Source organism: Vigna unguiculata, chromosome 3 (genome assembly GCF_004118075.2).
Source record: "Vigna unguiculata cultivar IT97K-499-35 chromosome 3, ASM411807v1, whole genome shotgun sequence".
Taxonomy (NCBI): Eukaryota; Viridiplantae; Streptophyta; class Magnoliopsida; order Fabales; family Fabaceae; genus Vigna; species Vigna unguiculata.
In genome coordinates this window covers 39,948,746-40,020,834 of record NC_040281.1, presented here as the reverse complement: position 1 = coordinate 40,020,834, position 72,089 = coordinate 39,948,746, and the positions used below count along the sequence as shown (strand labels likewise).

At 32.8% G+C, this 72,089-nt stretch overlaps 5 protein-coding genes across 5 annotated transcripts; 1 reads left to right on the top strand and 4 right to left on the bottom strand.

The window, feature by feature from the left end:
• Positions 1-17,969: 17,969 nt before the first annotated feature.
• On the bottom strand, positions 17,970-20,798 carry LOC114179656 (protein MAIN-LIKE 2-like). Its single transcript, XM_028066069.1, has 4 exons — positions 20,673-20,798; positions 19,646-19,935; positions 18,242-19,568; positions 17,970-18,170 (listed from the first exon to the last, which is right to left on the bottom strand). Exons 2-3 carry the CDS (start codon positions 19,931-19,933, stop codon positions 19,005-19,007), a joined length of 852 nt encoding a protein of 283 aa, XP_027921870.1. The 5' UTR covers positions 19,934-19,935; positions 20,673-20,798; the 3' UTR covers positions 17,970-18,170; positions 18,242-19,004.
• Positions 20,799-22,304: 1,506 nt separating this feature from the next.
• LOC114176626 (protein PLASTID REDOX INSENSITIVE 2, chloroplastic-like) lies at positions 22,305-25,817 on the top strand. The gene is made up of 3 exons (XM_028061724.1): positions 22,305-22,583; positions 22,670-22,768; positions 25,480-25,817. Exons 1-3 carry the CDS (start codon positions 22,356-22,358, stop codon positions 25,669-25,671), a joined length of 519 nt encoding a protein of 172 aa, XP_027917525.1. The 5' UTR covers positions 22,305-22,355; the 3' UTR covers positions 25,672-25,817.
• A 64-nt stretch (positions 25,818-25,881) lies between these two features.
• On the bottom strand, positions 25,882-27,540 carry LOC114176627. Its single transcript, XM_028061726.1, has 3 exons — positions 27,078-27,540; positions 26,733-26,881; positions 25,882-26,115 (listed from the first exon to the last, which is right to left on the bottom strand). Exons 1-3 carry the CDS (start codon positions 27,337-27,339, stop codon positions 26,011-26,013), a joined length of 516 nt encoding a protein of 171 aa, XP_027917527.1. The 5' UTR covers positions 27,340-27,540; the 3' UTR covers positions 25,882-26,010.
• A 16,667-nt stretch (positions 27,541-44,207) lies between these two features.
• Positions 44,208-45,511, bottom strand: LOC114175444 (zinc finger BED domain-containing protein RICESLEEPER 2-like). Its single transcript, XM_028060202.1, has 2 exons — positions 44,365-45,511; positions 44,208-44,281 (listed from the first exon to the last, which is right to left on the bottom strand). Exons 1-2 carry the CDS (start codon positions 45,509-45,511, stop codon positions 44,208-44,210), a joined length of 1,221 nt encoding a protein of 406 aa, XP_027916003.1.
• Positions 45,512-51,927: 6,416 nt separating this feature from the next.
• LOC114177030 (nucleobase-ascorbate transporter 6-like) lies at positions 51,928-56,154 on the bottom strand. The gene is made up of 14 exons (XM_028062258.1): positions 55,607-56,154; positions 55,337-55,434; positions 54,790-54,966; positions 54,589-54,689; positions 54,154-54,229; positions 53,994-54,053; positions 53,634-53,818; positions 53,422-53,518; positions 53,217-53,303; positions 53,052-53,110; positions 52,867-52,958; positions 52,698-52,775; positions 52,437-52,597; positions 51,928-52,324 (listed from the first exon to the last, which is right to left on the bottom strand). Exons 1-14 carry the CDS (start codon positions 55,716-55,718, stop codon positions 52,106-52,108), a joined length of 1,602 nt encoding a protein of 533 aa, XP_027918059.1. The 5' UTR covers positions 55,719-56,154; the 3' UTR covers positions 51,928-52,105.
• Positions 56,155-72,089: the final 15,935 nt, after the last annotated feature.

Below are 72,089 nucleotides of genomic sequence, written 5' to 3'. Positions count from 1 at the left end.
GAATCAAACACCTGTCACGTAATGTTGCTATACCACACTGTTGTTTACAGATTCACATTTTTTCCTTAAAATCTTAGTCTTTAACTATTTGATACTGTTCCAGCTTTTGGTGATCGAGTTACACGCATTTGTCTCTTTGGAAAGCAGAAAGAAAAAAAGATGAGTAGTTATGGGGTAGATATATGAACTAGTCTCGAGGGGAGCGTCTTGTAACGTGGATGTCGTGGTGTTCTTTATTCATGCTTTGTGATAGTGGCGACCATGGACCTGTATAGTGACAGAGTGGAGACAAAAGAGTCTTCTGCTTAATCATCAAAACCCTATACAGCAACCATGTCCATCTATATATCACCCCCACCCCACCACCCCTTCAACCTTAACTTTGATCATTCAAAATTTCCCTCATACACTACACCTATAGATATTTTTTATTCCAATCTAAAAACAACCCTCTCTCTTGTCTTAGTCATTAAAAGATGCACCAAGCAGTCTTTATTCACAATACCATTTCCTCATTCACTTGTAAAAAGTGATTGGGTAAGATTTGGTTTGGATGCAATAAAGTTTAGGTAAAGTTTAGAGGAAAATGAAGTGGTACAAGTTTTACTTTCTGATGAAGGTGCTTGCATGTATAGCAGTATATAGTTATGAAAGGATAGAATAGACAGAAGAAGGAGGGTGAAGCTGTTTAGCCCAAAGCTTGTTCCAAAATTATGAAGGAATAAAGTTTGAAGTAAATAAGAGACTAGTACGGCAAAAAAATGCATAGGCAATTTATTACTTAACATAGGTCATTGATTAATAATAGTGATTATTGTCCTTTCTTAAAGGAGCAAAGATGAATTGAAACTCTTCTCACTTTCTCTCAAGCTCTTTCTGATTACTACAATGCTTAGGTAAATGGAACACGAAAAAGGATTTCATTGACAATTCATTACAAGAACGTGGGGCAAAGAAAAAACAGTAACAGAAACTATGTAAAGTGCTTTCACATCAACATCACACAAGAACACAAGCTCCTTCCCACTAACGAAAAAAATAAAAAACCTAACCTCGAGCATTGAACATATGTGTCTTCATACTTTGCAGGTCCATGCATACCTAATAAAGCCTTCTTTACAATTAATTTCAAATTGTTTGACCCATTACAATTTAAACATCTTAATGAATAGGGTTTTGCTAAGTTAACAAGACTTTTTGCACATTATATATAGATGCATATTTATAGTGCTTTTTGATAAAAAGTTTCTGTTTTTATCTTCTTAAAACCAGTACTTTTAGAACGCTGGTTTACATTTTTGCGTGATAAATATAATTTATTTGACAAAATCCTACCCAACGAAAGTGTAGTTTTACTAACATTAAGCCAAAAAAATGATTTTTTATGCTTCTATGTAGCTGGAAATGAACTGAGATAAGCCATCATTTTCATGAATTTAAGCAAACTTTACCATCTTTGGAGAGTTTTGAGTTAACCCAGAATGACAATATACAAATCCCTACTTTGCGCAATCGGAAAAAGAAGTGTTTGGAAAGTAAGATAAAGAAATGTTTGGTTTAAAATAAGATGCAAAGTACTGATTGGGCAAAAGTTATGTGTTTTGGCTCGGTTTTTGATTCTGTCAATTGTAGCACACTGTTCACATTACTTAATTTTTGTAGGGAGGTTGGAACTTGAAGAAAAGGTTGGTGTAGTAGTGGTTATCTTCATTGGGTTTTGAAACAAACTGAGTGATTGGCTTAATGTTTATATATATATTGTGATACATAAGAGGATATGTTTTATAGAATATGTGTAAAGGAAAAGAAAGCAAGAATCACATTCTGTCATGTTCATCTGCAACATTCCCTTTCCTCGTTCTTTTTGGTCGGAAGTGACAACAAGATTACGTTCCCATTTTCCATCTAATGCAAGATTAAGCGTTGCTTTTTGTGCAAAACTGCTTCATATTACTTTCTCAATTTGTGTTTCTTCATGTTCAATGCAAACCGGGGCCACCAACCCAGAAAGGATAGTATGGGAAATGTGTGTAATTTTCTTTTGCTGATTCTTCCTGCACCTACCTAATTCTCTATCCTGTTCAAACTTTCAATTTTAGCCTCTTTATTTTTATTTTGAGTTCTGAAATACACAAAAAATTCGAAATGTTTCTGCACAGTCCAAAATCTAAATTTTGTATTTGGGACCATAGAATCCGAAATGTACCTTTTATATTTTATATTTTGGAATATAAAATTTATATTATGGATTCTGCATCTGAAATACAAAATAAAAAATATATTTTTTGAAATCTAGGATATAATTTTTATTTTGTATTTTGAAATATAAAATATATATTTCTATTCCGGACTATTCAATAAAAAATGTATCTAGAGAAAGGTATCTAGATTGCACGATTCAAAATTTATATTTTGAATAGAAAGAAGAAGGTGATGAGTGGAGAAAAGTAATGTACAAATGGAGGAAGAAGGTGAAGTATGAGGGAGAGAGTGCAACACTGAAGGAAGAAAATAACAAAAAGAAGATAAAAGCAAATAGGTCAATTCACAACTCTACGAAGATGGGGTTAAAATGTATGGAGGTGCGGAAAGAAATTAATAGAAGCTGCCTTTTTCTTTTCTTGGGCGAATGCTTGCACATATGAATATTATACAAATAGGAAAAAAAAAGGATTCATCTTATGTAATACACAGAATTTAGCCAGTGGATAAAAGTTTTGAAATTTTTCGTGGAATTTAAAATTTATGGAAACTTTAATTGATGAAATAATATAATTTTCATGAAGTACTCACTTCATTTTAACCATCCTATCATAATTTCATCTTTTTTATATTCACTTAAAATTGAATCCCTTTCTCAAAATTTCCAATCCAAACATTATATTTTTGTATCCCAGTTTTGAGACCATATTGGAAAAAAAAAAAAAAACCGGTGCTAGATGATTGAATTTTGATTTAAAAATGTTCATAAATTGCAAATGTCAGTGCTACTTATATGTAAGAAATTATGGTAGTATATTATGTAGATTTCGTTTTGGGTGTTTTATATACTATGATTAGTTCATGTTAATGAGCCCTTATGACTTTCAAATTTTGCGATATGGTAGTATTGTTCCTTTAAAGATATTTTTAGATTGTATAATCTGAAAATTATTTATTTTTCTTAATCCTCTCCAATTTTTTAAAGTTATGTTTTTCTTCAAAATTACACAATCTGATAAGGATAAAATGATTTATTTTGTATATTAATGAAACAAGCTACAAACAACTAGAAAGGAGTCTTATAGTTTTTATTTGGATATTGCTTTCTGCAACCCAACAACTATTAACTGCAACACAATACAGGAAAATATTATTCCTAAAAACTTTTAACTGCATCCAATTCCTAAAAATTTAGTCCAAAACGCATTCGTATGTTTCAGAAATATTATTCCGGAAATTATATTTTGGAAATTTTATTTCAAAAATTCTATGGAAATATTATTTTAGAAATTTTGAAAAGCCTCAACAATATGTAATTTGGAAGTCACTTTTTCAGAGAATAAAATGGCCATTTTGAAAGTTTGAGTGGGTGTGTGAAGAAATGATAGGGGTGCAGGAGGTAAAAGCCGTCTTATTTTTGATATAGACCCATTAACGAGTCGAAGAGGGGCCCCAATATATCTTGTCTAAAGGGAAAAGGGTACAAGTAGGGATGACAACGGGTCGGGTCGGGTACGGATAGTGCCTACCCGCAACCCGATCTGCAAAAAACAAATCCGCCCGTTTACTCGTCGAGTATCTGCTTAAAAAATATCCGTGAATATTTTTAAAATCCGCGGGTATCCGTGAATACCGATACCCACAAATATTTAAAAAAATATGTATTTTATAAATTTATTAATATAAAATTATAAAAATAAAATATAAATTAAATTAAATTTTAATTATAATTAAATTTGGCATAATAAAATATACTGTTAATTTTAATTTTAATTAAATTTAACTTAATAAAATATAAATTAAATTTTAATTTTAATTTTTTGCGGGTAACGGGTACCTACGGGTACGGATAGTATGATACTCGTACCCGACCCGTTTATAAGCGGGTATTAAAATACCCGCTACCCGCGGGTAATAACTATCCGCCACAGATTTTATCCGCAGATATCCGCGGACGCGGGTATTTTTGCCATCCCTAGGTACAAGGGATAAACGACTCCATTAAACAAGAGAGAGAGGGGGGACCTTCTCCCTACACCCCCAAGTCTTCTCCAGTACCCCCAATAATTACCATTTTACCCCTAATAAATTTTTACCTGGCAGGTGGGTTAAAGCAGTAAATGGTATTTACTACGGCTAACAGTGTATTTTTACTTTGTTTTTATCTGAGCTTTGCACCCCTAACTATTTCCACACCGTTTCTTCTCTCCACCGTTTGTTCTCTCCGTTTTTTCTCCACAGTGCTAGTGCTTTCTGAACTGTCATCCGTGGTCCTTGTGCTTCAAGGTGGCAATGGTCCCTGCCTGTGCTTCATTCTGTTGTCACTTGTTGAAGCTACCAGTTGTCCTTGAAGCTGGTCCGAGCTCCGTGCACCCCTGTTTCATTAATTTTATTTTTGAAAGCTGTCATCTTCTCTTCTATGCCAAGTTAGTCTGCTTCCACTTTAATCATAATCATATTGAATGTTGGAATTTGATTTGAATGTTGGAATGTTGTTTGTTAAGATCTGTTTTGCAATTTTTTTTCTTTTGTTTTTTCTGTGAAACGGATGTTGAGATCCGTTTCAGGAAAATGTGAAACGGATGTCGACATCCGTTTCATTTTTTTTTATTTTTTTTTGTATTACAGATGTTGATATCCGTTTCAGAAAAATGTGAAACGAATGTCGACATTCATTTCACATTTTTCTGAAATGGATCTCAACATCCGTTTAGTGTTTTTTTCTTTTTGTTTGTTACGGATGTCACACAACACCGGCGAGGCAAGCGAGGCAAAGAAGCACTGAGGCAAAACCAAGATATAAAAGTAGTTGATATGTAAATTGAATGGTGTAATGCGAGCTTGAGGTTGGAGTGCAGGTGACAATGTGTTTGAGTGTGTTATGTGCGTGAGGTAGTGTGTGTTGTGTGCATGGTGAGAGAGTGCATTGAGTGTGGTTTTAGTGTGTGCATGAGTGAAGTGCGTTATGTGCGTGAGTTTGTGAGGTAGTGTGTGTTGTGTGCGTGGTGAGAGAGTGTAGTGAGTGGTGTGGTTTTAGTGTGTACGTGAATGAGGTGCAGTGGTGTGCGTGAGTTTGTGAGGTAGTGTGTATTGTGTGCGTGAGTGAGGTGCAGTATGCGTGAGTTTGTGAGGTAGTGTGTGTTGTGTGCTAGGTGAGAGAGAGTCCAGTGAGGTGCAGTGGTGTGCGTGAGTTTGTGAGGTGTGTGATTATATTAGTGTATGCGTGAGTTTATGGTTTCATAATTCATCTCTTCGTTGTTTGTGTTGGTTTCTTTTGGTTTGAGCTAAGGATCAATTTTTTCTCCTGTTGCATTGCATATTTTGCTTATCTGCTTGCATATTTTGCTAATGTGCATGCCCTTAATCGGGTTCTTTCACGTATTAAAATATTTTCTATTTATTATAGCTCATCATGGAAGATCATCATTTTAATTATTTGAGTTTCTTGGATTCTCAAGTGGATTTTCAAGTAAATTTTAGTCTCATGTTAGACTTTTCTGCTTTCGTTCATGATATCTGTGAACAAGATTATACATCTCACTTTACAACAATTGATGATGTCTTCCCAACACGTGAAGATTTAATTAAGTGGGTTAGAGGGGTTGCTTTTAATTTTGGATTTGTTGTTATTATTCTAAGATCAGATAAATATAATGGACAACCAGGAAGAAAGACCCATGTAACATCTCAACATTTGTACCCTAGTGTTTTTTCAGTGTGTCAATACCTAAAAGTTTATGATACATTTTTTTTTTAGGTATTGTGACTAGTATAATAAATTTTGAACATATGATATAAAAATTATAATTATTCAAGAAATCAAAATTTAAGTATTTGCAATTAAAAAAAATATATTACTACAAAATAATATACTTCAATAATAAAATAAGTTATATAACATTATAGCTACATTTCAGTTTTAGAAAAAAAACATGTTTTGCATTTATTATAATAATAATAATAATAATAATAATAATAATAATAATAATAATAATAATAATATTAATAATCTTCTCCAAGTTGATCTTTAATGATATATGTATAAACACTTTATATAAGGTAAACAAAGAATTGTTTTTAGGTTGAATCTCCACCACCACGTCACAGTTCATGCACATACACTATCAAAATGGCAAATCACAATTAATGCCATGATAAGTTAATATTAACTTCAAATTGGATAAACAAAAAAAATCTGGATGGGCCAATCTTTAACAAACTAAACCAAACCAAGGAAGCATTGAAACAAAAACGAGATAGTGCAATTTAAACTAAGTGTAATCATTACAAAATGTAGTAGGCTTAAATATACATTTGGTCCCTATTTTTGTTGATTTTATTCAATTTGGTTCCTATTTTCGTTTTATGTTCAATTAGGTCCTCATTTTCGTTAAATTGTGATCAATTTGGTCCTTTTCACTAACAGTGTTTAAATAGTTAACATTTTTGAATAATACATGCCACGTGTTAGCTCCTGTTTTTTTTTTAATTTTTTTTTTAATTTTTTTAATTTTTTTTTAATTTTTTAATTTCAAAAAAAATGGTCCACGTGTCAAGTCACAATTGTGCCACGTGTTAGTTTGTGGTAGTATTATTTTTTTTGTTCAATTTAGTCCCTATATTCGTTATTTTTGTTCAATTTAGTCCCAATTTTTGTTAAAATTAATCAATTTTGTCCCTATCAAATTGACACTAAATTTAATATCTTTTATACAAATTAATATTCTATTTAACAATTGAATTTAAGAATTATATTCAATTAATAACTAAATATTATAATTTATAATTAAATTTAAAAATAACTAATAATAATGTCAATTTTAAAAATTAAATGATTTTATTTTAACAAAATTTGGGACTAAATTAAACAAAAATAATGAATATAGGGACTAAATTGAACAAAAATAACGAATATCGAGACTAAATTGAACAAAAATAAATAATACAACTACAAACTGACACGTGACACTAGCATTGACACGTGGCACAATTGTGACTTGACACGTGGACACTTTTTTTGAAATTAAAAAAATTAAAAAAAATAAAAACAAATTAAAACAAATTAAAAAAAAATCAAAAAAATCAAAAATAAAAGTAAAAAAAGCTAGGAGCTGAAATTTGGCATGTATTGTTAAAAAACGTTAACTATTTAAATACCATTAGTGAAAAGGACCAAATTGACTACAATTTAACGAAAATGAGGACCTAATTGAACATAAAACGAAAATAGGGACCAAATTGAATAAAATCAAAAAAAATAGGGACCAAATGTATATTTAAGCCAATGTAGTATAAATATGGATGAAATGAATTCAAAGGGGGGAAAGAAAGAGAGATAGTGAAGAAAAAAAAGAGAGGGAGGAGAAGCAAAGGGTCTTTGCAAGCGTGAGAAAAGAAAGAGAAGAAAAATAAAATACAAAGATCATCTTCAAAAGTATATCTTCCATAGCTAAGGTAAGGGAAGGAAACATCTATCATTTTATCTTTTTACTTTAATTATTTTTTTTATCTGTTCATAATTATTTTTATCTCTATATTTACCTTAACTGAGGTGTCCCTAACCTCATTCTAATTTATATTTAGTTCCCATTCCTATTTATTTATATTCATCTCTAGTTGAGCACTGATCCTATTTATATTTACTCTCATTTACTTATTTATATCTCCAGTTACGTACTGGTCCTTTTTCTTTATATATATATATATATATATATATATATATATATATTTAATTATGCATCGATCATGTTTATTTAATTATATAATTAAATGGTTAATATTGAAATAAAATTTACGATAAATGAAGATTTGATTATTGTCGTTGGAGGTATGACCTTGGAGATTTAAACGAGTTAGTATTACTCAAGATGAGATGTTCTTGAGTTACCTTGTTGGCCATGAGCTCATTTATCCTGACTAGTCACTACAAAATTAATCAATATCTTTATAAAAGTATAATAAAAATCCAGTTTTATGGATTTGGGAGAACTTTCATTTCATTTTATTTTATTATGATATGCTGTTTTTTTGTGATATTTGTCTCACTTCCCTATTTTTTTTATTGTGTGTAAAAAACAAAATTTTATAAAATTATCATAGATGGCTGCTCCAAACATGCCTGATCCCTTCTTCGCTGACATTGTAGCTGTTTTCCCTGGGAATGCATGGCAAACCAATGCAATAAACAATTTTGTAACATTTCAGGGAATGAGAAACTCTACCATTACTTTTCTCTCTGCTCCGAATGTGCCGATTGTCATCGAAGGACAAATCAGAGTTACCTTTTATTTACCCCCAACAGTCCAAGTGAACCTTATCCATAACCTTTTCCCTCCACCTGTTTGAAAGCCAGTATATGAGGGAAAAGCTGTAAATAAATAATACATTTTTCCCCTTGTAGTATAGGAAATATAAGATGTACTAAACGATGTAAATATAAGATGCATATAGTATTGTAAAATATATATATATATATATATATATATATATATATGAATATTTTATGTATAATTTTGCCTCTAAATTTTATAAGTATATTATAGGAAATAATAATAATAATTAGATCGTTACATTAGATGGTATCAGAGCGATATTTCATGCGAGATCTGTGAAATGTGCTCACTATATATATATATTACTAACTTATACAATTCCAGATGGCAAACATTAGGAGGAACAATGAATTAACTGAAGCAATGCAAGCTATCCGAGACATGGCTATTGCTCTAATGAGGAATCAAAGACCTGAAGGAAACCCTGAATCACAAGGTTTAGCTGAATTTAGGAGAAACAAACCCCCACAATTTTCTGGAAGATATGATCCAGAAAAAGCTGAATTATGGATTAAGGAGATAGAAAAAATTTTGTGAGTTATGAATTGTATTGACAACCAAAAAAGTGAATTATGTTGTGTTTATGTTAGTAGGAGAAGCTGAATATTGGTGGGATGGTACCAAGAGATTACTTGAAGGAGGAAGAATGATGATTATCTGGGATGTATTTAGAACAAAGTTTCTAGAAAAATATTTCCCTAATGATGTGAGGAGAGAAAAAGAAATAGAGTTTATGCAGTTGAAGCAAGGAAGTATAACAGTAGGGGAATACGCTTCCAAGTTTGAAGAATTAGAAAAATACTCTACTTTCTTTTATCACCCAGAGGAAAGGATGAAATGTATAAAATTTGAAAATGGACTTAGGGATGAATTGAGAAAAGCAGTAGGAATACTAGAAATCGCTGATTTTCCTACGCTTATTCACAAATGTATATTTTTGGAAGATTTTGAGAACAACCAAAATATCAAACCAAAGTATTTTGGACCCCAGACAAATAAAAATAAGCATATTGAGGGAAAACCTTACAATCGCCCACAATGGAGGAGCCAATCCAACCAATCTTCATCAAGAAATTCTAGTAGACCTGTATATGATCATATCAGATGCTTCAAATGCGGACAAGGTCATCATGCTAAAGATTGTCATATTAAGGGACTAGTCTGTTTCAAGTGTGGGAAACCTGGTCACATATTCTCTGAGTGTGGACAACAGAAGCCACATTTCAATCCAGCTGCAACCAAGACAAGACCTACCACAACAGGAAGAGTGTACACCATGACTGAAGCTGAAGCTGCTAAAAACCATGATCTAATTAAAGGTATGTGTTTTATTAAAGGAAAAACTTTAAATGTACTGTATAACTCAGGTGCAACTCACTCATTCATTTCCAATCATTGTGTTCAACATCTTAATATGTCGACCTCTTTTCTAAAACTAGTTTGGTTGTTTCAACTCCCACAAATGACTCAGTAATTACCAATATAGTTTGTTTAGATTGTCCACTGTTCATTGAGAATAGAAAATTCATTGTAAATTGAATATGTCTACCTTTATCTCAATTAGATGTAATCTTAGGTATGGACTGATTATCTTCCAATCAAGTCCTTTTGAATTGTGCTAAGAAATCAGTGATATTTCCAAACTCTGAGAATCTTCTAAAATCATCTACCAATTCAAAAAGTGAGCCTTCAAGGAATGAAATTCAAGGGTACGTGTTATTATCTTCTATGGAAATAAAAGAGGAAGTTGAGTTGAAAAATATAGCAGTTGTTCAAAATTTTCCTGAAGTCTTTCCCAATGATATTCCTGGTTTACCACCTAACAGAGAAATTGAATTTTCCATAGATCTGATGCTTGGACCAATCTCTATGGCACCATATAGGATGTCACCCTCTGAATTAGCAGAATTGAAGAAACAATTAGAAGAGTTACTTGAAAAACAATTCATTTGTCCTAGTGTGTCACCTTGGGGAGCCCTTGTTTTGTTAGTTAAAAAGAAAGATGGAAGTTTTAGGTTGTGCGTAGATTACCGTCAATTAAATAAATTCACCATAAAGAATAAATACCCTCTTCCTAGAATAGATGACTTGATGGACCAATTGAGAGGAACCTTTGTATTTTCTAAGATAAATTTAAGGTCAAGATATCATCAAATTAGAGTAAAAGCAGAAGACATACAAAAAACTGCTTTCAGAACTAGGTATGGTCATTATGAATATCAAGTGATGCCTTCTTGTGTGACCAATGCTCCTGCAATATTCATGGATTACATGAATAGGATCTTCCATTCATTTTTAGATCAATTTGTGGTTGTTTTTATAGATGACTTTCTTATTTATTCTAAGACTCTTGAGGAACATGAGGAACACCTTCGGATTGTCTTGAAAATCTTGAGAGAAAAGAAATTGTATGCTAAATTTTCTAAGTGTGAATTCTGGTTAGAGGAAGTAAAATTCTTAGGACATGTGATTTCCAATAAGAGAGTGTCAGTGGATCCGACCAAAGTAGAAGCAGTTTTACAATGGGAACCACCACAAATAGTGACTGAGATTCGCAATTTTCTCGATTTGGCAGGATATTATAGGACATTCATTGAGGGATTTTCTAAAATAGCTTTGCCTTTAACCCAACTCACCAAAAAGGGCCAAGCTTTTGTGTGGACAGAAAAATGTGAAAATAGTTTTCAAGAACTCAAGAAAAGATTAACCACTTCTCCTGTTTTAGCATTACCTGATCCTACTGGACACTTTGTTATATTTTGTGATGCTTCCAAAATGGGATTAGGTTGTGTTCTTATGCAAGATAGAAAGGTAATGGCATATAGTTCTAGGCAACTAAGAACACATGAGAAAAATTATCCAACCCATGATCTAGAACTAGCTGCCATTGTTTTTGCACTGAAGATATGGAGACATTATGTTTATGATGGTAAGTTTGAAGTTTTTAGTGATCATAAGAGTCTCAAATACTTGTTTGACCAAAAGAAATTAATATATGAGATAAAGGAGATGGATGGAATTTCTAAAAGACTATGATTTTGAATTACATTACCATCCAGGAAAGGCAAATGTAGTGGCAGATGCTTTAAGCAGAAAATCTTTACATGTCTCTTCACTAATGATTCATGAAATGAATTTGTTAGAAAAATTTAGAGACATGAATTTGTCGGTCACCCTAAGCCATGATAAAATGCAATTAAACTCCATTCAGATCATTAACAATTTACAAAAGCAAATCCATGAGGCACAAGAAAGTGATGAATTAATTAATAAGAAAAAGAAATTGATAGGTCAAAGGGGTGCGGAGAATTTTGGCATAGATAAAACCAGAACTTTGAGATTTAAGAACAGGATGTGTGTACCCAATAATGAGGAAATTAAGGAAATGATTCTAGAAGAAGCACATAAAAGCAAATTAAGCATACATACGGGCACAATAAAAATGTATCAAGATCTCAAGAAAATGTTTTGGTGGCCCAAAATGAAAAAGGAATTGGCACAATATATAGCAAAATGTCTAGTTTGTCAAAAAGCTAAAATAGAACACCAAAAGTCAACAGGAATGCTACAATTCTTAGATATACCTGAATGGAAATGAGATAGTATAGCAATGGATTTTGTAGTTGGCCTCCCACGAACCATTCAAAAATTTGATTCCATATGGGTTATCGTGGATAGGTTAACAAAGTCTGCTCATTTCTTACCCATTAACATTAGGTATTCATTGGAAAAATTGACTAAATTGTACATAAAAGAAATTGTCAGGTTACATGGAGTTCCAATAAGTATTATATCTGATAGGGACCCTAGATTTACTTCAAAATTTTGGGGAAGTTTACATCAAGTCTTAGGTACCAAGCTTCACCTTAGCTCAGCTTATCATCCCCAAACTGATGGACAATCTGAGAGAACCATTCAATCTTTGGAAGATTTGCTGAGAGCTTGTGTGTTAGAAAATTCTGATAGTTGGGATCGATGCCTGCCCTTGATTGAGTTCACTTATAACAATAGCTTTCATTCCAGCATAGGTATGACACTCTATGAAGCATTATATGAAAGGAAATGTAGAACACCTTTGTGTTGGTTTGAGACCAGTGAGAATTCAGTATTAGGTCCTGACATGATTTAACATACAACTGAGAAAATCAAAATGATTAGGGAAAAATTTGAGAACAACTCAGAGTAGACAAAAAAGGTATGCTGACAAGAAAAGACGACCTCTTGAATTTCAAAAAGGTGATCATGTATTCTTGAAAGTAACACCTACCACTAGAATTGGTAGAGTGATGAAATCAAAGAAACTCACTCCCCGGTTTATTGGCCCTTACCAAATTCTTAGAAAAATAGGTCTTGTTGCTTATCAAATTTGTTTACCTCCGTTCCTTTTCAACCTTCATAATGTCTTTCATGTGTCTTAATTAAGAAAATATATTTCTGATCCAACTCATGTGATAAGACCTGATACAATACAATTAAAGAATAACCTTACATTTGACGCAATACCTGTACAGATTATGGACAAGAAGGTCAAAGAACTGAGAGGCAGACAAATCCTTCTAGTGAAGGTCATGTGGAATGAAGCTAATGGAAATATTACATGGGAATTAGAAGAGAAAATAACAAACAATTACCCTTATTTATTTCAAAAATAAATAAATAAATAATTTCGAGGACGAAATTTCTTTTAGTAAGGGAGAATTGTAACATCTCAAAATTTGTACCCAAGTGTTTTCAGTGTGTCAATACCTAAAAGTTTATGATACATTTTTTTTAGGTATTGTGACTAGTATAATAAATTTTGAACATATGATATAAAAATTATAATTATTCAAGAAATCAAAATTTAAGTGTTTGCAATTAAAAAAAATATTATTACAAAATAATATACTTCAATAATAAAATAAGTTATATAACATTATAGCTACATTTTAGTTTCAGAAAAAAAAAACATATGTTTTGCCTTTATTATTATAATAATAATAATAATATTAATAATCTTCTCGAAGTTGATCTTTAATGATATATGTATAGACACTTTATATAAGGTAAACAAAAGAATTGTTTTTAGGTTGAATCTCCACCACCACGTCATAGTTCATGCACATGCACTGTCAAAATGGAAAATCACAATTAATGACATGATAAGTTAATATTAACTTTAGATTGGATAAACAAAAAAAATCTGGATGGCCAATCTTTAAAAAACTAAACCAAACCAAGGAAGCATTGAAACAGAAACAAGATAGTGCAATTTAAACTAAGTGTAATCATTACAAAATGTAGTATAAATATGGATGAAGTGAATTCAAAGGGGGGAAAGAAAGAGAGATAGTGAAGAAAAAAAAAAGAGAGAGGGAGGAGAAGTAGAGGGTCTTTGCAAGCGTGAGAAAAGAAAGAGAAGAAAAATAAAATACAAAGATCATCTTCAAAAGTATATCTTCCATAGCTAAGGTAAGGGAATGAGACATCTATCATTTTATCTTTTTACTTTAATTATTTTTTTTTTATTTGTTCATAATTATTTTTATCTCTATATTTACCTTAACTGAGGTGTCCCTAACCTCCTTCTAATTTATATTTAGTTCTCATTCCTATTTATTTATTTATATTCATCTCTAGTTGAGCACTGATCCTATTTATATTTACTCTCATTTACTTATTTATATCTCCAGTTACGTACTGGTCCTTTTTATTTATTTATTTATATATATATATATATATATATATATATATATATATATATATATATTAATTATGCATCGATCATGTTTATTTAATTATATAATTAAATGGTTAATATTGAAATAAAATTTACGATAAATGAAGATAAATGAAGATTTGATTATTGTAGTTGGAGGTATGAACTTGGGGATTTAAACGAGTTAGTATTACTCAAGATGAGATGTTCTTGAGTTACCTTGTTGGCCATGAGTTCATTTATCCTGACTAGTCACTACAAAATTAATCAATATCTTTATAAAAGTGTAATAAAAATCCAGTTTTATGGATTTTGGAGAACTTTCATTTCATTTTATTTTATTATGATATGCTGTTTTGTTTTTGTTATATTTGTCTCACTTCCCTATTTTTTTATTGTGTGAGAAAAACAAAATTTTATAACATTATCATAGATGGCTGCTCCAAACATGCCTGATCCCTTCTTCGATGACATTGTAGTTGTTTTCCCTAGGAATGCATGGCAAACCAATGCAGTAAACAATTATGTAACATTTCAGGAAACGAGAAACTCTACCATTACTTTTCTCTCTGCTCCGAATGCGCCGATTGTCATCGAAGGACAAATCAGAGTTACCTTTTATTTACCCCCAAGGGTCAAGTGAACCCTATCCATAATCTTTTCTTGCACCTGTTTGAAAGCCAGTATAAGAGGGAAAAACTATAAATAAATAATACCTTTTCCCCTTGTAGTATAGGAAATATAAGATGTACTAAATGGTGTAAATATAAGATGCATATAGTATTGTAAATATATATATATATATATATATATATATGAATATTTTATGTATACTTTTGCCTCTAAATTTTATAAGTATATTATAGGAAATAATAATAATAATTAGAAAAAGAAAAAAAAATGTCGTCGCATATGTAATATTAGGTTGTGAAAGAGGTGGAAAATATAGAAAATACAAATGTGATGCAGAACTGAGTTTATCTGGAACAAGAAAATGTGACTGTCCATTTAGATTGAGAGGCAAACCCATCTTTGAAGGGGAGGGATGGGTGTTGAACGTAAAATGTGGTTACCATAATCACGATATCTCATCTACTCTAGTTGGTCAATCCTATGCGGGTAGGTTGAAGTCCATTGAACCGTCGTTGCTTGTTGATATGACTAAAAGTCAAGTAAAACCTGCAAATATACTTCTCACTCTCAATGAAAAAGATGAGTGTAATGTGACAACTTTGAAGCAAGTATATAATGCAAGATATAGGTACAAACGTTCAATAAGAGGTTCAAGGACCGAGTTACAACAATTAATGTTGATGTTGGAACGTAATCACTATATCCATTTTAGTAGATGTGTTGATGAATCTAATGTGGTTAGCGATCCGTTCTGGACCCATCCTAATGCTGTGAAGTTGTTAAATTCATTCAATATTGTGTTCTTAATGGATAGTACTTACAAAACCAACAAATATTGATTGCCATTGCTTGAGATTGTTGGTGTGATCTCAACCAGATTAACTTTCTCACCCGCATTTGCATTTTTATCTAGTGAAAAGCAAAATAAGTTCACTTAGGCTCTTGAAAGGCTAAGAGGTTTGTTTATGACGTTTGAGGGTGGTCCACAAGTCATTGTAACTGACAGGGATCTGACTCTAATGAATGTTGTTGGCATTGTGTTCCCTGAGTGTTATCATCTTCTATGTCGTTTCCATATTCAAAAAAATGTGCAGGTAAAGTACAAAATGTTAGTGAATTATGTTGATGCATCGGATGTTGTACTACAAGCATGGGAGAATGTTATGGACTGTGAAGATGAGTTAAAATTTAACGATTGTGTTAATCGTCTTGAGCTTGTTTGCCAGTCATGGCCTGTATTCTTTGAATATGTTAATGACTCGTGGATCATTCCTTACAAGAAATACTTTGTGAAGGCATGGACGAACAAAGTTATGCATTTAGGGAATACAACATCAAACATGTATGTTTGCATTTTCTTATTAATTCATTTTTTTATTAATGGTTTATATGATTCCATGTATAAATTGTACTAGGGTTGAGTCTGCTCACTGGAGCCTCAAGAAAGTTCTTGGAAGTAGTATGAGAGACCTTTGTTCGTGTTGGGATGGAATTCACAACGTTATTATCTTGCAACATAATGAAATAAAGGCGTCTTTTGAAAGAAGTATTAATTTGATGAGTGACTCTTACAAGGCATTGAGTTATAGAAGATTAGTGGGATATGTTTCTAGATATGCCTTAAAACTCCTTGCTCCAGAGTTAGAAAGAGTTAAGAAAATTGGATTCGATACTAGTCATTGTGGTTGCATTCTTAAACAAACTTATGGTATTGTATGTGCGTGTGAATTAGCACGATATGACCCTAGGATGATTCCTCTCTAAGAAATTCATGTCATGTGGACTAGGTTGAGCTTCTCAAATATGTCATCTATTCAGAGGGAGGTTGATCTGCTGCTTAATTTTTTCAAAGAAGTTGACATTGCAGGAAAAGTCACCATCAAACAGAAATTACTTAATATAGTTTGCCCTTCAATGACATCGATGTTACTGCATGCGAATAAAATTAAGACAAAGGGTGGACCTAAAAGTCATCAATCAAAGGAGTCAACCAAACATGATCCCTCATATTTTGAGCATGTTGACGCCTTTATTGAGTCATCAAGACAAGACACATGTGTTGCGAAAACAGAAAACAAGTTGAAGACCAAAAGTGTAATTCAAGAAAAGATAATACCCATGCTAGAACAGTTCAATCCTGTTTTTCAGCCTTATATAGTGGATGTTGTGGATGTAGTGGCAGATGGTCATTATGGGTATAGATGCATTGTTGCATTGCTGGGTATGGGTGAGGAGTCATGGCCTCTAATCAGACATGATTTATACAAAGAACTTAGTCAATGGCGAGATGAATATGCAACATTAGTTGCAGGCTATGATCGCCTGGAAGAACTGAGAAAGTCTTTGCTAGTTCATTCACCATTGGGGGTATGACTTCTATACACTAATGTTGAAACTTATTTATTAAAAGTTTTTTATGATTTTGTTTGATTATAATCTAATTAATTATATACAGGATAATCAAGACAAATGGATGACTATACTGGACATGGGGTATGCGATTGCTAATCGATATAATGTAATCCTCGTGTGCTTGTCATCGATTCAGAATTTGACAATATTCCCACTCCGTACATCCCCACCTATTTCGTAAAGTCAACATCGACTAATTTGTATCAGACATGTTTATGGTTCTCATTTTGTGCAGGTATATTTCTTTATTAACTAATTACATATTTACAGGTTCGTCTACAAGAAGGTTGTCCATTACCGATGGTGGATATCATATCATCTAGCAATTGTTACCCAAAGGCAAAGGGGTGGGCATCATTTTATAGAGATAAGATGCAGGCATTCGTAGATTTACACGTAGTGGATCGTAGTTATATAGATCTTATGGAAGACCGATATTTGTTAATTGCATTAAATATTTGACTGTTGTAGTTTATTTTAGAAAATTTCATATTGTAATGTACTTTTAAAAAATACGTTTGTAATTATTTTACTAATATATAAAATACTAACTCATCTGGCCAAGGGACGGATATATTTTGGTCTTATTGCTAACAAAATAGACGTTTGAATTTGTAATCATATATATATATATATATATGAAATTACTTAATATAAAATCCAATCAAAATGTAAATTTTAACATCAAATACAAATATAAAGTAAATCGATTATCCAGAGGTAGATGGTCGTCGACCTCAAACTCTATGTCCTCCTCTAGTCTCTTCCTCTTCTATTGCATCACGAGCTATTTGTAATAACTCATGTGTGCGATCCCAAGCAATTGTGCCCTCACTAACGTCTTTGCAATCTATCATCCGCTGAAGACCGTTGACAATTCGTTTTATGGCACCCTGCGATAATACCAAGTTAATGTCAAATATTTTAGTTACTAATAATATGAACAAATAAATTTGTAACATACCAATAAACCACCAGAAGATGATGACTCTGACGTCCTCTGAATTGGTATGTCATCTGGCAAATTTCGACGAAGTCGGGGCATAACCACAAGGCTGGGTCGCTCAGTCTCAACTCCGCGTAAAATGTAAGGATGGGAGACCCTCTTAAACCACTGCAAATATCCATCTAAACATGAAAAAGAAGTTGGCACGAGGACCACCTGAATTACGATAAACTGATTGTAGTCTCTCCACCGATCATCAATAGTGGCAAAGTCCAACATGGGAAGTGAACTCGGCGGTCGTGGAATAGGCTGCATGAAGCCAAATTGTCGCAGCACACGCTCCGGCAGATGACAGTGTATGAGGATACCAAGCCTCAGGAAGCCATAAAACATGGCAGATACTACAAGTGGTCGACCAGCTCTATGTGCTACATGTGGGTTCCAAATCACCTCATCATATGTCAAGGCTGGACTCTAACATCAATTATAGCGCAAGTAGCGCGTCCAGTGACATAACATCTGGCACGGGGTTCGGTCTCCACATATGTATCCCGTAATTGCTTCCTTCCCAATGCAGGGAAGTGCTCGTATATCCAAGCATGTATCAAATAACATTTCATTTAACTATTGTGATATAGAAGAAAAAAAACAAGTAAAATATTGAACAAAATGTAATATAAAAGCGTACCTATAGAAGAGGTAGATATCCACCTAATTGCTTTGTATTTGCAAAGCTGGCATCTCCTAGCTGCTCATATAAGTAGACAAGAGCAGCAACTCCTCAAACATATTTACGACATGTAAGGAGATCTCTAAATAAATCGAGGTAATATGTACGAACATAGGTGTCGCTTTTATTTGCAAATATCATGCACCCTACAAGGTGCAAAAGATATGCACGTGCAGCAAACTCCCATAGTTCGTTATCACAACAACTATCATACAACTCTCTCAACCAGCTAAGTCTGACCTGTCCATCCTGACTTTGATTCAACTCATCGCAAGCCATGACCCGATCAACAACAAGAAGTGTAATCAAAATCTCAACTGAATTTTCATATTCAAGATTTTCAATGGAGCAAAATTGTCCAATGATGGGAAGATGAAGGAGCGACCAGACGTCATCTAGAGTGATGGTCATCTCACCAATTGGTAGATGAAAAGTATTAGTCTCGGGATGCCATCTCTCCACGAAACCCAATATTAACCCAATATCGGGATATTCATATAAAATATCGCACAGAGGCGATAATCCAGAAGCTACCACAAAGGGGAGAATAGAAGGGTGAGGAGGTCCTAATTTTTTCACTTTTTTAATATGGGAGACTACTTTCACAACTCGATCCTAAGAAAGAAGAAACATAAAACAATAAAATACATAACAACAATAAAATAAAACATTTATAAAAACTTCTTACTAACCTGACCATCCCATATGATCCGTGCAACATGATCCTGGTACCGAGTCAATAAAGATGTATCAGAGAGACCACTTGGAAATGTTGCACCATCGTTACCAATCCCCTGCTCCTCGTCCTGAGCAACATCGAAGGCCTCATGCTCAACAACATTATCCTGAACAACATTAGCCTCGTGCTGACCCCTTCTACGAGCTGAACCGGTCAGTCTCCTCCGTGCAGCACCCTGTGTAGAACTCTCGGGTGCATCATGTGAACCACGTCTAGATAAATTTTCTCGTGTCCTAACCATATCTATAATTCAAAGTTTAAAATATTACAATCAAACATAAACCATAAAACAAGTAGGGTATAGGCAGCTAGGAGATTCATCAATACAGCATATATGCATGCGCATGTCGGTCCTTGCTATAACTCTGCTACTGTGCCAGGTGGTGTTGGGAGCCTTCAAACTTTCATATATTCAAAAATATTCCAACCATTTTAACTCTCCATAATCTCAATATATACCCCATTTCTTTAATTTAAATTTTGTTTTCTGTGACTCAAACTCAGTTATTGAAACTGAAAATAGAAAAAAAACATTGAAACTCAAAAAGAAAAAGGAAACGGATGTCAAGATCTATTTCGCAATTTCCTAAAACGGATGTCAACATCCGTTTCACAACAAACATAAAAATGTTATGAAACGGATCTCGACATCCGTTTTAAAAAAAATAAAACAAAAAAACAATGAAACGGATGTCGACATCCGTTTCAGCCGTTTCACAAATTGCTAAAATGGATCTCAACATCCATTTCACAAAAAAAATAAAGGAAATGGATCTCGACATCTGCTATAGAGTTCTCTAAAACGGATGTTGACATTTGTTATGGCAAAGTTCAATAAAAAATAAAATGAGTATTCAGATTATAAGGGTTACAGATTAAAGTGATTAAAACATTGATAGATGGCATATGGCATACAACATACAACAACATTCACAGCATTCACGAAAAACCAAACAAAATATGAATGAGAAAACCTTAACTGGATGCGATGCGAATGGTGTTTGGATGATATGTGAATGGAAAGTGAATGCAAAAAAAAGGAGCCTGTTGCTGCTCATCGTTGCTTGCTTGATGCTGCCGCAGATATGCTCCAAGTGAAGGCAAAGGCAAATTGGCAAAAGTGAAGGCAAAGAGGGATGGCTCGTATTTTAAATGGCTAGGTCAAATTTAGGTCAAATTCACGTGACTCCTCGGGGTTGCAGGGTGGTAGAGAAAAGCATATTGGGGGTGCAACGCTTGTGGGGGTAGGGGTGCAAGGTTATTAATTTTTTACTGTTTCTTAATTACTTTTTTACTGTAGGGACAAAGCAAGCAATAAAGAAAGTATTGAGGGTACAGGAAAAAGGGTTGGAACTGCAAGGAGAAGTGTCCAGAGAGAGAAGTTGGTTGATAAACAGAAGATTAAATTACACACTTTGTTAATGAACTTTTGCACTTTTATAAATTTTAAACATTAAATTTTTATTTTTTCAAATTTTATTATGAAGCTTTCAATTTTTAAAATTTTGCAATTGAATTTTCAAATTTTACTTTTCTATCATTTAGATGTTAATTTACTGACGGTATGATAATATAATTAATAAATAAGTTATAATTTGGAATATTTAGACTCCTATTTTTTATATATATAGTCATGTTTAAAATGTTCCCTAATTTTAATTTTGATCATTTTATTTAGACTGATGTTCAATAGTGTTAAAACATGTTTCACATCCATAGAAAATATTATACAAAATAAAAAGAAGAAAATAAATTAAAATTCTTCACAAACGAAAAATAATTTATATACAAATTTTAAAAAGTTAAATGAGAAAATTCTGATAAATTAGACCACATTTAAGTTATTTTTAAATTATATGTATTCACTTTATTATTGTTACCATTTCTATATCTGTCATTATTTTAGACCTTAGGACGAAGATAACATTTTTGTAGACCTCAAACGAATTTTGATGATTTTTAAAAAAAATAGTTTTCAATAAAATAACTATATATTTTTTTATTGCAAGTTTATCTGACGAGCTTTTAAGAACGCAACGTTATTTATTAAATTAAATTTGAAGAAACATTCTTGAACTAACACTAGAAGAAAAAACCCAAATGGTGAAAAATCTAAAAGGAAGAAAAGAAAAAAAAAAAAAAAAACTTGTTTGAATAAGTGTAAAGACATTGTAAACTACATAATTACGAAGGCGAAGTTATTAGTCGAAGGTTTCATAATTAATAGGACACTTTTGACAAATAAGAAAACAATAAGAACAAGACGATGCGACCTTAAATTAATTTTTTGTTGTTGTGAATAGTGGTTATTTATCTATCTATATACTATATATATATATTAATAGTACATTTTAAAAAATGCATTAAATTAAATAAATTAATAAAATAATAATAATAAAGTACTACTCATTAATAACTTTGTCAACTTTATCAAATAAAATGTTTGTCAAAAAAAAATCATTTGTAGTTCAAATTATAAAATTCTTGTTTATTACGATTATTTTTATTTTTGTTTAATGATTAATAACTTATTTAGAAAATATCTTGTATCGTGAATAAGGTGAATTTTGATATTATTTAATATTTAAATGATTCGAACACAACCAAATACACCCTCTAAGAAGACAAAGATTCCCTGAATTCTGTTGAAAACAAAAATTGCAATGTTGGTTTTGAGTTCGTCTCCCTTCACGATTACTTTCTATCATACAAAACCATTTTCTTCAAATTCTCTTAACTTGCACCATTCTTTCCCACGCCCACTGTCACCCTCTTCTTCGTTGTGCCTCAGCGCCCAACGCATTTTCACAAACTCCTTCACTTGCGCTCTCACACATTCACCTTCCCAGAAGTACGTCTACCCTGACCCAATTCCCCAATTTGCAGAATCCGTGAGTACATGTATTTTGCCGTGTAAATTTGCCCATGCTGAAACCTCATGCTATTTATTGATTCCATTATTTGGGGTATGTTGCAGGAAAGCCAGAAGTTCAAAGTTGAACTCTTTCAGAAGCTTTCGGAGGACGTGGACGAGTTCGGGGATGACCTTGATGAGGTTGTAGCCGTTTGCACTCAGGTCAATGTCGTTTTCCTTTTCAAAAACTTAACTTTATGGCGAAAACTTTTGTGGGTGTTGTTGGTTCTTGTTCTCTTCTAAAGTTTCATCAATTATATCTGGTGTAAAAAAAAAAAAAAATTGATAAAAAGAACTCATTGGAATGTTTGGAAGTAATTGCTAGTTTTGACGACCTCAAATAATGTGGTGATTCTCTTATGCCCTGTTTGGATATTACTCAGATGTGTTGATTGTGCATGAGTGCTAGGTGTTCGGGAAAACGATTGAACCGAGTTATTCTTCAAGCTTAATTGTACTTTGGTTCTGTAATTTAGCATTTCGATCGATTTTGAACTAATTTTGTTTGGTGGCAATGAAGCTAGCAAATTGTCTAACAGATATCATATGCTGACGTGATTTAGTTACATCTTTTGGTTCTGTTAATTCTGATAATTCTGATATCACAATTATAACTGTTAAATGTTAAATGTTTGATGTCGCGTAAGCAAAAACCTGTTAAAGGTTTGATGGAAGACCAGGATAGAACTAAAATCACACAATTATAACTGTATAATTAAACTTGTTATTTATTAAAATATAACAATAAATTTAAAATTATGTAGGATTAGGACATTTTCTGCAACTTTGTAAGTTTCCTGATGTCCATTCTTTCCATCAGTTATATGTTTAACTTATACATCAATGATTGACTCTTTAGATTTTGGTATGATTTGATGGTGAGAGATTCTTATAACCTGGCTTACAGCTTATTAGGTCAATTCCTGCTGGAATTTATCTAGTCCATTATCCTTAGACTTCATTGTAGATGTGATATCAATTTGAAAAGCAATATATATTACTACTTTGATATGTCCTTTTTGCTCCACAATTTTTCAAATCTTGTTTTGTACTCATTCACATTTATCAATTGCACATAATGGTATGCACACCCGTGTGTGTAGACATACACATCAATCAATCTCTCTCTCTCTTCTTTTCTTTTCTTCTAGGTTTTTATTTGACGTCTTCCAGTTCCCTAATTAGATTTTAATTGCATATTGATCACTCTGCATTTCCTTTCTGTTATTCAATAGCTAAGCAGGCACTGACTATATCTATGAGAATATTAGACTATCTTTGTTTAAATAGATTTTTGTTTGTAACAGTTCACAATTTGAGTTAGGATGTACATGTTTTCTCAATAATATGAACAGGGGATATACTTGAAGGAAGTGTTATTAATGCCTTTTTTTCTTCATTGCATTTAAGTACAAAAACTTCTTTTGATTAAAAAGATAGATTACTGCAATGTTACTGGAATGGATGGATTTAGTTAAAGACGAGGCCGAGAGTAATGGATCATCTTGCATATGGACCAAGTTCCCCCATGAGTAAGGATCCTTTTGCAAAAATATAATAAATAAATACTTGGAATAAACAAATTATACCCGGCATTTGTCTCTAGAGATTTTATAACAAACTAATGAAGTTAAAACTTGAAAGATATGCAATAAATTCCTTGATAATACCCATGTTATAATTGCCACATCTAAAGTTTAAGAAACATTCCTCTCGTTTCATAACTTGGTGGTCAGCATTCATACCTCAAAAAGAATTTGTTCACCGATGTTTGTTTCACTACTCTTTTCCTTGAAGCAATCACGTCAAATAAATAAAAATACCACAACTTTACAGATATCATTTTGTTCCAAATTTCAAGTGACATTTATATGCTGCTCTTCTTTTGCCTTTTTTGAGTTATCGAGTCTTAAGTTAATGGGAAAATATAAATTAAATAGTCCTCAATGATTTGTCTAACAAATCTTATGTTAGCCTTACCTGTTTACTCGCAACCACCATTTCGTTAATCTGGTTCAAATCTCTCCAAGTTGGGGTTCTCAACAATGTGTGGCAGAATTTAAAAAAAATAACCGCATGTCATCATTTGATAGGACTTCAGTGTCAAGGATATAAGAAATTGATCTAAGCAAATCCTATCATAAAGTATAGTCAATCCCTGGTAAATAAAACAATACTTAATGGTAAGTTGGTAAAAGCATTAACATTCCGAGTTGTGTGCAATTGCAGCTTCATATATTCTTAGTACGTGATTGAATTTTAGTTAAAATTCTCAGTATGTGATTCAATTTTAGTTAAAAAATTAAGTTGAGTTGAAATTAATTGAAATTAAAAAAATTTATTGTAATTTTTAAGTTATTTGAAAATGAGGTGAATTTTGTTTCTAATTGGATCTAAAAAAATGTTAAATATATTAACAGTGATCAATGAAAACTGAAAATTGGTTTAAGTCTTCCAACAGAAATCGAAACACAGCCTTTAATTATGGATGTATGATTCCTGTGTCAATCTATATTACCTACTAGTAGTTATGACCCCTGCTTAACTTGATGGAAATTGCTAGAGATTTTCTGGCCAATTCCCTGTTATTCGGTATCTCAATCAAGATATAAGGGCCAGGATTCCAAAGCCTTCATGAACTTCAAAATTGTAGTTCATTTCGATTAACATCAGATTTTAGCAAACTTTGGGTTTTACAGAATCGTAGAGTAGGTGTATAAAGAAGCTTAACAGATGTGAGGTGATATGTTTTGCATTGGATATAAAGTCTGACTTAGTTAATAAGGCACTTGCTTATAAAAAGATTGCTTTTATGTCTTAGTTTCTCTTTGAACTTGATTAGTTGTAATAATGTTGCCTTTTGTTGGAAACAGATTTTTAGTGAGTTTTTGCACAAGGACTATGGGGGTCCTGGGACATTGTTGGTGGAGCCATTCACGGATATGATGGTTGCTCTAAAGAAGAAGAAATTACCAGGAGCAGCCCTGGCTGCAAGATCATCACTATTATGGGCACAAAAATATGTTGATAAGGATTGGGATGTTTTGAACTCAACACTAAAATAACTTCTTTACAGTTTCTTACTTTTTCATTGTAAAGATTTCTATTTGCTCGTAACATGTGAATGCTTCAACAAAAACAAAAGTAAATTCACTTGCAGTAGATTTTGACATTCACCATTTATTTAATTTTCCTCTTCTTCTTGGAGCTATACAATCATGATGTCCCAGGAAAATGGTTATTTAGTTGTTGAGGGTGTGATTGGAGATGGAAGAGAATACTCTAGTTCAAACCTTTGTTGAACTTCTTAGCCCATATATCAAGTATTCAGCCAGAAGGAGCATCAAGAAAGAGGCAATCAAACAATGCTCTTGAGACACCTTACATTCACATCCTAGCACAACTCAGCTGCTACACTCTGAGATGCTCTGTAAAGAGGGACGCCATGATTTCAGCTTAAGCGCACCATGTGTGGAATTCATTAGCCTGTATCTGTCTGCCTTCATTCCCTGAAATTCATTATGCAGTAACATCAGTACTCGTCAACTATAAAGACACAAACACATAAAATGAAGACAAAAATTGTATATAAGTAGCATCCTGTTTTTAGTTTCTCTTTCTCTTTCTCTTTGTTTCTCAAGAAGTGCTGCATATTATTATAACATCCTTCCAGTGTTCTGTTCATACCAGTAGCAACTTAAGAAGATATAACACTAAGTCTTTATACAAATTTTTTCACGAGTATTTATAGGAGAGAGAAAAAAATGAGTTGGTCTAAAGTATACACAATAATCTATAAAACCTTTTGTATTTAGTTTTATTAAAAATTAATTTTAACTAGACAGAAAAACTTGTTTACTTTTCTATCTCCTTTAAGTATTTCTAAAGTTATCTAAATAAGGTGCTGAGTGAATTATTAGATCCAAGTGTTTATCCATGTCAAAATTCTCAAGTTTATTCAGAAATGTTGTAAGCTTCAGGTTGATGCAGGTCATAGCTATAAAACGCTCAACCAAACACATCTAAGTCTTCCACAGAATCACTTTGGATAGATTGCAAAACTTGGTAAAATAATATTCAACCAAAAAGAGAAAAAACAAATTGCTGATGAGTAACAGAAACACACCTGATATGTATTTCCTGTGTCCAACATCCCTCCAGTCTCACCATCTGAACTTGCCTTTTCCAGTTGCATTATCTGCATACTATCCACTGTCTTCCCATGAGGCTTCTTCGTCTTCGCATGTTTCTTCGCTTTCAACGCCTTCACAACCTCTGAAACCCAGAATCAGAAAAAACCATTTAGAGCACTAAACTAACTAAACAAACGCATACCCTTCATAGTACATTGACCACTACAGGTATGTTTAAAACTCAGCCAAACATCACATCAATTTAGCTTAAAAAAAAGAACTTTTAACAAACCCAATTCCAGAAACACAGAAGTTACTGCAACTGGCTCACCCTATACCTTGAGTAGTGACCAGCCTGTAAGCATGGCCAAGAGTTAGAGTCTCATTGGGGCGGAGCAGCTTCACTCGGGTAAAAAGCACTGTCTTCTGGTCCTGATTCTGTCCTTCTGGCACAGCCAATGGTATGATCAAAGACACATAATAACCAGGATTAGTCCTCATAACCTCACTTGCACTCACTGGCCAGTACAACCTCTCTATCTTCCCAGATGGGTGTTGGATCACAAGAGCTGCAGCATCCACAGCTTGGCAATTCCCCATCTCAATCAACAAAGAACCAAACTGAAGAATGTGTGAAGAAGAAAGTGTTCTGTAATGAAAACTGAAAAAAGGGTCTTTTTCTGCACAGCTCTATCCCTGCACCCCACAGCAGTTGTATACCACAGTGTTTCACTCTCAAATGGCCTTCCCAAGTCAATTTAAAGGCAAGTTGATATTAATGGGAGAGGAGCATGAGGAAAATTATTGTGGACTTTGGCATAATAATTATTATCGATGTAGTAAAATAATGTGACATTTAATATTTTATTTATTTTTATATATCTGGATATGACTGATCGGCACCGGCACGGGCCTCAGAAAAGGGTGGTAGTGCCACGTGGCGAGAGGAGAGAGCTTAGGATGTTGAGAGGGTCAAGGATCTATTTAAGGTATGGTTTTTGGTTTTTAGTGTAACATTTGGACTAAAAATAACATATTTAACCGCAAAGCGTGGGTTAATGAGATTGTTTTTGGTGTACACGAGACAACGACACTCACTTATTATTTTACTTGCTTCCCTCTTATTCTTTGTGAGGACACAAAAAAAATGTCTTTGCTATCTTCTGAAAAATAAAAAAACAACACTTCCCACCTTAATATCTCATATTTGTTAATTGTTGAATATCACAAATAAAACTTAGAGGTGCCAATATTAATTCGGATGAGTGTAATAAATTATAGAAAGTTCTTTAATTATTTTAAATGTCAGAAGTATTTATTTTTGTAAATATACATTAATTGTGCGTGCTTAGATTAATGGGTGTGGAGGGGGGAAGAAAGTACCATTATTTTGCGTACAGTATATAATATGAAAGCACATAGATAGAGGAACTGTTGTTGATTGGTTTTGAAGTGCGGTGGCAGTTAAGTGACTTCAAAGGGATTTATTGCGTGGCTGGCATAGTACAGTGTTCAAGTTCTAAACTAGGACTATGTTCCCACTCTCTTTTCTTATCTAATCTCTTTCTTTTCGTTTCATCTAGTTTTTTTCTAAAATTTCAGTGCTGGAAATGATTCATTAATTCTAATATAAGCTGAGTTTTATCTCAAAACAATTGAGACTTTTGGTGATATGTATATTTTATTGGGTTGGGGCTGTTCAATAATGTTTAGAAGTTGAAAAAAAAAAACGTTAAATATGTTTTTATTCTTTAAATTTGGACATAAAATTGAAATTTGTTTTTATATGAAAGTTTAATATATTTTGGTTCTCAAATTTTAAAAATGTATAAATATAGTTCTCCTAACTGAATTACATTAAATTATTTTAACATGTTAAATGCATTTTAAGATGTCATTTGAGTTTGTTTACACTATTTTGACAAGTTCTAGCTTAAATGTTAGTTTAAAACATCATTTAACAAGTCTAAAAGAATTAATGTCATTAGGTTAAAAGGACTATATCCATTCATTCTTAAAGCTTGGAATCAAAATGTATCAAAGTTTGAGAGATAGATGAATTTCAATTTCACATGTAAATTTATGAACTAAAAAATACTTAAAAAAATGAAGAACGATTAAAATCTTTTCAAATACTACAACTAGTTTAGACAATTCAAGAATGTTTCAATTACATAAACAATATTAGGTGAAACTTATAATTCAAAAACACAGTCCTCTAACAATGATATAACAATGATATGTAAAGGTAGAAAAAAAATCTATTATTCAAGCCATAGTAATTTAAATTTATATTATTTTAAGTTTATTTAAATGAAGTTATCTTACATTTAAATTTATACTTTTTAATTTTAAATTAATCCACTTAATTAGATTCAGTTTGGATTTCAATCGGATCAAATCTAAATTAGATCACATTTTAGATTTTGAAAATCTAAAATCAAGGCATTTTTAAGTTGAGTCAAAACATCAAAGAACCATGTCAACCCAATCTAGGTTTAAGATTTAGCCAAGTCAAATTAGATTGAAGGTCAAATCATGTCAACCTGGGCAGAGTTGACTCGACCCAAGGTGAAGTTCATGCCATGTCAACATAGGCAGAGCTCAATTCGCCCATATCGTAGGTCGAGGCAAGTCATCAAGATCAAAGGTCAAGGTGAGTCGATCGGGATTAAAGGTCTACCTAAGATGACTGAGGTCGAACATCGACTTGAGTTGGTATAGGTCGAAAGTCGAGTTGTGTTAATCTGGGTCGAAGGTTGAGCCTTGTTAGCTTGGGCTAAAGGTTTAGCTGCGTCACCCCCGGTTCGAAGGTCGACTCTAGTCGGCTGGGATCAAAGGTCGAGCCAAGTCAGTCCAAGCCGAAGGTCGATCCGACTTGGCTAAGGTCGAATGTCGATCTATGTAGGCTTTGGCTGAAAGTTAAGCTGAGTTCACCTAAGCCAAAGGTCAAGCCAAGTTTATCCAAACTGAAGGTCGACTTAAGTTAACCCAGATAAAAGGTTGATCAAAGGTCAACTTGAGTGGGCTAGAGTCAAACCCAAGTTGACCCAAACCAAAGGTTGACTCGAGTTTACCCAAGCTAAATGTTCGAGTCACGTCATCTTAGGGCAAGGTCTAGTCTCGTTTAGGCCTCCCAAACCCAAGGTTAAGATGAGTTTGCACGATCCTTGGTCATCCCTAATCAAATCAGTCCAAACTAGGATAAAGTCAAGTCGCATGAGTTTATATAGATAAAGTCAAGACAGTCCAGGACCAAGTTAAGTCTAATATTTTCTGACTGAAATTAAGGTAAGAGAACTCAAATTAAAGTTGAGTGACCCTATAAAACCACTTACTAGTAGTCAGATTACTGAGTAGTCGTACAACTATACCAAAATCGTCATGGTAGTATAATTAATTGTACATATTTTTTACATATTAAATCACGTGGGATTAGGGGGGGTTTCATCTTTATATTGTCTAATAAGGAAAGACTTAAAAGCCTCTTAGTCTAGCGTATTTATTTTATTTCCGTTTTTACCAAAGAAAAAAAAAATGAGAAAAGAGCTTGTTAGTTTTTTCAAATCTAATGAACATAAACATTCTTCCTCTCCAACACAATATAGTCTTCTTTGCGCACCTCAACTTTCCAGAAAAGGGAGAAACAACTCAGAAAATCATAAATCCATTAAATCTTAAAGAACATTGCTGCATATACCTCTATGAAAAAGGTTATTTAAATTGTAAGTTTTTTTTTTTTTTTTTTTTATGAAACTAACTTGGTAGTCTGTAGAAGAGGGAAATTATAATCATCCAATTTAAACTTTTACATGTCATTCTTTATATATAAACTGCACCTAAATCATTGTTATGTAGTAGCATTATTACTTGTATTGCGTACAAATATTGTCTAAAACACTTAATCATTAAACCTTTTATAATTATTCTACTTTTGACATAAATGTTAGTATGATTTCTCAATTCCTAAAAAAGTTTGTAATACTATACATGATAATGGCTATACGAGTATATATCATTGCATTATAAAAATAGAACAATCGTTATAGATATATGCTTAAATGACATTTTTTATTTCCACCGTGAAGCCATTTTCTAGCTTTATACAATTGATTTATTGGCTGAAAAACATTTTTATAGGTTGCTGCACCTGGTAATCAATTAGAGGATTTGGTAATCAATTACTTGATATATGCTATTATGAGCAATGAATTAATCATGCATGCCAATCGATTACTAGCTTAATAAAGCTTTGGTGACATATTAACGTGGACTATAATAGTGGATTAGCACTCTCATTTCCAAATAAAACAAATTAAAAGGAGGCGTAAATCAATCACCATGTTTATCGTGAATTTATTAGTAAAATTGGAATAAAGTCAAATAAGAAAAAACAAAACTAGCAAACTTTATGCAATATTAGAACCTATAGCAAATTAATACCATTTAAAGTATTAATCATCCGTAAATCTAATGAACGGAAAATAAAAGTAATTTAAAAAGGATTATACGTTTTAATGTCTTAAATTGCCGTGTTTAAAGCCAAAGTCTCAAAGGAGTTTAAAATATATAAATAAATAAATAATGCAAACACCTTATATATAACACAGTGTTTATTAAAACCAAATCTTATACAAAATAAGAGCTACTACAAAATTGTTTTCCTACAAGATTTATACAAAATTGTGGTGATTATATTGCTTAGTGCTAATCAATTAACATGCACTCAAGGTATTATCTTTTGAAAAACTCAAGAGCTAATAATGGATTACTGTAATAATGTGTTTTCATGTAACTTATAAGATATTTGATTAATTTATAAATATTTGAACAAAACAAAAATGTTTGGTAAATAAGTTTATTTCACTAATTTATATCATTTTCTTTAAAATAACTAGTTTACAGATTATTATTATTATCTTTTCATTTTTACCTTCATAATCCATTAACTTTCTCATTCATTGACTTGTTTAATATTATACTGTTTTTTTTGTTTAATATTATTTTATGTATTTATATTTATCAACGGGGGTTGTAACTCGATCAGCAAGCAAACTCAACCATTTTCAGCAACTAACTCTCGACAAAAAATCATGCTGAACTTTAAACTAAAACGTTCAACTAGTTTATTTATTTATTTTCAAACATTAGCAAGAAAAATAGTTATCATGCTTCTAGTAATCAATTAACCATCATAACTAATTGATTACCTCCATACATAATGGTTTGTTTTGAGAACATTAAGGTGGTTTATGTGTTCACACCTTTAAGTAATCAATTACAAATTTACCAAATAAAAGTAATCAAATATTTAATCCAATGATAATCTTGACAACCTTATTAAACACTTGGTGTTAATGCTATAATCCTGTTCATTCCAAGGTTGTGGTAATTACTACTTTGCACGTGACCGAGTTGATTAATTTACTATGTTCATTTTTTTTTTCACTTAAATGTTTAGGGTTTAGGATAAATTAGCATGGAATCGGTGATAACCATTGACTTAAGACTATTTCAGTCAAATTTAGTTATATTATATTTAATTAAATTTGTGTACATTCAGAACGATTTAAAATATATTCATTTTTTATATATAGCTTTTTTATTTTATGTGTTGGTGTGTGGGAACGGGTTATTGTACTAACAAATTCATCAAGCAACTCTCACACGCTCACTTATAAGACTTTTATTAGTGTGTGAAAATGGTTTGAACCATATCATTGAATGGTCACCACTAAGACACTCATGTTTGAAAGGGGAAACGGGTATTCTAATATGGAGAAACTCACACTTGAGAAGGAGATTGTTTGAAATTTAAGGAGGGTTAGAAATTACTCATGGGATAAAAATTAGGAGTGACAAAATAGCCAACCCGACCCGTTTTGACCCGACCCACTACTGACCCACTAAAAATGGGCCAGTCTGGACTAGCTCGATTGAATGAATGGGTTAAAAATAAAAACCCATCCCGTGAGCATGTTGGTGGACTAGCCCAACAATTTTTTTTATTTTATTTTTGTAGTTTTGGGCTTGAACTTACAGTTTTAACCAACGTAAAACAAAATCATAATTCTTAAATATAATAACACCCTAGGAGAAATAAAATTACAGGGGGAACGATGGTGTCAACAACACATTTTAGTCGTAAGACTCGTGGAATTTAACTAATTAATTAATAAATGCGGGTAGTGGAAGCCTTTATAACATTAAACATTGATTGATGTGATGTGAAAAAGTACTACTTAAGTGGTTGAGAGTATTTAATTATGTGAAAGGACTTGGGTTCAAGTCCTATGTATGTAAATTGTGGGTTATTTAATTATTATTGTTTTTAATAATATGATTGAGCATGATGAATGATGAGAAAACTATATAATTATAATAATTATCATAAAATATGAATTGGTTGAATGGTTGTACATTGATTTGGCATTGGTATGGTTATGGGTTCAAACCTTGGTGAACCTAAATTAAACATTTTTTTTGCCAAAATTTCCTTTGGCATGAAGGTGAAAGGGCATGGAAACCCTAGATGACTAGGGAGCAGCAAAGGGTGGCTGAAAAATAGACCATAAAGGACCATTGAATGGTAATTAACATTACCATTAAGCCTATTCTCGTTTTTGGTAATTAACCTAGCATTAAGGCGGCTGTGATTGTACTCAGGAAACAGAGCACGAAATTTGAGAGTTTGGTGAGGAAAGGAGTTGCGTTGAGAAAGAGTCAAAAGGAAGATCATTGGTGATCAAGGGGGAACTCACAACAATTCCAAAATAAGCTAAGGAAACCAGGTTATAAGAGTTTTACACGTTAACTTTTTACGTTTAAGCACGAACTGTATGTTGTATGGTATAAAATGCATGAATGTTTCCTTTATTCGTTGAATTTTCAAGTTTCTAGAAATTTTTCAGAAATCGCCTGGCGGACGATGAACTGCCATCAGGCGACTCATCCTTGTGTTTGCTTGTTTTGGGTTCCTGAAGAGGAACTGCCTGACGGCACATCCCTGGCTGCCAGGTGACACATGCTGGAAAACTCCGTTTCTGGATTCTATGTGAATTTCCTGGCGGGGATGAACACCCGTCAGGCGACGTGAGTCAATTTGACTCGAGATTGATATTTTAGGCATTTTGGGATGATTTTGATCAGAGAAAAAGCAAGCATGAGTTGTCAAGGAATGATATTACGTGGTACTTCATTGAATTTAGTATAATGGAGGGATTAATTTGATGGAACAGTGCGAATAAGATTCTAAGATTTTGAAATTTGGGGATTTGAGATTGGTGAGGAATTGAGACGCGAATTACATTGAGAAACGTTAGGATCACATTTAAGTTGGTATTACCTAGCCTAAAAATGAGCATTTGCCGTTGAATTACGGTGGGGAACCAAGAAACTCATTCTGGAGAATTGGGAATCTGATTGGCGTTGTACAAGGTGAAGTTCTGGAAATTCCAGAAATTATGCATCGCCTGGCGGCTAGCTACGTGCCGCCAAGCACTATGACAGCAAGGGTGGATATGTTGGTGTTGTGAGGTGCAGACGGAAGGATAGGGTTCTGCTGGAACCCATTTCCTTTAGTTAATTGGAATCGTGATCTTGTATGAGAAATTAGGGTGACAAAATTTACAAGAGAGTAAACTAGGAATTGATTTTGGTGGGACTTGGCAATTGGAAGGATAGTTGAAAGCAGGATGGCTTAGGACTTGGTGATGTTAAGAAACTGTATGGATTGTTTCATATAGGAGTAACTGTGGAGGACTGAGGATGAAGTGGTATTAGTTTTAAGGAAAAATACTGAGATCGAGAGAAAGATGATACTTTTGGTAGTGAAATGGGTACTTTAGTATAAATCAGTAAACCATGAAAGAGTAATTAGAATTGACTCAATGGGAATGAGTGAATAAGAGTTAGCAGGCAATGATGTGACAATGAGTGCAATATATGGACTAGGGAGTGTTGAATAGAGGAGAAATGGATACTCTAGAGACGATCCACTACATGATTGAATGACAGCAACTGAAGGAAGTGCAGAAAAACCAGAACATTGGTTGTCTTGGAGTGGCGCCTGGTGGCGGGGTTTGACCCGCCAGGCGATAAGTAGTGCTCAGAGGGTCTGGAATGTCCCGAAGCGCTTGGCGATGAGACTGTTCCACTAGGCGATGGCTGTAGCATCAGTAGGCACTGGAACATGTGCGACTGACGGTGGGGGCTAGTCCCGCCAGGCGGTGTCTGCAGCTTTGACATCTTTTGAGGTGCTTTGCACCTGGCGGTACATGTCCCCTGCCAGGCGATCTGGAAGTGGACAACGCCTGGTGGTACGTGTCCCCCGCAAGGCAATTTTGCTGCAACAGCCTTGGGTTGCTGGTTCTGCATGTGTGATCTATAAGGCTTTTAGGATACTTTAAAGGTCGGCTTGTTGGTGGTCCTTGAGTTGAGCTCGGAACGTATCCCTTGAGTTGAGCTCGGAATGGCATCCCTCGAGTTGGGCTCGGGATGGGGGATGAACACGAGGAACCCTTGAGTTGAGCTCAGGTTTGTGAGTGTTGCCAATGTGAGTGTGCTGGTTGTGGCCAGTACGGATGGGTCCAGATAGATTGCCCTCCTCAGTAGAAGACGTAGAACACGATTAACATGGTGGTGGCCATGTGATGTGATATCAAAGGATGGAATTCCTTTGGTGTGATTGTGTGATTTGTATAATTGTGCCACATATATATATATATATATATATGTGTGTGTGTGTGTGTGTGTGTGTGTGTGTGTGTCTTTTTTGTTAGCTCACCCTATTTGCTTGTGTTTGGCGATGATCGTGTACGCGGTACACGGGAGCAGATGATGTTGTAGGTGGATCTGGTGAGACTTAGCAGCGGAGCGGGGAAACCTCATAGGAACAATTTTATTGAGTTTTTATCACTGATGGTTTTGGAAAAAAAGTTGTAAATTGTTATGAGACTGTTTTGGTATTTTATTGAATTTTGAGAAATTTAAATTTAAAGTTATCTTTATTATGAAATAAATTATTTGAAATTTCCTGCGTTTTTGGGAAATGGATTTATAATTAATGAGATTTTATTTTCTTATTTTATTTTATTATTTAAATCCGTAATATCCAGACGAGATGTTACACAAGTGGCTCTGGTAACAAACAATGTGGTGGTGTTCGCTCGTTTGACGATCTAGGCACGATTGTGGTGGCTCCAACGTGAAACCCTCACGCAAGGAGGGACAAGGGGCAATGTCGGTGACTCTAGGCAATTTCAATGACATTTCAAGCCAACAACTTTCTCATTTGTAGGCGACGAGATTGGAGGTGCCTCATGGTGAGATTGGAGGTACCTCATGGCGAGATCGAAGGTGCTCGTTGGAGAAAGAAAGTAGATCGATGAGAGACTCGTGGAATAGGGAGAAGAGTAACGCATGAAAGAAGCAACCTTCACTCTCGCTCTTAGATCTCACTCAGCCTCACTTTTGCTCTCATATCTCGCTCTCGTTGCTCGACCTAACTCCACCATTGTTGGTGCGTGTGTGAGTGAACAAATTGTGGGATCTAGCTCCATTTGCTGGTGTGTGGTGTGTGTAGTTTGGTGGGTGAACAAAACACTCATACGTATATGGGCTGATGGGATAGTTCGTCTCATCTCGTCTGGGATTGTTGGGTTCAAATATCAAATCCAACCTGCATTTTTTCTATTAAATTGGCGAATCGGCCCGTTGAGTTCGCTCATTTTGTTATCCCTAATAAAAATAAGTAAAATGAATAATTTATAAATAAAAGGACCAAGAAAAATAATACTACAACATTTTTAATACTTTCTTTGTATTAACATAATAATTAGAAAATAAAAAAGAAAATATATGAAAGTATGTGAAATTGACTTGTGAATCCACATCTATTAATGGAATAGAGTATATTTAGGCATCCTTAGAACCCTATCAAGTTAACCATAAAAACCGTTGGGAGGATTAAATAATTTATTCAACCTACGGATGAATCATTGCCCTCATTATCTGTGATACATATGTGGCTTGAAATTGTTGTCTTTGATTTTCAATTAAACATGTTGCATGTGAGGTATTGCTATGCTTTGACTCAAATATTAAATGAGGAATGAAGAATTGTATAATGGGGCTACCAAATTTTAGTTTTGTATCTCTTGTAGATTGGATTTTAAATATTTTCCCTTTAATTTCAAACATTGCCACCTAACATTGGACTCAAAGGGTCGTCAATGACTACTCATTTTTGTTGTTTGTTAAAATCAAGATCTCACACTTGCTTCCTCCTCCACATCATTTCACTATAATGGTCAAAGAAATTAATTTAGCATCTTTCGTTCACTTATTGTGAGAATCTGACACTTCTAACTATTTCAATTAAAATTGCGTGCATTCAATTTATGTGTCATCAATTGTCAATTCAGATCATAATCAAATGTCTATTTTTTTTTTCTTTTAACACAAGTTGTTTATATTGAAACTTATGATTTCGTGATAGGGTTTTTCTTTGTTCATTAATATGAAATCAGATTATGTACATGTATTTGGTGCACTATAGCTAGGACAAATACATTATAATGCAAATATTTGTATTCTTTAGATCAACCATTTTTAATTCTTACTCTACCCTTTCATTTATACCTTCTTTTTCTCCTTTTAAACCTTTTGTTTTTACTTTTCACCATCCATTTTCTTCTTTATTCTTCATTGAAACACCTCATTCCTCTACTTATTTTCACATTTTCCTCTTATAATTAATATTTTTATAAATATACCAAGCTTGTAAAGTGATAAAGTAGATTATTAAGTTTAAATATGAAATCCGAAGAACTAATGTAGTTATTGAGTTGAAGATGTTTGTTTATAAATTTAAGTTTTTACAAAATTAAATATTTAAAAATAGTCAAAAAATAGAGAAATAAAGATAACGATGAAGATAAAAATAATAAGTAGAAAAAAGATAAAAAAAAATTAAATTATTAGTGGAAGCGGTTGTTTGAAAAATTCTCACGAATTAAATGATGTGATGTGACAAACTATGATCTGAAAATGACGGAGTTTGATTTCATATAATAACAACCCTTTGAAAATAATTTCAAAATACGCGTATATTATTAAATTTAAATCATATCATCAATTCATTAAATTATTCAAATATTAACTATTTAACCAATTGAACATAAACTGATGTATTGTAATGTAAATTTTTTTGCAATTCCAATCAATCAATAAAAAATGTCGATCAAGAGCTTTGAAAAATGCATAATTAAAATCAATTTATTCCTAAGTCCTCCCAACATTTTAGGTTTAACAATTTTTTTTGAATAATTAATTTCCAATTAAACAACAAAAGGTGGTCAAACTAATATAAACGTTAAACATAAAAGATGAATAATATAATTGAAATAAATTTTTTATAAATTAAAAATCAACACGAGTTTAGGTCTTACTAAATTCAACCTTAACAAAAAGGAAATATTAACAATCACATGTGAGAGCAACTTTGAATAAGTGAAGTCAATTTATGATAAATTTTTGGAAAGATTATTTTTCGATGCTCCTATTCTAAATTTATTACGCTCATCAAAGTCTTTGTAAAATCCTTTGATATTTATTTATAAGAATTCTATTAGGTCCTATATGTATATATTTCTTTTTTTTATCGAAATCCTTACTCAAGTGACTAATATGTCTAGTTTAAGTAAGGTTGACATGAATTTGCTTTGTTAGAAAGCAAACAATTCTTTTACAAACAACAATAATATAAAATAAAAATTGTTGATGAGAAAATATTAGAAAAAATCTGAAACACACAAATTTTTATCCTTAGAAAGAAAACATTTCCACTGAAAAAACTTTTTTTAAATAATATTATTTTAAGACAAGATTATTACATAACAATTTTTATATAACCGTGTAAACAATTTGTATTATCTATAAATATATATTATTTTAAGAAATAAAAGCAAATATAGATTTCAAAATTTAATTTCATTACACGATTGAGTAATAAGAAATAAAAAAAAGATAGAATAAAAAAATAAAAAATTGTGTATAAAAAAATTAATATCTTAAGTATAAGTTACTTTTGTCAAATATTTTTTGTTGTATTTGTCTACTCGTGTGTGTGTGTGTGTATATATATATATATATATATATATATATATATATATATATATATATATATATATATATAATATGATAATTGTAAGTCTCTTTTTTTCAGTTTATAACTTGTTAGGTTTGGTCGTTCGTAGGCCCAAGGCCAGTCTAGTAAGGGACTCCAATACCCCTTCAAGCTCCCTCATTCTCCCCTTGTTTGCTTTTCAGAAACAGTTCTTTCCTCTCCCCCTCTTGTCTCCTGCAAGGTGTTCCGTTAGGACACAAAGTTCGTCCATCTCCGAGGTAACGAAACTCATTCTATTTCCAAGTAACTTGAGCCTTAGAGTTTCTGGTTCGTTTCTTCCCCGTTTTCTCACTGTTTGAGCACGTTGGTCAAGTTAGGATTCAATTTCCTAACCTCGTTTTGTACGGGTCTTCATGTTTCAGCTCTCTAGTATAGTTCTTGGAGCTGTGGTACTTTCAGTTGCGGGTCTGTTGCATTTGATAGCACCTAAGCAAGGTAAGGGAAGCTAGGTTTTTCCCTTTTTTTGCTTCTTTTGAGTCTGTTGCTTGTTCCACTGCTGTTTTATGCATAAAAATTGATTGGAAGACTGTTGTGCGTGTATGGGACTGGACTGTGTTAATTGTTGGAGTGTTTCTGATGTTGCATGCGTGGAACAATGGGGGAGAACTGATATTCTCGCCCAAGCGAGTTCGTCTCACCCAGGAGAGAATACCAGAGTCTCGCCCAGGGTTCTGCCTCGAGCACTCGCCCAGGCGAGGGGCTGCGTCTTTGAGCGACAGGCCAGCTCGCTCAGGTGAGACAACCTCGCCTAAGCGAGAGCTCGCGAAATCTTCTAGGACCCTCTGTTGCAGGCTCGCCTAAGCGAGAGTCCGTCGCCTGAGCGAGACAACTTCTCTCGTCTAGGCGAGGACTCCTTGCTTGAGCGAGAACCGGCGCATGGGTGCTTGGTTCTCTGTTCAGCTTTGGTTTGGTTTATTATTGTTTGAACTATTCCCTTTAAAGCTTAAAGTATGTGACAAAACATGAATTACTTGGTTCTGTGAACTGTGATGGGTATGTTAGCATGAGTAACACATGGATTTTTGCTTGGTTGGTTGAGAACTTGCATGAGAATTGGATGTTGAGATAACAAGTGGTGGTTATGGTATGAGGAACATGAATATGGTGTGAGATAGACGTAATTCCATGAGTCTCGTGGGGAGATCTCATGGTGGTGTGTAGTGTATATATTAGGATAAAGATTCAAGTAAGGATCACATCCCAAAACTCTAAGGGGTCAATGAGTCTCATGTAAAGCAAACCGATCCAAGTGGTGAGAGTAGCTGGAGGCCCTAGTCTCTGGCAGGATAATGGCCTTAGACGCTTAAAGGCTAACCTTATGTGTGGTAGGGTGAAGCCCATTGGCAATGGCTCTACAGAGCAGTAGAGGCCACCACAAGTGCAAGCGTCCGGTGAATCCGATCTTAATATATTTATCCGGATAATTGAGTCATAGAGTCCTGCTTGTGTGCTATATCATGATTGCTTGTGCCTACTGTGCTTTATACTTGGAACTGCCTTAAGTACTTGCTGCAATAATATGTTCAAATGATTTTACACTAGCTTACCCTTTCATTTCGTGTTTGTGCTTGTTTTATTTTTCATTTGCGATGATCACCTTTTGGTGGGAGCAGATGAGAGAAACGTTCAAGGTGAGTCTGGTGGTAGTAGTGGTGCAGCTTAGAGTATCTTGTTCTTGGTGGCTCTTAGGAGCAGTTTCAAGGCCATGGGGCCTTTTGTAATAGTTGTCTTAGTGACAAGCCCTTTTGCAAACTCTTTTACTGTCAGCTTTTATGTTAATTCCTGGCATTATCTTTTGGTTCCTTAGTATTTCAAGTACCTTTATGGATGACTGTAATAGTGCATTCTTGGTTTATGATGTTTATTTGATTGCTCTTTCAATATTCTAATCATGCGATGTTTTTATTTAGTGGATTCATTCTATTGAAACGAGATGTCACAATAATATAAATATATTAGTAGTAAACTTTAAGATAATTAGTGTTAATTTTTTTTCCAGTCTTATTAAAATCACAAGCTCTGAAGTTGAACATTTTCAATGAATATCAAATAAAATTTATAACATTATGTAATATGATTTTTTTTATTATAAATGTGTTTTTTAAACCTTTAAAATTAACTATTAAATACAATCTTTTAATTTATTTGTTATAATTATAATTATTGAAAATTTTATACAAAATTCTTTGTATATATGACTCATGCTAAATTTTTTATTAAATAATATCAATTCAATTTTTACATGATAAAAATATGAAGAATATTCAACCACAAGAATATTTATATAATAACGTGATAAATATAATTTTTTATTGATAATATTTTGTAAGATAAAATTATTAAATGATTTGTTTTATACAAGAATGTAAATAATTTATATTATTAATAAATATACATTATTTTTCAAATAATATCATTTTACGAAATAAAATTAAAATATATTTTTTAAATTGAGTTTTATTAAATGATTAAGTAAGTAGAAATCCTATAGAGATAAAAATAAAAATAAAAAAACACAATATAAAAAAGTTAATACTTACAATATAAGTTATTCTTTAATAAATGATCAAGTAATTATAAATTATAAAAAGATAAAATTAGGAATTAAAAAATAGTATGAAAAAGAAATTAATATTTTAAATATAAATGATTCCTTAATAATAAATATATTGAAAATGAGTTAGAAAAAACTTTTAATGATAATTCAAATATGATTAAAGGCATTAAAAAACTATTTATTTATTTATTTTAAAAATAAGCTAATTTTTTAAAAAAAAATTAAGGATTACATCATGGAATAAATTTATTTAAAAGAATCTAACTTTAGGTGTAATTGACATTTTAGATATGATGATTTTAGATGACATGACGATTTTAAATTTGAGAATCTATTAGTTTTATTTAAGAAGTATAATTTATTAGATGGTAAATTATAGAGTTTAAATATACTTCTATTTTGATGGTAGATCAGTTGAAAAACTGATCTACCATCAAAATAGAAGTATATTTAAACTCTATAGTTACTCTTCAAAGAGACAATTTTAATTTTTTAATGATAAGTATAAACAATTTGTATTATTTAAAAATATATATTATTTTTCTAAATTATATTACTTTAAGAAATAAAAGTAGATTATATTTTTCTAAATATAATTTTATTAAATGATTAAGTGGTTAGAAATCTTAAAAGGATAAAATTAAAAATGAAAAATAGTATAAAAAATTAATACTTTAAATATAAATTACTCTTTAATAATTTATTAAATGACCAAGTAATTACAAATTATAAAATGATAAAATTAAGAATGAAAAAAAATAATATATAAAAGAGAAGAGTTAAAAATTTGTCTTTATCTTAAACTTTAATACATTTTGGTCCTTAAATTTAAAAAATGAATGAATATAATCATTTTAACCTATTTGCGTTGATCTTTATGTGATTGTTAAATTGTGTGTGTTAATTATGTTCTAGATTGACATTTGAGCTTAAATGCTTAAATGTGTGAAACGATATAAATAACTCTAATGTTATCCTAGAACAGTTTAACACGTAAAAAAAATCAGGGTTAATTATGTTTTTCGTCCCTCTACTATTATCATTTTTTTGGAAATGGTCCCTCCTGCAAACGTTAAACCATTTTGGTCCTCATGATTTTGAAACTAATGATTTTAGTCCCTAATTTGTGAACAACATTAAGTCTGTGAGTGCGTGGCAAACGACGTTCTAGCTAGGCTCGTCATTTGACGACACGTGGTTATTAAGATGCATACACATGTTAAATGAAATAATTTTTTTCTTTATTCATTTAATTCATTTAATTAATATTATATAATATATTAATAACAAGATTTTAATAAATACCCATCGATTTCAAATAATATATTATGTACACGAATTTTATTTTACCTTTTGCTGATCTGAAATAAATATCCATCTTTGGTTTGAATATCTCCAATGTCCTCTAACAATAATGTTAGGAACCACCTCCAAGGACCATTTTTTGGATATTCGAACATCATCAATAATTTCATTGGTTGTCATTCTCCCAACATTCCTAAATTTATCAACTACAATTTTGGAAACTCATTCCTTGTTTGCATTCTTGTTAACAAAAACTCTGCCACAATTATGGGTATCAAACAAGGTCTTGACCCGAAAAGTCTGACTTCCTCCAACTTTGCTGCATAAAATAAGAAATTCACACTTCCTCTTGCAAATTGCCCTTACTCGGACATCATCATTCTTGATAAATTTAACCTCTCTGCCATTCAACACATAATGCTCCATCAGAGCTTGCTTGAACTATTTCAAGGAACAAAACTCAATCCCAAGTCTAAATTTGAATTCCTTGCACATCTCTTCGCCCCTGAATATTGGGTATTTGCTCCCACCCTCCCCATCAACAATATCCACATAACTATCTAGCTCATTAGGTTGTAGTTGACATCTATTTCATGATTATAAGTACTTTGTTGTGTGGTAGAAGTACCCAGACCTTCACTTTGTTTGCCTCAGCAGTACCCAAACCTTCCTTTCTTGACTTATTCCTTCCAGTCTTGTTTGAATTTTTTTCCACCTGTCTAAAACTTGAGAAAAATTCCTGCGTGAAGTATTTTGCATCCCAAAACAATCATCATCATCTCTGGATCTTTCATCCTCACTCTCATCCAGTTCATCAGGTTCATCATCACCTGAAAGAACACTAGATTCATCACTAGATTCAGCATCACCATTAGCCATGTCTTCTGTATTTTGCACCTCCTGAAAAACATCACCACCCCCTCTACTTCATTTGTCACACCGAAATCAGCACCAACGTTTACCTCTTCTTCATTTACCCCACCACCATTAACAACTGCATTTGCCTCTTCTTCATTTACCACACCACCATTAACAGCAACATTTGCCTCTTCTTCATTTACCCCACCACCATTGACATCAACATTTGTCTTTTCTTCATTTATCACACCACCATTAACAACATCAATTGCTTCTTCTTCATTTACCCCAATACCATTAACTAGGGGTGAGCGGCGATCGGGTTGGATCGGGTTCGGGTTCAATATGCTCAATCTAGCATAACCCAAATTTAATATTTTAAAATCCAATCTGACCATTTTAGTTGTCGGGTTATTTGGATATGGATAATATCGGTTACGGTTAAATAAGATCGGGTTGTTCAGATATAATTTTAATTTGAATAAATAATAAAAAAATTATTGAATTTAAATAAATATGTTAACTGAATTTATAAAATTTAATAGATTTAGTAAGCAGTAGTTAAGAGTCACAACATTGGTTGCTGTGAGATGATGAACCAACTCCGCTTCCATCCATTGTGTTACCGTTAGATTCTGAAATTAATTGAAACAAAATATTATTAATATACACAACAACATAATTACAAAGGAAGTTTAGAGAACAAATAAATTAATACCATCAAATTGAGTTATAGTGGTCCTCAACCAATTTTGAGCACAGATAAGTGCCTCAACCATTGGTGGATTTAAAGAGCTTCTAAGAGTATCCAAAACCCTACCTCCAGTACTAAATGCACTCTCAGAGGCAATTGTAGAAATAGGGGTGGCCAACACATCTCTAACCATTCTTGATAAAATGGGAAACCGTGAAGAGTTTATTTTCCACCAAACCAAAATATCAAGTTGGTCATCACCATCGACAACAAATTCATTTAAATACCTCTCTAACTCATTCTTTCTATCTATGGTGTCCTTTTCTCTCAAATGCTTCTTAAAAGCATCAGCCCTGGCCAAATATACATGAATTTCAGGAATTGTTGATGCATGAAATTGATGTTCAAGTGGTTGCTCAGGTCTATGTTGTTCATCATGAAGTGATTTGTACCAATCATACATTTTCTTCAAACTGTCTTTTACACAGTTAGTTAATTCAACAGCTTTGTTTGAATCATGTTTGTACATTTCTTGAAAATTCCAAATGACATACTCAAACTTGTATCGAGGATCAAAAATTACACCAAAATATAACAAGTGATTAATGTTGTCAACATTACCCCAATATTTGTGATACTTCAACCTCATGTCATAACTAGTAGGTGCTAATATACTATTCAGATTCATGGTTGTCTTGTCAAGTGCAAAATGAATAGTAACCATTTGGTGAAACGCAATGTGTATACTCACATGCAATGATGTTGAGAAAGATTTAGTGGCTTCATAGAAAAGTTTTAGAAACTTCACAAAATCTTGGGCATGTTTCCAATCACTAGGAGATGGGGGACCTTCATCACCAAAAAAAGCCATATAGCTAGAGTCTTCATTGTCAAGCTTTTCAAATGCAACTTGAAATTTGATTGCTGCATCTAACATCATATATGTGGAATTCCACCTTGTGGGAACATTAAGACACAACAATTTTTTGCATTCAATTTTCGAAAACTCTATGCACTCTCTAAACTTAGCCAATCTTTGTGGTGAAGACCTTACAAATCTTACAGCATTCCTAATACTTGTGATTGAATTGTGCAACTCTTTTAAGCCATCACTCACAACTAAGTTTAGTATATGAGCACAACACCTCATATGGAAAAATTGTCCATCCATTACTAATCCACCCATATTTTTCATCCTTTTTTTAAATATGTAACAACCACGTCATTAGATGATGCATTATCAACAGTGAGTGTTGACACATTCCTAATTCTCCATTCCCTTAAAATTTCTTCAACTTTCCTTCCAATGGTTTCCCCTTTATGATTAGGTATGACTGAAAAACTGATTATCCTTTTTTATACCTCCAATCATTGTCTATGAAATGTGCAGTGAGTGTTAAGTAGCCTAAGTTCTGAATTGATGTCCAACAATCGGTAGTGAGTGCTACTCTAACACAATTTGACTTAAAGAACTCCTTTAACCTAACTTTTTCATCCATATACAACTGAAAACAATCTCTAGCTATGGTGAATCTTGATGGGACAACAAACAAAGGTTGTAATTGTCTACACAATATCTTAAAACCCTCACCCTCCACCACCTTGAATGGTTGTTCATCCAATATAACAAACATAGCAATTGCCTTTCGACAAGCTTCAACATTATACTTTAGGGGTGTTGCAAGGAGACTGTTATTGTCACCACTTTTAAAGGTGAGAGTTGTTTGGTTGGGGTCATTAATGGCAGCAAATAGATATTTAGGACACAACCTTTTAAGGTGATTAAGAAGGTTAGATGTTCCATGTATCTTTGGATCACATCTAAATCGCTTACCACAATGATTACATGTTGCAATTGAATATGTGGATTCAAGAGATCTTGTGAAGTAGTCCCAAACAACAGAGGTTGTTTTCTTACCACTAGCATTTAGTTTTCTCTTTTTTGTATTTTGGGAATGAGGAACATCATGTTCCCCTCCTACAACTCCTACGGGTTCAGTTGTAGGGTTTGGTGGGTCAGATTGTTGTGAACTTGGAGGCAATTCTTGGCTATGTCTCTTCATTACAACTATAAAGAAAAAAAAATCATAATCAATAACTACCAATCATATATGTGTAATTTATTTTAGGAGACACATATCAATTAGCAAAATAAAATCCAATCAAATAAGAACTACTGAATACAAATTATATGTCTCGGAATGAAAGCAAATTCCAAATCAGTCTTGTTTTATGAAATAAAAAAAAAAAGAAAAAAAACTTTAAGTAGTGAAACTAAATGTCTGGATAGTCCGATCAAGGATTCTCAAAACTCAAAAATAGTAAGAAAAGATAATTTTGTATTTGCTTGCGGACCCCAGTAGTAATAATATAGTATTATTATGTTTCAAATTGCTTGATTAATGGCTTTCTCGTGATTAAATGGCGTTCAATATTTGGTTCACAATAATCAAACACCTATATGTAAATCATGCATATATACATGAATATATATATATATATATATATATATTATATTCAATCAATTATAATAAAAAAATATTTGACATTTTAAAAGAAACGAAAAAACCATTTAAAAACAGTAACGCATAACATTAAAACTTCTTAAAATAAATAATAACATCACATTAATTCCTAAAAATATTATTATTAAATATATCTAAACTTTCTTTTAAAACTATATACTTTTCACAATGATATTATCATGCAACCTATAATTTATTAAATAGAGATTTAAACTTTCTTAAATAAATAACTCTTAACATTATATTATCATTCAAGCTATAATTTATTAAATATGATCTAAACTTTCTTAAAACCATAAACTCTTCACGATGATAGCTATAATTTTTTAAAATTTTACAAAATATTTTAGCTTTAAAATAGAATTTTAGGATTAAAGTAATAATGTAGTTGTTTAAAATAGAATTTTAAGATTAAAGTAATAATATAGTTGAAGAAAATGGTGAGATTGATACTGTGAAAAAGCTGAAATGATGAACATACTAACAATATTATAGAATTGCAAGATATAAAAGTGAAAAAATTAATGAAAGCAATTTATAATTTACTAACCTGAAACCCTCAGTTTTTCCAAATGCTGCAATTTGCAAAGCAAGCCAAAAGCAAAACACTCACCAAACCAAGCAAATAAACAAGGGTTGTTTCTTCACTATGTGTGAAATAGGAAATAAAAAAGTTACTTTTTTTGAACTTGAAATGGGAACCATGAGTGAAGAAGGGGAGGGGTTGTGGTATGTGGTAGCGTGAAGGTTCAATAAAGGTGCAGTAATAGTGTGCAGTAACGTAATGATGGTTTGTGGTAACGTGAGACACAGTGCAATAAATGAGTCAGTAGAATTGAATTGGACTTTCTACTTTTAACATAAAAGTATAACATATTTAATGGTCGGGTCATATATCTTTTAAAAAATAAATCTATACCCGAACCCGACTATATATATATATATATATATATATATATATATATATATATATATATATATATATATATATATATATATATATATATATATATATATATATATCCGTTGAACCCATTTTTTTTATCCATTTTAATTCGTATCTATTAAAATCCGACCCATATCTAATTTTATTTTTCGGTTTTTTCGGTTTCGGTCGGTCTCTCACATTTTGCTCACCCCTACCATTAACAACAACATTTGAATCTTTTTCATTTACCCCACCACCATTCATTCCTTCAACAAGTTCAATGACTTGAGCAGAACTAACAAAATGATCCACATAGATCTTATCCTCCTCATTTTTGTTTTCTGCGTATTCGGCCAACTCCAAAGCATGCCTATCTGTCCAACAACCAAAACAGAACCCTAAACCCATCAAAGCCAACAAGAAATCAAAACTACACTAACACACCCACTAGAAACTGGAAACACCCAATAAATTTTCCCCCAAATCAAAAGCAGCAAAACCCTAAATCAATATAAGAAAGGAAAGAAAACACTTACCTCTATTTCCAGCCAATGTTGCTCTTGCAACCTCGCCGAGAAAGTCAATCACGCACCATGCGAACAAATTCCACACTTACTCACAAACGTTTGGTATTCCAGTTTCACCACGCAAATGAAGGGCACCTTTCGCGGAGCAAATCTTTCTCCAACACTTACGAACGAGGATGTTGTTGTTGCTGCTGATGCAAAATGAAAAGTGCACATGTTAAAATCTTGTTTTTAATATATTATATAATATTAATTAAATGAATTAAATAAAGAAAGAAAAAAATTATTTCATTTAACACGTGTCTGCATCTTAAAAACCACTTGTCGCCAGATGACGAGCCCAGCTAGAACGTCGTTTGCCACGCAGTCACAGACTTAACGTCGTTCACAAATTAGAAACTAAAATCAATAGTTTCAAAATCATGAGGACCAAAATGGTTTAACGTTTGCGGAGAGACCATTTCCAAAAAATGATAATATTAGAAGGATAAAAAACATAATTAACTCAAAAAATTAATGCAATTAGATTATGAGAAATACATTTATTATTTTTTAAGTCTTGGAATCAAGTTGTATCAAAGTTTGAGATATAAATAAATTCCAATTTTCACCATCAATTAGGAAAAAAAAAACATAATTAACAAAAAAAATAATACTTTAAGTATAAGTTATTTTTTAATAATAAATGTATTGAAAAAATATTATATTTTTTTAATGATGGTTAAAATGTGCCCAAGATATACTTTAAAAGAAACAATTATTTATTTATTTTAAAGATTAACTAATTTTTAAAATAATTTTTAGGAAGGCATATCATTGATTATATTGATTAACAAAATTTAAATTTAGAAATAATTGACCTTTTAGAGATTCATACGAAGATTTTAAATTTAAGAAACTAAAATAATAATTCATTGTATATTAAATGGTATAGTTGACAAATATTTCTAATTTTATGGAAATCAGTTTAAAAACAAATTAAAGATAAAAGAGTAAAATAACTTTTTAAAGACATGTGATAGTAAAATAAATATGGATAAAAAGGTAGATTAAGTTTAAATAGTAAAAAAGTAAATTAATTTGAAATATTTTATCATTTTTAGGGTAAATCAGTTAAAAAAAAACAAATGGATAAAAGAGTAATATAACGTTCTGTGACAATAAAATAAATATAAATAAAAAAGTAAATTAATAATATTAAATGATTAAAAAAATCAATTTTTGAAACACTTATTAATAACATAAATATAGGTCATAAATATAAAGGTTAAATTATTTCTTTGGTCCTCCATTTTCGTAGCAAAATATCAATTTGGTCCCTCAATTTTTTTATCTTAATTTGGTTCATATTTTAGAGAATTTGAGACAATCAAGTTTTTTCCATTAGTGGTGTAGTAATGGTGTTAAATAGGGTACCACGTGCTAGTTTTTGGATTTTTTGAATTATTTATTTATTTTTTTGAATTTTTTTTATTTATTTTTTAAATTTTGGTTAAATTTGGAGAGGGACAAAATTGCACAATTTTTACAAAACTTTGGACTAAATTGAGACAAAAATTAAAATATTGGGACCAAATTGAGAATAGGAAAATGACACCTAACATAATAGTGACACGTGGCATTATCACTGCCACGTGGCACGATGTCAGCTTGACACATGGCACGATGTCAGCTTGACATGTGGCAATTTTTTTATTTTTTTAAAAATTTAAAAAAATAATTCAAAAAATTCAAAAACATTCATAAAAATAAATAAAAAAAATTCAAAAAATTTAAAAACTGACACGTGGCACCCCATTTAACACCATTACTACAACAGAAAGAACTTGATTGCATCAAATTTCCCAAAATAGGGACCAAATTGAGATGAAAAAAATTGAGGGACCAAATTGATATTTTGCTAAAAAAATGGGAACCAAAGGAATAATTTAACCGATTTTTTATATCTCTTTTAAGATAGGTTAAATTATTTCATTGATCTTCATTCATTTCTATTCAAAGTGAGAAAAAAATTTAACATTTATATAAATATTACAATGATTTTTTTAATAATATTAAGTTTTTATTTTACATCGAACTTTATTTAAATATTGTTTTAAATATTTATATATCAATAATTTATAGACAAATGTTAGAGTTGGTTTAAAAATAACAACTTCATAAATTTAATTGTAAAACTTTAAATAAATTTATTTATTTTAAATTGTTATAAAATTATTTAAAATTTTATATTTGAATTTATAAAGTTGTTCTTTTTAAAACAACTCTATCATTTATCTATAAATTATAGATATATAAATATTTAAAACAAAAATTTAAATAAAGTTCAATGCAAAATATACATTTAAATGAACTTAATTTTGTTCAAAGTATCAATTATAATAAAAATACCATTGTAAATTTTATATAAAAATTAAATTTGGTATAAGAATGAAATTGATTCAGTTTTACAAAGATTTGGACAAATTTGAGATAAAATAACAAATACAAGGAGTAGATTGAGACTTTTCACATTCAATAGTAACATGTGGCAATGTCACATCACACTATCTCTATCACGTGGCATAACGTCAACTTGATACGTGACAGTTATTTTTACATTATAAAAAAAAATTAAAAAAAAATCATGTGCTGACATGTGACACATAGTTAACACTATTAGTGAACTACTATTTTAGAACCTAATTGAAACAAAAAAAAAAGGACCTACTTAAGATTTTCCTACGAAAATGGGACCAATGAAATGATTTAACCTTTAATATATTATGATAGATTATATTCTTCTTCTTATATTATATTAATAGATTATAATAGATATTAAATAATAGGGTTAAATATGTTTTTTATTTCTTAACTTGTAATGAAAAAATGGAATTAGTCCATCTTCGAAACCCGAAACCTTGACCTAATTTAATCTTTCAACTTTAAAATTGCGTGGATTTAGTCGTTTTAACTACATTTTGTTAAGTTTATTTAATGTTCAAAGGCGGTTTATGATAACATTTGAATTGTTTAAAATTTGACACATTTTTGCTTCAATATTAGTTGAATATTAGCTTAGAAACATTTTTGAAACATAAAATAACAATACTCGGTTAAAAGAATTAAATTCACACATTTTTTAAAACTAAAGAAATAAATTGAGTCAAAGTTTCAAAAATAGACTAATTCCAATTTTATAACTAAGAAAAAATATATTTAACCACAATAATATAAACATAATATATTATAATAGATAATAAATGAGTGTGAATAATTTGGATATAACATTCTCCATTTTCTCTCTCTTTGTCATGTTAGTTAGGTGAAACTATTAATTTATAATTTATAACATTCTCCAGTTAATCTATACGATTACTTTGAAATGTTAAAATTTTATTTTTCTTTTTTAATATTTTATATTTTGAACAAATAAAAAACTACTTTTAAAAATTATTTTTTTCACAATGTTTTAACGATAATATTTAACAATGACTCGTATTATCTTTTTAATAAAAGAAATTAATTACAGAAACAAGTGACAGGAAATAAAAGCACTTCTTTGAAGATTTTTTTGAAATTAGAGCAACCATCTATTTCCAGTTCAAAATTTTTAAAAACTTTGCACTTGAGGAGAAAAGAAACACGACAAGAAGAAGTAACCGTTGGCAGAAATAAGCATTACCTGCCCGAAAAAGAAGCTACCTTGTTTTATTGCTACATTAATTTGTAGTTAAAATAAAGAAAACAATGCTCTTTTCTTTTCTTTTCTTTTTCTGGAGTTCATCATGCAACATGTCAAAGCATCACACAGAAGGGAAAAATTTGTTGAGATTAAAAGGTAAGGAGTAAAACTCTTCACTCCTCGTATCTGTCTTGAACGAACGGAATCTGTCCCACCAGTGCATGCCTCTGTCTTTTCGACTTTGGTTGTCTTTCTTTCTCAATGTAACATCCAAGACAAGTGCCAAGGTACCACCAACAAATGCCTCAGATGCAAATGGCACGTTCATCATGTCATTAAACTATCAAAATCAAACCACATTTTTTACTCAAACTTATTCAAACAAAATCAAAGTGCATAGAACTTAGATATTGCATGCAAATTTGAGAGAATGAAGGAGTAAAGGTTGATACCCATCTTGCTCTTGTGTGTACAGGACCGTAGCCTTTAAATGCCGTGTATTCATTGAAGTATTGTGGAATGGAGAAGCCCATGAAAATGGAGAACCCTAAGATGAATTTGGTTCTAAAGCTGTTTAAATTGCAAAATTGAAGGAAACCTAGACCTGCTGAGCCTGTGTTGTGGGAACAAACAGAAAAGAGAGTAAATAAATGAAGCTGAATGAGTTTATATAACACAAAACCTGCTTCTTTTAAATTCATACTGATACTTACCTACATAGGCAAAGAAAAGACAGTATAAAGCTGCAACTATTGGAGCTGGAATTGAAGCAAAAACGGCTCCAAACTTTCCTACACAGTTCATGACAAATAATTAGGCTCAAGTTCATGTTCAAAAGGAAACAAATCACATCAGAAGAATTTCCAGCATTAAAAAAATCACCAAGAATTGAGAAGAAGATCATGAATCCAGCTGATATTTGAACAACTCTTCTACTACCTACACGTGTCAAAGCTAGCAGTCCTGCATTCTCTCTGGGAAATTAAAAGCCAATGATGTTATACAATTTGCACAAGGAAGATAATCATATGTCAAAAACATGGAACTATATTGAATTAGGATCTTACACAGAAACTGATGATCCATTCCCTGTGCCAAATATTCCAGATAACAGAATTCCTACTCCCTGATGCATCACAAATAACTATGATTAACTATCATCAAAAATTAGAAAAGTGAAAATATTAAAGAATGTAGTATAGTAAAGATAAAAACACTTAGTATCTGTTTACCTGCCAACCAACACCACGGCTAAGAACTGAAGGTGGTATTGGTGTTGCACTTGCGTACCTTGACACAGCAATGAAGGCGCCAGTTGACTGTTGAACAAGTAAATTTTATGTAAGAGAACAGTACTAAATCATTGTGCAACACAAAAGAAAATAGAAAGGACATTGAAAAAACAATGCATATATGGAAGTATAAAAATGAACTAACCTCTACTAGAGCAACAAATGAAGCAGTCATCATAGCAAAAGCTTCTCCAGCATCAAATGTAGGAGCTCCCCATTGAAAAGGGTAAGGGATTCTTATCCTGAAAATATGTTTTGACAAATAGAAACCCCATTCTTTCGTTATCATTTAAGATAGTCCAAACAAATAGTTAGCAATGTACACTACTATTATTGGAAAAATCGAAAGATGGATACCAAGGAGCACCCCCTATGATTCCTGCACGATCAGTTCTGCAAGTTATTTGAGTTTTAGGAGCTGAATTTCTGTAAGCTCCACCGACTGTAAGAAGATGAGCATAAATCCAAACAATTGCCACTGAGAATATTACTGCAAAGCGGTCAAAGATAGGTTTTTCTCCTTTCATCATATGAGGAATGTACTGCAAAAGACATGTCAAATTAGTGAAGAAAGAAAAAGAAAACATGAAATGTTAACACAGTTTAATCCGACATGTGTTTGGCACACTGGATAATGTTAAAAAAAAAAATGTGTATAATGCTGCAATTGACAGAAAAAGAGATTAGCTTCCAGAAAGTTATAAACTTATTAATCACCTGTGAGAAAACTACTAGGATGATGATTTCTGGGAGCCCAATCTCCACACACTTTGCAAGCTGGATTAAAAGCCACATTCAACACAGAGGGAATCAAACATTATAATTTTTAAAATATATAAAGGAAACAAGAACTAGTCCTTTTGGCAAATATGCATACCACAGGGAAACCCAGTTCATACAGCCCAAAGCCTGATAGAGCAACCAAGGGAACAGCAGAGAGAGGACTTAAGAACCTGAAAAGTACATAAAGTTATTCATTAGTATGATTTCAATAGCTCAAGACAAATCAATAACTTTCAGAATGGATAAAATTGTGTCAATAACTATAACTGAAAATGAGGTCAGTCTATGATACTTTTGAATGAAGTAAAATGAAAAAAAGGTTGTTATAATTGACGAAAAAGGATTATTATCTCTAATTGAGGAGTGTAGAATAGTATATAAGAATTAAATCTTTCCTAAAGAAACTAAATCAAAACCACCAGTTAGCATCTGAAGTAAACGAATTGCATGAATATCATAACTTAAAAAGAAAAGTGTGAGAAGAAATTGCACAAAGTTCAACTATTTTAGGCAGGGCAGGTTCAATAACCTCACTACATTGCGCCAAAGGCCACTGAAGCCAAGAACAATTTGTAGGGTTGAGGCAACAATGAGGGCACCCTGTGTTCCGCGCATTATCTTCTCAAATTTCTGCATGTTTGTTGCAATGCAGTTAAACATAGATGACGAAAAAGCAAAAGAAGAAGAAAAAAACATGAAGAACGACGAGGTTTGTAATGAACCAACCAACCTCCAGAGGATTCACAATGTCACTGTAGCGACCTGCCAGAATGATAGAAATGGTTGTTGGCACAAAGGTGTAGGATCCCCCAATAACTGCAGGCAAACGAGTCCCAAAGAATGTTTGGAAAAAGGTGTTTATGCCAGCCACAAACAGTAGAGTCTGAATCACTTTTGCTTTCTCTTCCTAAGGAAGCCAAATTGCAACCTCTATAAGATTTATGAGCTAACAATAATAAAAATAAAACCATTTTTTCTTAGAAAATGTTCCTCTATCTCTCTTTTTCAAAAGTTAGTGTGTTTGATTTCTATTGTCAAAATGCAATAAACAATATTGCTCAGACAATAAGAAAAAAAAAAAGGTGAAATGTATAGAGCATTGTGTGGAATTGAGAGAGATGAAGAATATGAGAAAATATCTCCCAGTTGTTTTGCTTTTTAGTTGTAATAACATTTGCTTTGGGAAGAATTTTGAAAACTTAACAGGAAATGTAGAATAGTTTTAGAAAACAATTTTTGAAGCTAAGAAGTGATAAGAGCATCCAGCAGGTTCTTACATTTCCTCCTCCCATCTGGGGAACAAGAGAGCTGGGAATCAGAACAGTTGTTCCTAGCATCACCAGATAATGTTGGAAACCAAGTAGGATTGCCTCCGCTTCATTAACACAAATTCTAAAACTCAATCAACTTGTTTAACATGAATGTACACACGAAAACATGAATGCAATGAAAACCAGAAATGTTAGAGCAATTCCACACCAGAATGTTTTTGCCATAAAAGAGCAAAAAAGTAAAAGAAAATGGTTCCAATGAAGCAGTGAACTTACGCCAGGGAGGAGGACTAGTAATGCAGAAGGAAACATTTGGTAATTGATCTTTCACTGGATGTGGCTGGTGCTCATCCTGCTTAGGTTGTGGTGCAGCTCCACCTCCTGCCATTCTACCAATCCTACTACAATTCACTTAATCAACTTGAATGTACTATAGCAACCAAACTCAAGCACAAAAACCAAAACTTCTACATCAACTTCTCAACTCAACCCCTGAAGAAGTTATGTTGTGCAACACTGGCAGAAACCAAAAAGCAAACGGTTGGAAGAGACTATCACTGTGTGGGGTACTTTTCCCAATGAGAATTGTGGAATGATGAAAGCAGTGGCAATGAGAAGAAACTGAAGGCACCCTCAAAGAAAAAATGAATATTTTCTTCCCTTTTGGGAGCTTCACACATTGAAATGAACAGAACAAGTCCAAGGGAGACAACTTGTCAGCAACGTAATGCAATGCAGCTAATGTTGGATGGTTTCTTAGCCCAAGACCCACATGGAGGCCAAGAAAACATGAAAAGCTAGTGTGAAGATGTGGAAGAAAAGGAAAAGGAGGGAACCAGCTCCTCCTAAAGCAAGAAAGAAACCAAAAATACAAAAGAATCTCCGAGTTCAGTATTGCTTTACAATATTGTAATCCAATATTTAATGCTGTTAACGCCATGCTTTTCTTTTTAGTTTTTATTCAACACGTAAAGATAAAGTTTGAACAAAAGCAACTTAGACCTACACCTCTTTTTTACCTCCAAGTGTAGTATTTAACTATTACCAATATTTGTTGAAAGAAAAAAGTTCAATAATCAGAAACAATGAAACTAACAATATTATGAACTTCTAAGAATGAAACATTTTAACAGGGCAGAAAGTTTACCAGTTTTAACCTTTTAGTTGGAGTGAGTAGTGTTGCAGCATCGAAAGCACCTATTTTTTTACCTCTATTTTGCCTGAAAATTGGAACTGTAGCTTGGTTGTTAACTGTGACTTTTACTTTGAGGCAAAACAACAAACAGATAAAAGAAGCACTTTGTTATACGGTTGCAGCTTCTTTGATTATTTACTTATTGCATGAACCTTGAACCCTGCATCTCTCTCTTGGACTACTCGTATACAATCTCAAACCGCATTCTCTGTGACAGGGAAAACTGCTCATTCGTCTATTTTTTTTTTCTTTGATCTCTTTCTTTCATGTAAATATAAAATTAATTTTTTAATAATTAAAATATATCTAAAATTAAGTTGTCAACCGCTACAAGAATTGTAAAAGAAAAATAGGATTTGTCTCCATGGACTCTGTCTCAAAGGTGAGTTATATAATTATACGGGTTAAATTATGATTTTAATCTTCGAATTTTGAGATGAAATTGAAATTTTTTTATGTTTAAAATTTTGATATATTTTGATACATTTTGATTCCTAACCTTTAAAAATGAATCGATTAGATATTAAATTAGAAACATGTTAAAATATATAAATAATTAAAATACTAGTATGAAATGTTGTTTGACATGGTAGTCAAAAAAATTTTAATGTAATTGAACTAAAAGGATTATATTTATTCATTTTTTAAATTTAAAAACCAAAATATATCAAAATTTTGGATAGGAAGAATTCCAATTTCACAACAAAAAATTGAGCAACTACAAACATACTTAATCTATTGTATCCTAATTCTCAAAATAAAAATTCATCTTATTCTCGTATTATTTGAATTTATATATTTTTTAGTATTTAATATTAAATATTAATTAATTATAAATATATATATATATATATATATATATATATATATATATATATATATGTTTACTAAAAGTAAGTTAGGCAACACTATAAAGACAAAAGAAACTTCACTTACGTTTCTTACATTATATAATAAATTAAAGGTAGTTTAATAATTTAAAAGTAAGTATCTTGTACTTATCTATTTCTATATAAATTTTAAATTTTAAATATTAATCATATTTATATTTAATTTGTCATTAAATTTAAAATGAATTCAAATAATAAATGCAAGTCGACTTCATTTATGATTCTTAATTTCTAACAGTTGTCATGTTTATTAATCTAACAAACCACCAATTTCACTCTCAAACCTCAAATCCCAATCTTTTATGTGGTCCTAAACTAATACATTATTTAATAATTTAAAGTACATTAAACTGTTACTTTCACTGGTCACGATATTTACATTTTTTTTTTATATTTTCAATAATAGTTTTTAGTAGTATAAAGCGTAATATTCTTTTAGTCAGATAAGAAATTAATATAATGTATACATAATAACGGAGGTAATGTAGGAATAGAAAATAAGAGATATTAATAAGTTTTTTGGAAAATTTTTAAACTACATCCCAAAGTTCATTAAAACAAAATTTCAAAGAGTCTTCATATAATGATATATATAATTTTTCAAAATTAATCGCTTAGTTTTTAAAATGTATATTAATGAAATTTAGACATAACTTAAATAGTTGAAAAAATATGTAGTATAAGTTTTGGTAGGTTACTTAAGTTATTTTATTTTATTTTCTAATTTAGGATCTGCCTAAGATAGAAGGTAAAATACTTCTAAAATTTATTGGTAACATTTTATTTATCTATAAACAATAAGGCAATAGTAGAAAGCAAATTTGTTAAATGTAACTTAAGTTTGACCAATGATAAGACCCCAAACTGCAATTTTACTATTTTTTAAACGATTCCAAGGTTGGTTGGATATATTCAAATACTAATCATGGTTGTTAAAAAAGCAGAGAGAATATGAAGAATTTATTTTATTTTTAAAATAACAATTTAGATTCATACTATAAGAATTGTGATGAATTTAAATTAAAGTCATGCTTTTACTTAAACGAAATTGATGTATATAAAGAATGGACAAGGTGTGATAAGTTATATGAATCTCTCAACAAAGTTTGAAATAATTAGTAGATAGTTTATGTTTTTTCAAAGTTTTTTTTAATAATGAATTGAATTGAAATTAAATGATTTCAGATTATTGTGCCACATTAAAGATTAATTTGAAATTTGTTTATTGTCATCATATCAGCATCTTTCACCCTTCATTTGAGGAATTTGTACTGACTTTTGTGTGTATGAATTTCTTTTCCGTTTATAAATTAAAAAAAAAAAACATACTTAAAAAATTTCACGACAGCATCAATGTGGATTGAATTTAAAAATAATAAAGTTGAATTGTTTTTGTTATCCTTTCCTTTAACATGAAGTAACTGGACGGTTCTTTCTTTACATCCACACTCAACCAGAAAATTTGTATGTACAATAAAAGAATATATATAACAGAAAGATGCATTAGTAATTTTGTCATCAAAATTTTATGTTAAGCATTAATATCAATTTTGACATCTAAGTGAAATTCGCATTTCATTGTTAAGAAAACATATATGAAAAATATAAAGACTAAACCAAAGGAATGTGAGATTTTTTTATTAGGTTATCTTACTCATTTGATTTTTATTTTTGTTAAAAAATATTAAATTAATGGTCCAATTTTTTTCTTTTCAATTTGATTTTGGTTTTTTAAAAGTGATTTAATTTATTTTTTATTATTAGTTTATCACAAACAGTGGTAAATTTAAAAAAATCATAACCAAATTAAGATAAAAAAAAATTAAGAAAATCAATTTAATACTTTTTAATAAAAATAAGAATTAAAAGAGTAATTTAACCTTTTCATTAAGACACAAAATTATTATCTAAATTAAGTTTAAGTAATTTGACTGCTCTAGATTTGATGATTTTTCCTTGAAGTCATGATGTAACTTTTTGAGTTTTTCTTTTTATGGATAAATATTAATGATCAGTATTTTATCAGTGTGAAACTGAAATCTACGGCCTCTTCCACCATAAGTTCATCAAATCGCCTTTATAACTCCAAGTATTAGTAAAAAATAAAAATACACTTATCTCAAAGGTGAAAAGGGTTAAAATGTATTATAATAGTAAATGAAAAGAATGTTTTAAATGTAATGAATTGTTATTGGTGAGATCTATTTGCAACAAAAAGCGTTTAGCTTACTTTCCTTGGCTAAAGCTTGTTCGCTTCCGTAATCTGCATCAAGCAATATGGAAGTGATTCTGAGCCCCACTGAATCCTACAAATTTTTCTTTCGATGTGGCCAACACATGACGTACAACTTTTATATTGATAAAATTTATTACAGAAAATTTGTAATAAATTATTAAAAAGTAAAAGGCAAATTGTAGGTAGACTTTTACTCATAATGATTTTTTATGTGAGATCAATTTCCAAAATCTCATTTTCAGACATATCAAATGTTTTAAGGACTTGCCAAGTTTCTCTCACTAAAATTTGTAGGGGTTTTCTTTTTGCACTTTCAATATTTCTTCTGCACCTTCAAATTTTTCTTAAAATTTAAAATTGTCCTTTGACCATTTTAAAAGTTTAAATCAATCATTTCTCTCATCTCTCTTATTTAATGAAAATTACTCTTCACTTTCTTTAAACCTAAATCTAGCCACCAGCTTCACCTTACTCCCAAATTCTCTGCCTCACTCTCCTCACTCTCTAAGGTCGTCCCCAAGCCACACTCCTCACTGTTTTTTTCTCTGGTTTCCCCCTTCCCTTCGTCATTCCTCTACATTAACACATTAACACAGGTAATCATATTCCTTTATAGTTTTTCATTTTTTGTGTTGTTGATGTCATGTTTGCCATGCATCTATAGGTATAAACATTTTTTGTGTTGATTGGAGTATAGATTTGTGAGTAAAACATAAACCACAAACCGGATGTCGACTTCCGCAAGTGATTTAATTACGAAAGTCAACTTTCGTAAGCCATAAAATGACGAAAGTGGACTTCCATAGACAAAAACAAGTTTCGGAAGTGGACTTCCGTAGATCAATGTGAATAGCATGAAAATGTCATGATCGGAAGTCGCCTTTCGTAATTAAAACTGACTTCCGTAGGTGTGACTTTTGTGATTTTAGTTGTTGACTTTCATAGTTGAAAATGACTTCCGTAATTGGAAGTGACTTCTACAAAAAGAGATGAGTGATTTAGTGACTTGTGCTCGGAAGTTGAGGTGCACAAAAAATATCACCGGAAGTCAATTTCCGTAGATATTGGATTCTGAATGTCGACTTCCGATTGTTTTTTTTTTCAATATATCTTTTTTAATATTTGTTATTTTATCATTATTGTTATGTAATTTTTCTAGGTTAAGTTGTAACTTTTTCTGTACTTAATTTTAATGTAAATAATTTTTGATATTAATTAATTACAATTTAAATTAATTATAACTTTAATTAATTATAATTTAGAATAATTAAAATTTTAATTATTTACGATTTTTAATAACTTTAATTTTAATTTTAATTAATTCTATTGTTGAGTAAATATAATTTTATATAACTTTAATTTTTAACAAATTTATTCTAAATTTATTTTAATTTGAATTAAATTAAATTTAATTAATTAAAATATTGATTAATTTTATTTATAATTAATTATAATTTTAAATAATAATAACAATAATAATAGTAAATTATAATTTTGAATAATAATAATAAATTATAATTTTTAATAATAATAATAATTAATTATTATTTTGAAAAATTATAATTATAATTATTTATAATCTTGGATAATTTTAATTAATTATATTTTTTGAATAACTTTATTTTGAATTAGTAACATTAGTAATCAATACCAATTTTTTCAAAATAAAAAAAAATTAAAAAAAAATTAAAATATTCCTCCAACAATAAAATAAATATAAAAAAATAAAATATACATACATAAAAAGTAAACCATAAAAAATCAAAATAAATAAAATTAAATCAATAAAAAATAAAAATATTCATTCAAAAATATAAAACAAATAATAAATAAATAAAGAGTAAACTTAAACAAATAATAATTAAAACACACAATAATATAACAATAAAAAATATATAAACAAAAAATAAATATTCATGCAAATGAAAATTAAATAAATAATAAATAAAACATAAGCTATTACTCAAACTCTAACAAAATTATAAAATAAAAAAAAAATCACTTAGTTTATCTACATTACCAGGAAAACCTTTTACGAAAGTGGAAAAAGAAAAGAAAAACCATGTTATCTTATGTTATCTTGGCTTCATGCATCAAGAAGAAAAAGAAAAAACAAAATATATGCTACAACATCCGAAGACACAAAAGCAACTTACCACTTTTGGAAGAAAAAAAATCTACTCACCGGAAATTGACATCCGTTAAATTTTATGTTTGGAAGTCCACTTCCATAATTGCGAAAAATTAACTTCCTTGACCGGAAGTCCACTTCCGTAAGACTCGAGAAAAAACTTCACTTCCGTAATGGGAGTCCACTTCCATTTTACACGGAAACTTCCAGATGTCCACTTCCAAAAGTTGGAATTTTTTCATTGTGTTTTGGAAGTCGACTTCCATATATGAAAAAAAAAACTTCATTTTTGTAAAGGAAGTCCACTTCCATTTTACACAGACACCTCCGAATGTCCACTTTCGGAAGTAGGATTTTTTATTATCTTACAGAAGTCGACTTCCGTATATGGCTAATTGGATGAAAAATAACTTCTGTAACATGCGTTGCGTAGAACATTAAAAACCCAACTCTTTTTTTTTCACCTAACATTTACCTCAAACATAAACTTATCAAATATAAACTTATGCATACCTTTTTTTCTAAGAAGAAATGAAGCAAAGTGGTGAAATATCAGTGGACCCTGAATTGCAAAATTCACACTTCAACAAGCAACAAAAGTTCTTTTACCGCTGGGGGAAGTGAAAGTGAAAAACTGCAAGTGGAAGTGAAAGTGAAAGAAGAGGGGGTGCAACGGTACATATACAAACACTACTGTCAATTAATTCAGTCAGCCAACTACCTCTGTCACTTCATAATTGTTTAATTATTACGTTTACCTAATTAATTTTTTTTATCTATTTAATTTTTCAAGAGCATAAATGGAAGAGTATGAATCGTTGGAGGTGCAGAAGAAATATTGGGAGTGCAGGAAGAAACCCCCCAAATTTGTATTCATCATTGAAAACTACCCATTCTCGAGTCCTTTCAACCCAAAACTTGAAAACGACACCACTTTCAAATAATTTGATATTTTCAAGCGAAACTAAAGTCCACACATTTTTTCAGTATCCTATAAGTCTATTTTTAGTTTGCACGAGATGATAGGCCTAAATTTATGTAGTTTTGGTTCCGAAGGAATTATTAAAAAATGGTAGAAAAGGAACCACGCTAGAATCGCATAACTCTCTTTACATGAGTTGAATTTTGGTACGAAACTTTTTTCAACTAGTTTTTATCACCCAATTCCAATTCTCCATTAAATTCTATTATCATCAAAATCACATAGCTCATGTGAGATCATCGTGTTCATTTTGACCTAAAACCTATCGTGGGCCAGAAGTATCCGGCTCTGAGAACTCTTGTGGCCATGGTGCGTGCGCCTGAATGATAACCACAAATTCCTTCGTGTAGTTCTTTGATGATGTATTGGGCTTGCTCTGCCGTGACACACTTAAGTAGGGGTTGGTCGTATCCGCGTTTGTAGAGGTCATCGTCTACCATAGTGTACCTGGCGGTCTTGGCCAGCCAAGTTTTGTTCGCGTCGAGGGGGGGGTTGCCGATTTTGAGGTATTGAATGTAAGGGGTGGTCCAGTTTTGGGTTTGGGTGGGGGTGATGTTGTTTGATGGGGTGTGGGTTAACGTTTGGCAAGTGTGTGTGTGATGGAAGGTGTGGATAGTGTTTGCTGTAGTAGGGATCGATTACGGTTTTTGAGTTTGGTACTGGCTAATTTGGAAAGGATGTCGGCCCTGACGTTGTCGCTTCTGGGGATGTGTTCGACGCGGACTTATTCAAAGACGGATTGAATAATCGCGCGGACTAGATGGTAATATTGTTGAAGGATGGGGGTTTTGATTTGGAATTCGTCGTTAGATGACCTACAGTGAGTTTGGAGTCGGTTTTGCATGTTAACTTCTTGACGCCGACTTCACGGGCTAGGGAAAGGCCGGCGAGGATAGCTTCGTACTCGGCTTGGTTATTCGATGTTTTGAAAGCAAAGTGAAGAGATTTCTCGATGAGGATGTCGTTGGGGCCTTCTAACACGATGCCAGCGCCGGCACCCCTTGGGTTTGAGGAGCCATCTACATGAAGTGTCCACTGGTCCTCAACGGGTGTTTGTTGTAGGTCATTGACGAAGTCTAAGAGACACTGGGCTTTGATGGGGCCATGGGGTTCATAGCGAATGTTGAATTCTGACAGCTCCACGGCCCATGATGACATGCGTCCGGCTAGATCCGGCTTTTGTAATATTTTCTGGATTGGGTAATCGGTCTTGACGGTTATGGTGTGGTTTTGGAAATATGGGCGTAGGCGGCGTGCGCGTGGACCAAGGATAGGGCTAGTTTTTCTACCATTTGGTACCTGGTTTCAGGGTCTTGTAGTGTTCTGCTCACGAAATACACAGGATGTTGTGTGCCTTCTACTTCTTAGACAAGGGCTGCGCTGACGGTATGGTCGGTGGCCGTGATATATACCAGCAGGGGTTGGCTGATGTCTGGTTTGTGGAGGATGGGGGGTGAGGTTAGGGATGTTTTGAGTTTCTGGAAGATCTGTTCACAATCATCAGTCCATGTGAACCGGGCGGATTTCTTTAGGAGCTGGATTATGGGTTGAGTTTGTTCCGCTAGTTTTGGTAGGAAGCGAGAAATGGCCGTGAGGCGGCCGATTAGGCGTTGGACTTCTTTGACAGTAGTGGGGCTGCGCATTTCGATGATAGCCCTACATTTTTAGGGTTAACCTCTATGCCGCGTTGGGTTAGCATGAAACCAAGGAATTTACCCTGGTCGACGCCGAATACGCATTTATCGGGATTTAGGCGGAGGTTATATTGGCGCAGGGCGGAGAACACTGCCTCTAAGTCTTTAGCGTGTTGATGATGGCTTGGGGACCTGACGACCATGTCATCGACGTAGAGTTCGACACAGTGTCCTGCTAGATGGCTGAAGACTTTGTCCATTAGTCGCTGGTAAGTTGCCCCAGCATTTTTGAGGCCAAAGGGCATGACCCTATAGAAGTAGTTGGCATCGTCTGTGATGAAGGCAGTCTTGTGCATATCTGCTGTGGCCATGGAGATTTGGTTATAACCTGAATATGCATCTAAAAAGCTAAGCACCTTGTTTCCTGCCGCGCCGTCTACGAGTCGATCGATGTTGGGTAAGGGGTAGGCGTCGCGAGGGCACGCCTTATTTAGGTCTGTGTAGTCCACGCACATCCGCCATTTGCCATTGGCTTTCTTTACCAAGACAACGTTAGAAAGCGAAGTGGTGTATTGAGCTTCTTCTATAAATCATGCGCTCAGTAACTTGTCGGCCTCTACTTTGGCCGCTTGTATGCGTTCTTCCCCAAGCTTGCACTTTTTCTGGGAGACGTAGCGGGCTTCTTTATATATCGAGAGCTTGTGGGATGTCACCTGGGGGTCTACTCCAGGGAGGTCGGCGGCTGACCAAGCGAAAAGATCTTTTTTGTTGATGAGGATGTGTGTGATTGTGGCACGCTCATCAGAGTTTAAATCGGTGCCTAAGTTGATGGAGTGGCCATTGGGGAGTTCCAGGGGAGTGGTGTCCTCGACTGGTTCGAGGCGGACATCCCGGCCTATTCTGGGGTCAAGGTCCTTGCCGGATAGGGCTATGCGGGAATTAGGTGGTCGTTCGATATGGTTTGTTTGTTGGATTGGGAGTTGTGGTCTTAAGCTTGCCATATAGCACTCGCGTGCCAGGCGTTGGTCACAGTGGATGGTCAGGATGTCGCCGGATGGGGCTGGGAACTTCATGGCCAAGTGAGGGGTAGAGACGACTGCACCAAGTGTATTGAGGGAAGGACGGCCCAGGAGTATGTTGTAGGATGTTGGCGCATCGACTATAAGGAAGCAGATTGGGATGGTTTTGGTTTGGGTTCCTTCCCGAAAGACGGTATGGAGGTCTATGTAGCCCCGGGTGGATACTTGTTCGCCGGAAAAGCCGTATATGAGCTCATCATATGGTATCATGGCGGTGTCAGGAAGTTGTAACTTTTGGTAGGTGGTCTAGTAGAGGATGTCAACTGAGCTGCCTTGATCCACGAGTACTTTCATAACGGCATAATTTTCGATTTCAACGGTGATGACCATGGGGTCGTCCTGCTGGTGGTCGAGGATGTGGAAGTCGTCATCCGTGACGACGTCTGTGGTGGGAATGAGTGATATGGTTGATGGATTGTATATGGCGGACGAGGTGGAGCCTCCACTTGCGAAGCCACCAGAGATGGTGTTAATGGTGCCTCGTAAGGGGGGGTCGGCAGGGGTAATGTTGGTGTGGGCAGGCTCTAGCTGTTGGTTGTTGGGTTGGGTGGGGTGGCTATTGTGATGGGTGTCGCTTGGTTGGCGTCTGTGGTCATGTCGTAGGGGGTGGCGGGATCGGGAGGAGGAGGAATGGTCATCCCTACGGATGAAGCGGCGAAAGTGGCCAGCACGGACCAGTTCTTCTATTTTATCCTGGAGCGCTTTGCATTCTTCCGTAGTGTGACCATGGTTGCGATGGTACCGACAATACTTGGTCATGTCGGCGTTAGGAGGTGTGGTTGTCTTTCGTGGTGGGGGGAGGAGGTCAGCTTGGAGGGCCTCGTCTAGGATGCGGGAGCGGGCTACTGTGAGGGGAGCGTATCTGGTGAAGCGAGGTTGGCGGGGTTCGCGTGGGCGGGTATCAGGGCGCGGGTGAGGTTGTGGGGTGGGGTTGGGGGTGGGGTTGGAGGTGTTGGCGGCGTAGTCGTTGCAGAATTTGGTGTGAAGAGTTTGCATTTCCTCCATGCGGACGTAGTCGGCTGCGCGTAGCTTGAGTTCGTGCATGGAGGTGGGTGGGTGGAGGTAGACATTGGCGAAGGGGCCGGGCTGTAGGGTGAGAGTCATACATTGGAGTATCATCTCCTGGTTGAGGTGTGGTGTACGAAGGGCGGCTTTACTGAAGCGATCGATGACCGTTCTGAGTGGTTCATTGGGTTCCTGTCAAATACCTAGTAGGGATATGGTGGTGGTTTGATGTGGGCGGCTTCCAGCGAAATGGGTGGAAAACACGTGGGAAAGGATGTCGAAATTATCAATTGAGTAGGACGGGAGGGTGGTAAACCATTCTAGGGCAGGGCCTTTGAGGGTAGTGGGGAAAGCTTTGCAAAAGACTGCGTCTTGAGATGTGTACAGGGCGACATGGGTGATGTAAGCTTTCAGGTGTTCGTCAGGGTCGGTTTCACCGGTATAGCGATCCAGGTTGAATGGTTCCCACTGGGCCGGGAGAGGGGTGTTGGCGATAAAATCCGTGAATGGGTGGCGGCGTCTGGGCTGGTAAGGGGGGGCATGTGGGGTGGGGGTGGGTGGTTGATCATAGCAGGAAAGGTGGAGGTGATGTTGTGAGGAGGGAAGTGGGTTGTGGGAAGATATTGTGGGTTGTAGGGTGGGATATGTGTGGTATGGAGGGCGGTGGGTATGTTGTAGGGGGCGTGGGTGGTTGGGATGGTGGGGGCGGGAGTTGGGGGTGCGGTGAGCCCTGGTTGACCGGATGGAAAGTGATGGGGATGGGTAGAGGTAACGGGTGTCTGTTGGGTGGTGGTGAAGGTGTGGGGGGTGGGATTGTATTCACTTTCTTCCTCTGTAGGCTGGAAGGCCGGAGACTTCACAGCTTCAGAGGTTTCTTTGGCTTTTCCCTTCAGGTTGGCGTCTGCCTTGATCCTTCTCCTGAGGCGAGAGTTCTCTTGTTTTAGCGCTTCAATTTCCTCAGCACTGCGCTTCTTCAGGTCTGCGAGTTCTTGTTGCATCTTTGCCTGGCCGTCTAGGATGCCGGCCAAGTCAGGGGTGATGCTGGGAGGTCCAGAGGGACCAGCGTCCGCTTGCTTGTAAGCTCCAGCTCTGCTGCGGGTGGAAACCATCTTCAGAGAAAAACAGGTACTAAAGGTGTTTGTCTCGTGTCCCACGATGGGCGCCAATTGTTCCTGCAGAGAACAAATAAGATAGGTTAGGCACAAGCGTCACCTTACCATGTAGTCCGCTATCTCTTCAGTTGGCCTCTTTCCGGTCGATACATGTCAACTTGAACCCAGGAAGGGTTACCTGCAGAAGAATCTCCGAAGCTCAAGTAAGTCAAAGCTCTCAGAGAGTCAAATCAGTGATTAATGAATGCGTACCTTTAAATGATGGGGTCCACGTGTATTTATAGAACATTAATGACGTTTGACCATTACATGGGCTGGGTCTTGACCTGGACTCTAGTTTGGGCCATGAGTGGGTCTGGGCCCCAACCCAGGCCCTTGAGACCTATTGAATGCGGGGGCTTCGATTTTCGCTTAAGTTTATTGGAGTAGTCGGCCTGGACTTTAACTTTACCAGATATGCTCGAGTAGTCGGTCTAGACCGACTACTTGCCTAGATGGCTTATGTTGGTGATATGAAGTGCTAACTCGGCCTAGCCTGGGTACTTGGCGGTCTCGATATGCACACTGTTTACTTGGTCGAGTTTGGCTAGGTACGGTACACCAGTCCCCCAGCCTTGTCCGATATGGGTTGTCGGTCAAGATGATATGTGTTGATAAGCTAGCAGAACCGGCTAGGTGTGATACATAATGGTATACACTTAGGTTGTGTTTGGCCTATCTTTTTTGGAGCCAAAAAACGTTACTCTAAATTTAAAGTTGAAAAATAAGAAGCTTACATTTAAATTTTTTTCTTAGTTTATAATAATAGACACATGTGCCACTTTTATTTTATATCAATAGTTCAACCAAGTTACTACTTATTTACTTATTTAGTTCTTCGTTCATTTTCAACATGATCATTAAGTTTCATACTAGAAAGTTTTAGCATCATCTCACACCTAGGAATGTCAACGGGACAGATAGGGTACGGATAATAACTCCCTCGCACCCTACTCACTGGATAAATATTCATCCCGTACCTATACCCATATCTGTCGGGTATCCATTATGCGGATACCCACTTATTTTTTTATATCTGCGGGTATCCAAGGATACCAACGGATATTTACAAAAATTATTTAAACAATAAATATTTAATCATAAATTTAAATAAAATAAAATAAAATACATCACTGTTATAAATTTTAAATAAAGTTCAAATAAACTCAAGTTCATACAAGTCCAAATAATTATAAAAGTAAATATAAAATGGCGTTCAACACTAGGAAATATTTTAATTAGTGCTTTGATCAACAAACTCACTTTCTACGATTGATTCCTAAAAAATAAACAAAATAAACAAATAATAAACCTCAATTGTCACGTGTCAAGTATTCTTATTTTGATTCTATCAATTGACAACAAGCATACCATAAACGTCATTGTTTATATACGATTTGATGTATATGCCCAAGTTCAAAGAAAGGAAAGAGAAGAATGTCAAGGGTGTACCTAGAAGAAGACAACGTACCAAATACTTGAAGCTGGAAGAATGAAGACAGAAGACAATAAAGATGTACAACTTAGAAAAAATTAGGTCACAATGTTTTTTACTAATATATATATATATATATATATATATGTGTGTGTGTGTGTGTGTGTGTGTGTGTGTGTGTGAGGGTATTTTTGTGAATTAAAGTTTAGCGGATACGGGTAGCCATGGGTACGGATACTATGATACCCGTACCCGTCCCATTAACATGCGGGTATCAAAAATATTTGTACCCGAGAGTAGCAGATATCAATTTTTAATATCCGTTTCCTACCCGTTGCGGGTTTTATCTACGAATATTCGTGAGTACATATTTTTTTGACATCTCTACTCACACCTCAATGTGACAGGTCCTTAAACACTATTAAAATAATGATTTAATTATATATTTGATGATCGCATTTTTATTTTTTAAAAAAATTATACATCAAATTAATTTATACATAAGTGTAAAAGTATAAAAAATAAAATAATTTGAATATTTAGGTGGAATGATTTGATGTATAAATTATAAAAAATTATTTTAACATAGGTTGTAATTAAGCTTAATTACTAATTTAATCTTGAATTAGAGATGACCAAATTAAATCATTTTAAAAAATAAGAAGACTAAATTGAATTAAAATTTTACCATGTGACAATAATACTAATATATGACACTTTACACTATCACGTGACAATTTATGTTTTACATTTAAATAATTTTTAAAAATTAGAAAACAAATCATCAAACAATTTTAAAAAGTTGAAGGAATAAATTTAACAAAAAACAAATAGGGGGAGGAGTGCTGGGACAAGGAACAAAATTGAACCAACCAAACAAACAAATATAAAGACCACATGTATAACCAAGCCTTATAAAATTGATAGATTGTGAATTAAAAAAATAATAGTCTTGTGACGATTGTAAATACATACATATATTATTATAATTATTATTACTTTTTGTTTGGATATATATATATATATATATATATATATATATATATATATATATATATATATATGCATGAAAATGTCCTTTTTTAACAATTTTTTTGTAAAGTCGATTGAAGTTGAATAAATGCAAATTGCATTAGTGATGCATATGATGTGGGGGCCGCTCAATTTTTGGAATTCATTCTTTTACATGGATTACTTATGAACGAATTTTTATACTATCATTGTGTTAATTGTTTGACTGGAAAGGTACATGAATTGAATGTCATACAATAACAACTTTTATGTGTGGGTTCTCTGAGACTTATACAACACAGATATGCCTTTGTGAAGCAGAAAATATTTTAATAATGTAAGGAACTATAAAAACTAAACATAATGAGAACATTGATGCAGTAATGGAAGACCATATTAAAGACATGATTTGTGATGCAGAAAATATCAGTTTTAGTATTTTGTTAGCGAGAGAAGTTGAACATATAACCTATCCCATCCCGTTCCGAACTCTTCAAACCAACCTTCTAATTTTCAAATATTAGGAAAGGATTTGAATCACAACCTCTCCCACTCTCCTAAACTTTTCAAACCAACCTTAACCTCAACCTTAAATCCCTCAAACCATCCTAGAAAAAGTTTTCAAGATCGAAGAAAAAGAATCCTAAGTTTCTCTATTTGTTATACCTTGTCCTATAGTTATACTCGTGTTGTCTCATTTGGAAAATGTTGGAGAGACAAGACAAAAAGTGCTACATCCTAAACCATCAATGCTACAAGGCCTTCAACCACATTTATGTTGGAAGCTCATCAAACCACCAAAAACTTTGGTTCAACCAAATACCAATTTTTGTAGAACGCCATCATCAACCCTAACATGGACAAATAGACTTATCTCTATGGACATTGTTAAAAACATCTTCAAGACGTGAAGAAGCAAGTTAGCGTTGTTTATCACTTCAGAGTCCCTAGTCCCCAATTAGTCCCAATTGCTACATGGAAAACAACAACAAATCCATGATCCTCGCCAACTGCTTATTCTGCTCAATACATTCGCAATCGTGAGATGCAAGGAAGAAGATTTTAGGAAAGGGAAAGAATAGTAAAGTTTAACTAAAATTTGTTAGGATAATTTTGATATCTCACATATTTTCCAGTGTGACATATTTCACTTTATCATAATTAAAACAAACTGAACAATTGTTAGGAACAAAGAAGTTAAACCATTAAACCATTGTGTAAAGATGAAAATAGTTGTCAAAACAAGAGAACAAAATTGTTACAAAATATGGTAACTGATGAAAGCCGTTTTGCATGAAATTAGATTATTGCATAGAAATTAAGACTAATTGTACTAAAAACGTCATTATTCAAAAGGATTTCATGATAATAACGATTCTTTTCTTGTTGATACTCAAATAACGATTCGATTCAACATGTGTTTGGATGATAATAAATAAAACTTAGATTTTAAGTAATAAAAGGTTAAACAAAATACTTTTTTAATAATAACATATTTTAGGTATTTACTAATTTAATTAAAATGTTACAATGTTATAAATGACATTTTATAAGTAAAGAGTAATAACTCCTCTACCGTCTATATAATTTATAAAAATCCTTTTATTAACAAGTTTATTGTGTCCAACGTGTTGTTATTTAAAAAGATTACACATATAACAAATTTATTATTTATTTTTCGTTAGATAAGTGCTACATTTCCTTTCTTAATGTGAATAATAAATATAAACAAATCAAAGATATCATAAGCATAATAATAAGAGAGAAGCAAAGCTATTTTGAAGTAATTCTCTTTTACGAAGTTTATAAAAAAAATTGCTACAATGATCTAATTATTAAATATTTACTTCAATGTTCATAATTAAATATCTTATAAGTATTACATTATTCATAATCAAATATCTTATAAGAAAGACATTCATGAACGACAAAGGATATCAATACAACAGCACACAATTTTTACACAGTAACAAGAGTCTTCACAAAAATCATCCAAGTAATAATGTGCCA

Bases quoted from the DNA above. Each gene is read 5' to 3' on its own strand.
- LOC114179656 (XM_028066069.1), bottom strand. From the start codon at position 19,933: ATGGTTAGGACACGAGAAAATTTATCTAGACGTGGTTCACATGATGCA. The intron at 19,569-19,645 runs GTTAGTAAGAAG...CTTCTTTCTTAG, and splicing joins GGATCATATGGGATGGTCAG to GATCGAGTTGTGAAAGTAGT.
- LOC114176626 (XM_028061724.1), top strand. From the start codon at position 22,356: ATGTTGGTTTTGAGTTCGTCTCCCTTCACGATTACTTTCTATCATACA. The intron at 22,584-22,669 runs GTGAGTACATGT...GGTATGTTGCAG, and splicing joins TTCCCCAATTTGCAGAATCC to GAAAGCCAGAAGTTCAAAGT. The intron at 22,769-25,479 runs GTCAATGTCGTT...TGTTGGAAACAG, and splicing joins TTGTAGCCGTTTGCACTCAG to ATTTTTAGTGAGTTTTTGCA.
- LOC114176627 (XM_028061726.1), bottom strand. From the start codon at position 27,339: ATGGGGAATTGCCAAGCTGTGGATGCTGCAGCTCTTGTGATCCAACAC. The intron at 26,882-27,077 runs GTATAGGGTGAG...TCTGGGTTTCAG, and splicing joins CAGGCTGGTCACTACTCAAG to AGGTTGTGAAGGCGTTGAAA. The intron at 26,116-26,732 runs GTGTGTTTCTGT...AATGAATTTCAG, and splicing joins ACACAGGAAATACATATCAG to GGAATGAAGGCAGACAGATA.
- LOC114175444 (XM_028060202.1), bottom strand. From the start codon at position 45,511: ATGGATGGACAATTTTTCCATATGAGGTGTTGTGCTCATATACTAAAC. The intron at 44,282-44,364 runs GTATTAATTTAT...AATTAATTTCAG, and splicing joins CACTATAACTCAATTTGATG to AATCTAACGGTAACACAATG.
- LOC114177030 (XM_028062258.1), bottom strand. From the start codon at position 55,718: ATGGCAGGAGGTGGAGCTGCACCACAACCTAAGCAGGATGAGCACCAG. The intron at 53,111-53,216 runs GTAAACAGATAC...GTGATGCATCAG, and splicing joins GCCGTGGTGTTGGTTGGCAG to GGAGTAGGAATTCTGTTATC. The intron at 52,325-52,436 runs GTATCAACCTTT...TGATTTTGATAG, and splicing joins TACACACAAGAGCAAGATGG to TTTAATGACATGATGAACGT.